The 72,089-nt window shown below is 37.2% G+C and overlaps 1 protein-coding gene across 1 annotated transcript; it reads right to left on the bottom strand.

The window, feature by feature from the left end:
- Nucleotides 1–13,310: 13,310 nt before the first annotated feature.
- LOC121298222 (nuclear pore membrane glycoprotein 210-like) lies at nt 13,311–42,680 on the bottom strand. The gene is made up of 40 exons (XM_041225204.1): nt 41,946–42,680; nt 39,421–39,557; nt 39,192–39,323; nt 38,230–38,326; nt 37,840–37,990; nt 36,685–36,817; nt 36,041–36,199; nt 35,685–35,753; nt 34,858–34,964; nt 34,341–34,481; nt 33,689–33,826; nt 32,986–33,141; nt 31,020–31,218; nt 30,473–30,618; nt 30,094–30,312; nt 29,562–29,735; nt 29,168–29,360; nt 28,972–29,078; nt 28,663–28,767; nt 28,450–28,551; nt 27,882–28,010; nt 26,939–27,066; nt 26,240–26,375; nt 25,948–26,010; nt 25,161–25,340; nt 24,887–24,967; nt 24,561–24,692; nt 23,904–24,062; nt 23,223–23,314; nt 22,612–22,786; nt 21,985–22,160; nt 19,895–20,115; nt 19,369–19,505; nt 18,627–18,753; nt 18,129–18,275; nt 16,893–17,143; nt 16,086–16,302; nt 15,429–15,551; nt 15,250–15,324; nt 13,311–14,916 (listed from the first exon to the last, which is right to left on the bottom strand). The coding sequence occupies exons 1-40, from the start codon at nt 42,110–42,112 to the stop codon at nt 14,810–14,812; spliced, it is 5,688 nt and encodes a 1,895-aa protein (XP_041081138.1). The 5' UTR covers nt 42,113–42,680; the 3' UTR covers nt 13,311–14,809.
- Nucleotides 42,681–72,089: the final 29,409 nt, after the last annotated feature.

Raw genomic sequence — 72,089 nt, 5'->3', positions numbered from 1 at the left:
ATTTTTTATATTCCTTTTTTTTTTTAAATCAATGACTCACTGTGTGACCCTGAGCAAGTCACTTAACCTCATTGTTAAATCAGTGTCCTGTTGTAAGTGACTCTGCATGTAATGCACAGTTCACAGCCCACCTCTGTAAAACACTTTGTGATGGTGGTCTACTGTGAAAGGTGCTATATAAAAATAAAGCTATTATTATTATTATTATTATTATTATTATTATTATTATTATTATTATTATTATTATCTGTGTTTTTGTTGGGTTATTTATTCTTAGTCAGAAACATCAGATTCTAATTTGGTGATCTTTATTAAACCATTTAAAAGTAAGTTATTAAAATTCACTTACATATCATTAATAAAAACACACTGTTTGGAATATTCAATAATAATAATTACAACATTTTGTGGTAATTGCTCTTAATTCGTTTAGTAAAATGGTATATTAACTGGCTATTAAAACAAAATCGGCATGTTATCATGCTTAGCAATTGTATCATTTTATTTCATAAACTCAGTGCAATCATTGAAGAATAATCATTAAAGAGATTTGTTTTCATGAGGTCAGCTTGCCAGGCAATTACCACATACTGTACCAATTCAGCCATGCTGCAGGCCCATGATCATCTGCTCTGAATAGCACTATCATTATGATAAAGTGTCTATCCAGCGCTTTGCAGCCTTTGGAAAACCCTAACTCATCCCACAGTTCTTTTGTTGTTGTATTTTAATTATTTTTGGGATCAGTAAAATAAAGCAACTGTCTAAAGCAACTGAGCAGCACAGAGGCCCTCTGTGGATGTATGATTTAAGGGATCAATTTCCAGTCCAGGTTGCTTTCTTAATGTTCCCCCTCTGGTAACCGTTGACATTTTGTCCTTACTTCACAGTGGCCCTGAATAAAAGAACGGCTGAAAGAAAAAAACTGGAGTTGTTTTCTTTGTTTTTAAATGTGCATGTAAGCAAGGAGCAATGATCGCTATTGGCTCAAAATAGTCATGAGCACACCTTGTTACCAAAACAGATAAACAACTCAGGCATTTTGTTTAGTGGCTTGTAATTATTTTTAAGTGTTTTTTTTTTTTTTTTGTTGTTATATAATTGTTAATAGTGTTATTATTTTTCTTTTCTTGCACAGTGACATTATGATGTAAAACGCTTTGTAGCACTCCCATCTAAAGCCTGCTTCCTAAAATGTTAAATCAGGGCAGGGTATGGGAGTCAGCTGACAGCTCTTAAGCATTTAAAGAGCCAACTTGATAGCGGTCTAAAATATCATACTTATTGTGACTAATTTAATCTGACTAACTAGAACAATACTGTACATTAGTACAGGAGACCCATACTAAGCTTATATTAAAGGATGTGATTATTTTTATGAGAAATATATTGCAGAACTTAAAATGTTTCTTTCTGGTAGTAACTGTAGCCAAACATTAAAAAAACAGGAGATCAATGATTTTTGCAGTATGAAAATGTTTAGAATAAACTTGATAAAATTATCATAAATGGTTTGTGAATGCCAAACATACTAAGAAGACAATGGGCAATAAAATACAATTTTGCAATGGTTAATTGTACTTCTAAATCATATTCAATTTGTATTGACATTTTACAGTTTTTTTTTTAACAACCTGTATGAGTCTCTTCAGGTATAACAAAACAGGGTCATATGTTTATGATTTGAAGAATGGTAGTATTTATTTACACCGATGTTAATATTGTTAAGACACCACTCAGCTTTAAATTTAAAAAGGTACTTAGATAACCCCAAGAGCTTTCAAGTATCCTTAGTATAATATGCATGTTGTTATAAGTACATACTGTAACAATTAATAATCTAAAAAATCTCTTTCAAATTTATCATCAGATCAGTAGAATATAGAATTCATTGTGACTGTTATGAATTGCATCAGTTTCAGAAGAAGTTATAAAAGCTTTGATTATTGTATTGTTAGTATAGTTAGACTTTGCAACATTTTTACAGTTGTCAGTGCAAGCCATATTGCCACTTCTCTGAACCAAAATGTGGATCAAATCAGGTCTGTCCAAAGTTGGTCTTTGAACCCTGTTCTAAATTGAACCAATTAAACTTCTGTCCAGACTCTGAAGTAATTAATTATATCATGTTTCCTGTTAAACTTGGAGTGGGATGGCCCTCCACGACAGTGAATGGATACCCCTAATTTAAATCAATGTGTGGAAACCTGATTAGAAATAATAATAACAAACAGTAATACCAAAATAACAGACTTTAAAAAAAAAATAATAAAAAAAATAAAAAACATAGAAAAAGTTAATAGTAATTGTACAATACACTATCCAGAATAACTTTACTTAATTATAAGAATAGAGAAACATTTGCAAATCAACTAGTTGTGACTACAGGGAGATTCTCTAAATCTACATCATGGGTCATTGGGTTTTAATGGTGTAAGCTAATTAGCTCCTTGCTTTAATGTTTGTCTTACTTGTTTTCCTGTAGGAATGCTGAGATGAAAAAAAACACCTGAATGAGGATAACGCTGTACAAAAGAGTCGACTCCTTTACAAGGAGAATATATCCAGCTTATGTCTTCGTGTTTGATTACATCACCAACCAGCCAGCCCACTGCTGCCTACCCCTGTGCACGCTACACTCCCCCTTGCCAGCCTCAAGTCCACCACAGACTTGCTCATCAGGCTACAGTTCGACGAGTGCGTGTCGGGTCACCTGCATCCCACTTCTCACACCAGTGTAGCGTTGTGTGAAAATGAAGACAGACAGAGAGACAGGGATTTCAATTCTCGAATTCAACAGTTTATTATTTACAGGTTCTGTATTTATTTAGACACTGTGAGGGTCAGACATCACTGTTAAGATCTGCAGGTCTGTTTGTTTTTAATCCAGCCACTTTTTGTCAATTGCATTCCATGATGCGTTACAACATTTATGCTCTAATGCTGGTCTTTCCAATTTTGTAAAGTGGAAATAAACTCTTAATGTTAAAAAATGACCTTTACATCTTCCATGGAAATTGCTTCTCTTTGGCTACATCTATGTAACGCAGCACTCAAGTATATTGCATTACATTGCAAATGGAATGCAGTAGCATATGATAATGTGTGTGATTCACTATTAGCCTATGATCGTATTGATGTCTGCATCATGAAAGCAGTAAATGGGTGATAGGAACATGGAATTAACGCATGGAGAAGCCTTCTAACTAAATTGATCGTATCCTTTAGATATTAAGTTTCCAGCTAACATATCAGAAAGTAATACATTTGTTCCATGACTGCATTATTTTAAATCTCTCAAACAAATAAATTCATATTGAACAAACTAACGCCACGTTGTTGACTGGCTGAGTTATCTATCTTGTGTACAGCATGCAAGGAAATGCGATTGCTGACTGCCAATGAAAAGTATGAATAGCTGCTGCTCCTTGCACTTAGCAGACTGGTTATTGCAGGAAGAAAACTATCATTATTATACATAAGTGACTTCTTGCCCAGCCTTTACAACATAGCTTTTTTCATCAGTATGCTTGAATAAATCCCTATAGAATTCATAAAACCAAACCTAATGTTATTGCAAAAGCACTGTTTAATGTTGATAAAGCATATTGTTCTCACAGTGTGCTTTCCATACATTCTTAATGGACTGGGTGTGCCATAAAATAAAACTTCAAATAAGTCACAATGACTTTTTTAATCACTTTTTTGTACATTTTCTTCAAACGTATCATTTCTAGGATCTTCATACTTATCACGTCTGGTTACTGCCAGTATAAGCTTGTGAGTACTGTCCTGGGAGGGAATGATGATTTTGGTTTCAAAATTCAATCTTTAAAAAGAATTAGAGATTTATTTACCTTTCCAATATTTTGCTTTTGTTCTGTTTTTTTTCTAAGGCTACATACTCCACTGTGTGGTATGGCCTGATTAGTGAATGGAGGTTCGAGGTTTCTAACTCAAAATTGTTATCACAAACACGTGGAACCTAACGACTGGGACCATATTTCATTAGATTATGTTGTCTTTATTGCTCAACCACTGAAGGTGCATTTCCTGGCAAGCTTCTTTAGCATGAAATGTTTTTTTGGTGCCAGTGCTAGTTATTTAATCACTGGATGGAAACACTTCATTTATGCACAGCCCATCGGTATAGTTAAGGTGTATTTACATTGTAGTTTTGCAAAATGAATCCATGCTAGGTATGGATATTGCTACAGATGTACAGGTACGATATTCATACTATTTGTAGTGACAGGTGGAGCACAATATTTTTGTTCATAAACAGTTTCCCCTTTCAACCTTCTTTTGGTTTAAATCTTTCAATAAGAAAAATTCATACAGAGCATGAAAAGCAGTTTTTTTTTTTTTTGTTTTACAGCTGTTACACTGTTTCACAGCTTTTAAAGGGAACTTGTTAAAATGTTGCACTGCGTCAACATGTTTTGCTCAATTGTAAGCCTTGCAATAATGTAAAGAGCTTCATACATATAGTGTGGATTTACTCAGGGAATTTTCTACAAGTGAACGATGTAAAAATTTTTTAAAATATCTGAATTAAATAAATGCATATTGAAAATCATGTTAACCAGTAATATAGGATATCTATCTATCTATCTATCTATCTATCTATATATATATAGATAGATAGATAGATAGATAGATAGACAGACAGATAAATAGATAGATAGATAGATAATCAGACTACAAGTGAAACAGTCATTATATGAATATTACAAAAATATTTTTCGGCTATAACTGGTAAAATTCCACTTTGCAATGCACAATTATAGCAATAACTAACAACTGTAAGATGGACCATCAAGCCGTATATCTTCCCACTCATTTTTGTTTCCCCGGGAAGTTTAAATGTTACAATTGGAAACACTTCCCCAATAACCCAATTAGAGCATGGTAATTTTGACTGTGTTATCGGTGGCACTTATGTTTCAACATGGAGGTTAAATGCTTTAACAGAGAATTGTATTCACAGCCAGGGGCGATTCTTTCATCTCATGCTGCTCTCAGACTCATAACAACCAGGAAAATCAATTGTGCTTTTGAAATATACATATAAATTTATTTATTATTGTATGCTTCCTGCTAAACCTTACAGTTTTTGGTTGCAAGACCAGACATTTGTTTTTATTTGGCTAGTAGGTACGAACATATGGATACCCATGATTTATCATACATTTACTGACACATTCATCCAAATCTGTCAGAACCTAGCTCATTCTAAATGTTATTAGAAGGTTCCATAACAGCCCTTAAGTGTTTTTGTAATATTGGAGAGCATTCAACCTATTGAACACAAGCTGATGTTAGCGGCCTTTGAGAATGAGGAGAAAAGATTCAAAATAAGGTTGAAGGGGTTGCCTAGAGACTCTGCTATAAACTAGTCATTTGAATTAACTGTGAGAAGGTGGCAGGCAAGGTTAGTACCATGTCAATGTGCTTGACTTCAGAACAAATGGTATTGTGTGGGAAAATGTTTTGTCTAGAAAAAATAAATAAAAAATAATGAAAAACCTTAAAAACTATTTTTGAACAATGACTTTTAAACACATTTTTACACTTTTACTAAATGTTGATTATTTTTGTATTCATCATTTGTGTTGTCCTTGCTTTTCTTTTGTTTGGGCTTCAGACAGCTCCAGATGGTTCGACCTAATTTTATCTTACTGCTTATTCTCTGTTCAATATCACCACAACACAGCAGTGTTTTTGGCGGCACAAGTCTCCATTTATCACAGGCAACATCACCTCCTCTACTGTGGCCTCTGTCATTTCTGCAGACATTTCATTACTGGCTCTGCCTGTGGTTTCCATGCCACTGGCATTCCTGTTCTCCACCTATGTTCATTCACTAACTCCCAGCATGAGGTGAAGACTTCCTCTAACACAGTTTTGTAATCTGTGTGCTCACCACGTCTGTATTTGTATAGGCTTTCCTCAAGCTCCTCAAGTATCTTTCTCCTCAGAGTTATAACTCTTTTGCCTTTAGGTCAGTTCCTATGCCTTTCCCTTGCTACCAGCCTTCTGGTGTCTCCAATCTGCCATTCAGGCTTCAATATTTCCTCATTTCCTCTCTGTTTAATATGCTCTGCACTCAGGAATTATTTGTGGCATATGAAGTTTATAACCTCAAGGTACAGACTGTCTCAATAAGTGCTAAAGAATATAACTCAACAAAACACTTCAACAAAAAGAAGACAGCTTTCTTCCTTCTGAATTTTAAACAGATAATAGCTCAGGGAGGAAGTTTCTTTTTTTTTGAATGAATGATGACTGAATGATGTTCTACACTCTCGGATTCTACACACTCACCAGCGGGACTGCCTGCTGAATTTGCTTTTCATTCTTGATGTACAGTCTTACCCTCTCAGCCATGAAGGATGGCAGTGCATGTGCCACACAGCCTCCCGAGGCTTTTGACCCTCCCTAAAGACTACTGTCTTTTTAAACCAGATCTCAATGTAGCAAAATCTTTTCAAGCTAATCTGAAAGACCCTGAGGGTACAGAGATGACATTTGGAATATACAGTGCATCTTCATTCAATGTGGAGTCATTCATCTATCTATAGAGACATGATGACCACACTTTAGCTGAATCTATTGAAAAACTTAAATGTTTAAAGGTTTTGATGACTAATAACATTGTATCAAAATAGAATTAACTTCTCTGTTATTAAATTTAGAATTTACACAGTACTAGTGTAAATGCCTCAGCTACATGTTCTTAAACACTGCTAATGCTGTTATTATTATTATTATTATTATTATTATTATTATTATTATTAGTAGTAGTACTATTATCACAAGATATGTGTTTGTAAATTAATGCATGAACACATATTGCATTGGAAGGCTAACCACTTGAATAGGCTGTTTATGGGGAATGGTGATGCAATTGGAAAAGCAATCTACAGGAAAGGTATGGGAAGATATAATGTATATTAATCCTTCCTATATTGATATTTTGTGAAAGAAAGAAGAAAACAGGCTGTTGAGGCTTTTTTGTTGAAGCTTTTTATGTAACTCGTTTGGCTCATTAAGCCTGGCTGCATGCCCCTGAGTGCCTGTGCAGCATTGTTAATGGTGCTGCTTGTAAAAAAAAAAAAAAAACATTGGGAAGAGTTGTGAGAGCCCTTGATCTTTTATGTATCTGAGCCATCAATAAAATGTATGATGAAATTGGGTTTCTAATGATGTGTTTCCAAGCAGTTCACAGAACTAGCACCAGTGTTATATTTCAGCCTATGAAATTGGACATCCTGTTGGGTTCAACGAAAGTCAACACAATCTCCCTTTTATTTTCCCTGCAGTTTCCACCAAATCTAATAGCAGATAGTTGAATGTAATATTCCAAGATGCCAAACACTGTGATAGGTATGGAGATGTGCAAATAAATTCAGTGTAATGGAATCTAATGGAATGTATGCATTGAACACAGTGCCAGCAAGAAATTCAACTGGAAAGTTCAAGTCAATACGGCTGTAATAACTGTTTATGAGGGTTGTACAAAAACAATATTCAATGCCTCATAACTTCTTTAAGTAAAACCCTTACAGGGACATAGGAAAAAGGTGATAATCTGTTGTTAATGCTGAAAATAGAAAGGGCAGTTCAGATATAGGAGGTTTAGAAAAACCAACTGCTGTCACTTTTTTGGCTCATGAATTCTGCTGTGCATACCATGTCATGTTTTTCTTTCTGTGTTACTATAATGCACATTCTCTTTATGTAAGGCCGACAAAGTGTGCAAAAAGGTGTCTTGTGGCATGAAAGGTATGAAAATCAAGCTTCTATACAAATCCTTCTATATATAATGCATTGCATTATACAGTATGGAGACATTTTAAAACAAAAAAAAGGAACTGCACACATGAAAGAAAGTGGGAATAAGAGTAAATTCAGAGTGTTTCTCCTTTTACGATTTTTTTTGTTTGTTTTGCCGGCAGACTGATAGAGGATCCATATACTCAGTTGTCATCAATGGCCCCATAGCTGCCACTGTTCTTGTATTAGCAGAACATTTTACTCCTTAAAAATCTCAAAATGAAAACACACTATCAATATTACAAAACTAATCAGAGATAATGGTGGAGTCCTCGGTTTAGCTTTCTCAACAAATATCTACGTCTAAGTATTAAAAACAGAGAAGTTAAAAGGTCATAACCAAAACATCTTGCTTTGGTGTTTTGAAAAGGGAAAAACACACCCTTCTCAATCTTTTCAGATTTTATATTCATGCAAAAGACATCAAGCATAACAAAACATGCCTCCCCTATAGCAAATATTTAGCTCCACTCTGTGCTGCTTCTGTCAATGATGTTGCCCCTCGCAGTGCGTTGAAAGAAAAATGCTCATTTTGGTAAAAAGTTTCTTGTTCACAACAGAATGCTTTTTTATTACATGCCTCCTGGAAGTGTGATGAGATTGGAAGTCACTGCCAATTCCCACCACCTGCAATCATTTATTTTGATCAATTACGCCAGCTCTAAGCTTGAAAGACTGACATAAAAACTAAAACCAAACCCCAGGGGAACAGCAGTGTTCCTCAGAACTATCACATCTTCTTGTATTTTACTTGACGTTATGCAGCAGATGGATGCAATAAAGCCATTTTAATATAATGCTAACGGCACCTTTTTAAACGTATAATGATGATTTTCCATGGCAAGCAGGCACATTGATACAACAGTCACACTTAACAGGCCCTCGGCGCAATAGCTGTGTTTTATTCATATTTTATGCTATTAACCCTTTAGGGTACACAAGGAATTGAGAGGTTGTTCAAATGGTTTCTTATTAAAATACATTTGAGCGTGGCTCAGGTATCACAAGGAGGAAACTGACAATTGGAAGACCAGATCCAACCTGCCAGGAAATGTTATAAACTGTTTTCGTACAGCTCATTGCAAAAGCAAGACAGTTAGCTTTATCTTTATTTGTGAGACACGTGTCCCTTGTACCTCACAGGGTTAAAGTGTCATAATGTATTCTTAATTCAGGGAAGCAGTATGACTAATACATGAGCTTTCATACTTATTCAAATGAAAGTTTCAAAACAGATAATAGGATGTGGGGAAAACACAAGTTCAGCTGTTTTTATTATAGTAACTCATTTACAAGCACATCCTGAAGTGCCTTTGCTAACCTAGCTCTGGCAATCATAGGCTGACACTCCCTGAATCGTCTAAGAAAACAAGAGACAGATCTGATAGACACACTACAGGAGTCGGGTAATTTATTAGGTAATGTAGCAGATTTAATTGTACACGCAAGCTACTGAAGTAAAATAAATTAGCGAAGACATTGTGCTATGGCTGCCTTCCATTAAAAGTAAGGAATTCTTTTGCATCAGTAAGTTAGTAGAACCGTTGCCGTGGAAAAAAAGCCAGGTGAATATTGATTGTGGTGAGGTTTGTATAGGCAAAATTAGATAAAGGGGAGTGCTTGGAATACACAGTTATGATTTAGAAAGTAATGGGAAGCAAGGGTGCTTTATTTGGACCCTCAGAGGGTATTGCATGTGGTTATTGAAGATCAAAAAGTAATAAGGGTGACTTATAGGGTGTTTCAAAAACAATGGGCATTATTACATAACATTTTGTGGGTTTCAGGTTTACAAGTAGACAGTGATGCTAATTAATGTATGGATTCCATGTACATTCTGTGGTCCAGAGGGTAAACTGATACCTGGATTTCAAAGGAAAAGCCATCAAAAATAAATTTGATTTGGTGTGCTCTGGGAGTTTTGTGCCACTTTTATTATGATGGTAATTTTATGAGAAGGTAATATATTTTGGGAGTGGTACTGTGCTTTCTTTTCACCTTTGATGCAGTGCTATACAATTTAATGTCAAAGTGATGTCAAGAGAATTGGATTTAGTGTAAACAGAGGGACCTGCAAAGTGTCAGCCCGTTATGTACGTCACATCACATTTTATAGTAGAACACAATCTGAATTCATGCAAGTCGTAAAAGTAAGATTTGTTTTTACTGCTTGGGAAAGTGGCATGCAGTCAAGGCTGGTTGGTGGTGAGAATAGCTGCAGTTTAGCACTTATTCACACATTTGAATTCTTCACAAACAAAACACAACACAGGAACAAATAAAACATTTCAACAAACAACACCCAAGCACAGCTATCACTGGACCTTCGGACTCGTTCACTTTTCTCTCCTCGTTTGCTCCAAACATGCCATTGTCCCTTTTTATAGGGTGTTGCCAGGGGTTAATTGACAATCAATCAATCAATCCATTACCCACTGGCCACATTCCACACTTTTCTAATTAATTACACCTTAAACAATTAAATTTACCCCCCCCCCCGCCCCCCCCCCCCCCCCCCCCCCCCCCCCCCCCCCCCCCCCCCCCCCCCCCCCCCCTAAAAAAATGGGAGCCCCTATCCATTTTCTAAAGCGTAAATATACTATGTACGAAATGCCAAAGAAATGCTATACAGCCACCCACCTGTAAATCTCTGCACAGCTCTGTTGCTGTGTTTTTTAACTTTGCTAAACATGCACTGGGCAGGCCCTCAGTCATGTAAATGAGACAACCCAAAAGAAATGTTTCATAATTACTCTGCCTTGCAAGGAAACCGCAGAACACCAATATCATTGGTAACAATGTTCATACTATTAATTGCGTTTAGTCGTCAGCACAAAAATGCTAACGGCTAAGGCTTGCCAGGAATGGGCTGGTTGCAATTCCAGAGACCAGAGAAAATATATAGTTTTACTTCTACCAACTATAAATCACGCCTGTCCCTGAAGCAACCAGTCAGTATATAACAGCCATACAGCCATCCAAGAGTTGAGCTCGAAATATATAGAAATAATAGCGCGAGCCAAGTGGAGGCAACAAACAGAATATCCTGGGCGCGTGGAATCAATAGGGTGCAGGATGTCTTGTTTAAAAACTATAACACAGAAAACAACCAATCCTAACAGTTTATGTTCTTCATTAAGTTTCCAGCAGCAGCTTTGCACCTTTCCATAGCCCTATTAATCTCTTTGTTGACTGTGTTCTAATCAATAGCTCGTTCATTTTGATCCTCACCAAATTCCCCAGAGTGACCCATTTTCTTTTACTGTTTGAATTCCTTAAGCAAAAGCCATTGGAAACGCACGTGGATGACTTTGCCACTGCACAAAACTTAAATGGTATTACAAGAGGCACATATTTTGTCAGGGGTATTATGCTGATTAAAATGCAGGATGTTTTTATCTCTATTTTCATAACCGGATCATAACCTGTGTTTGATGAATCGTCCATCAGCAGTTTGAAAACCCATTAATACTGTATATGATGTTGATCTTGTCAACCAGTTGGTTATTCCATTGACACTACTCCCCACATGACACTCCTCTCTGTGCAAATTAAATCTCTGCCGTTGTTTGCTGTTCTGTAGCCTTCATTAAGCTAATGAGTTTTCAACCTGATGAATGCACCATTAGGCCCAGTTTTGTTCTCTAGTCAGCACTGACACTATGCAAAGAATTTCCATTAATAGATCACTGAATTACTGGTTCTTCAGAGTGTGCTTCTGTTTCTTTTTTAGTCATCTTGCAGTACTGTAGTTGTTGCTTGGCATGACTGTTGCTAATTAAGCCATTCTGCAGATTATGTTTTAATTGGTCATTGAGTTCGTTAAAGATGCCATTCAATAGTTAGACAGAAGCTATACCTATTGCCTGGCGAGAAACATACTTATGCCGCTCACAAATTAAACATTGTATTGAAATAAGAGTTACAAAACACACACTTCATTTAATATGAACACCTATTTAATGTTGTGGCTCCACCAAACACTTTACTCTAAAGCATAACATATGTACACCAGTTTATTCCCTTCCTCTGTTGACTTAGTTTCTTGTCTTGTTCATAAGCATCATTCAAGGTCTGAAATTTGCGCAACCCATTGCTGTTTCAAGGCACTTTCTGCCTGTGCAACAAAGGTCTTGCTTGAGAATATTATATGATTTGCACCACTGCTGAATACAGACTCTAATTAAAACATCAGCAAAACTAACGAAACTGGTCTCACTGGAATACCTTGGCAAACAGTTGTCTACAATATATTACTGTTGTTTCTTTAATGGGTCAATCACAGATGTTTATCATTCACAAAAGGTGTCTTGAATAGCTTTGTCCTATTAAGAGATCTCAATCCAGCTGACAGGACAGCGTCATTTTAATGTTTAAGCAGGTGTTGTGTGAATACAAACTAGTTTCAGAGACTGTTTTTAACCCTAACCTTGGACTATCAAGGTTAGTGGTGATCAGGATCTGTGGCTTGATAAATTAGTTAATCTTACCTCATTAAGTTGAACGTAAGAGTGGTTGTAAGCATCAAAAAATAACTGTCTCTGAATCACCTACTAATTCTTCTTTCCAATGATCTTGTCAACCAAGGTGCTTGTAAAACCTATGAAGCATATTAGACTTTTTTCGGTAGTCTTTTTGTGAACAGTAAATTAACATAATCCACTGCATATGTTTTAGGTTCAAATGTGTGCTGGGTCTGAAGGGCTTTCACAACCATGTTGACTTTCTGATTAACTAGGCAGACTCATTTACCTTAATTTGTATGTTCTTGCAGTTCAAAGTGAATTTGAATGTCAGTGAATGTCATCATCATTTATTCATTTAATAAAAGCAAATTGGGTGCAATTAATGTAAACGCAGTTAACCAAATACATTTCTACATGCATTAAAGAATCACACCTGAACTAATTTTACAATATCATTTAAAAATTGTCTACTTGAATGGCTGCTAATTGAGCCACTGTATTTAGGTACCCTATAGCAATGCTATTCAAATCCACATAATTAGTGGCCCTTAACAACAAACCAAGTACAGATTCATCTACTGGCCAGAGATAAATGTGTCTTGTTTTTACTATTGCGTATTATGATGTGCAGGGATCACTCGCACCTCTTCCTTCAGTGTCCCATTTGCAGACATTACTTATTAAAATCATGTATTAAATGTAGCCAAAACATTTGTAATATTAGGCACTTATTAGCAGAATGTGAAAAAACAAAACAAAAAACCCCCCAAAAAACAAACAAAAAAACACATTTCCTGTGATTAAGCACGTTCATTGTATTTTGCTCAGTTGGATTAAGTTAATTTAGCATGTGCTCATTTGGACGTGTTTAGCTTGGGAAAGACAATGGGAAATGGGTGCCTCTTGCCAATTAAACATCCTTTTTAATAACTCCTTAAAAAAAAGAAAGCAGAATAGGAAGAATACATTCGTTAACAAATGTAACAAAAACACTAGATCCAGAAATACTTTTTACAAAAGGATTTTAATGAAATAAGACATACAAAAACCTGCCAGTCCAAATGAACTTATTGTCAGGTTTAAATTGGGATTAAGGCATGTCTTCAAAATCCGAAAACTTTTCATTCACAAAACAAAAAGACAAAAGTATAGCTTCTTGCAAGTCATTTTTCTGCATGCAATGATGGTAAAAAAAAAAAAAAATTCAAAACAAAAAAAACACACCACGTAACCTAAGTTTTGTGAAAATTATACTATTGGGCCCTGAATATAAAACAAGGGCTGAGATTTTCTTCTCATTTATTTCATTGTGAATAAGTCTTTTCAAGGATAGCCAAGGCTCTTCTGAAAGTCAAGTAGTATTTTAAGGTGAGCCTCACCAGACATTTTAGTTCTGGTCATTTAGAATTTTGAAATAAAAAAAAAAAGGAAAGCCACTTAAATTACTTAGTTACACTGTATCATTCACATTTAACAAGCTTCCACAGACCATATAAAGCTGCAGAAAAGGTTCAAGAATGAGGCACACATGAATTCAGCACATTCCTTAAGATGCTGCAATTCTCTCTGTTAGCAGATAAAAAGAACACGCTCTTAAAACCAAATATTACTTTGACTTTAAATGTGCCAATAGTTACATACTGACCGTCTGTCTCTGATTCATATCGTAATACAGGCAGCCAGGACAGCATGACTTTTACTAGAAAACCATTGCCGACTGCCAACCTGAGCAAGAATGTACCTTCACTTTGAGTAACTGTTGCAGACTTGCACGGAGCTCCTAAAATCAGCCTTTGTCAAAATGTTGTTTTGTTCATTGTGACAAAGTTGAACAGGGAGATTGATGCAGCTTTTATGGAATACACGTATCAATCATGTGAGATTACTATGTGCACAACAGCGTGCTTTTGTTTTTTGTTTGAACCCCTGGATCTGTGTGAACAGAATGAGGTACAATAACATTTACAGCAAGTATGAGGAATCTTCAAAGGATGGATAATGTGTTCACTATACATGCACACCTATGAAATGCTACTTTTATTCACTGAAGAGCAAGATAAAAAATGCCATTATTTACAGATGGCTTCACTGTATTTTCTACCTTGTACAGTTAATTTTAAAAGTTTGTATTCAACTGTGGTGTTTTTCAGTGCAACAAGTACCTGAGTTTCAATATTCACAAACATTCATGTTCACATTAAGTTTTACCACAGCTTTGAACAAAGGCCGGCAACACGTTATACTGTATCGTCTATGCAAAGCAAGTACAGGATTAAAAGCAAAGCACCTCACCGGTTAGCATGGTATAGAAACCTGCTTCATAAATACAACTTGTAATGCAATAAAGGAATAAAAGAAAAAAAAAGCAATAAAAAAGCAATTTAACAACTAAAAGAAACATGCAAAATAAATCTTAAAAGAAGTTTGATTATTCTTAAAAGGCACTGTTCTTTTCTTGGGTCAAGTATCCTACATACACGCTCATCATCCCAGGGTTTAAAAGATTAGTGCGATTCATAGTCTGTACTGAACAGGCGGATCTGTGGACTGCTTCTCAGGTTAGTAGGTGGGCTTCTGTCACTGAATGGGCTTAAGGTGGGTGAAGTGTAACCTAAATACAAGAAAAGGAAATACAATACAAATTCATTTGAAAAACAAAACACTTGTTTATATTAAGCATACTTAAATACTAGAACTAAGTGTTTATTTTACTGAAAACAAAAACCGCTTATATTGATACTGATGAAAATAAACCACTGCTGCAAGTTCTAGACCTGGTCCCGAATATTTCATGGACACTGATCAACCGAGGAACAAGTGGAAGAGTTTTTACAAGATGGTATTATTGCACTTGGAGTTGATTTTTTAAGACTAAGTCACTACATTGGTTCAGAGTGGTGTTTACACACAAGGTTTACATACTCCGGAATCTTGCATACTGTACCTGGTTGAGTTGGTGTTTTCTGTATAAATGCTGGATGATAAACTTGCTCCCTTGGTGAGAGGAATGCATGGCAGCCTAGGGAAGAAGTTAATACAATTTAAAAATTGAAATCCTATTAGTTTTCTTTTAAAATACCAATTCCAAAATGGACAACTTGGTTAAACAAATGATTAACTTACCAATGATAACTATAGCAGTCCCAGCAAGCAGTGCAAAGAGTGTGAAGAACATCACTTGATAGGAGTCAATGAAGTGCTGGAAGATCCCTGCTCCCTCCCAAGAGCCTGCCATTGTGGAACCAGCTGGAAAGTGGCCCACGTAGAGGAAATTGCAAATTAGACTCAACCGGGCTAAAATCACATTCCCTTTTACAATACGATTAACTGTTCTAATTTGGGCTAGATAATTGCTGATATTTGTAATTGCACGTTTTGTTGCATAGCATACAGTGCCACCTGCCAGCAGAATATGTAATATCAGCCCCATTTAATAAAGCACTTAAAAAGGGCAGTTTTTTTTTTTTAGCCATACCATTTTACTTTTGTCAGATAAGTCCATCTACCAAACACTGCAACAGCAATGCAAACAACTTCTATAGCTTATGTCTGCACTGAAGTATTTGGATACTGTATGCACTTGGTTATTCCAATAAAAACAACCTGCGGAATTGTAGACAAACCCCTCCTTTGAGGTTTGGTGGCTCACATTTGGATGGCTGGCCACTCTGCTTTTCAGCGGCAGACTTACTACAAAGGGCTGTTCTAAATGTTTCTCTAACGGCTTTGTTCTCCAATTAAACTGGACAACCTACTATCCTTGACTATCTATAGAGCTACCTTGCATTGCAGTGCTCCTATCAGCTACATGTATCACTGTCACAGGAATGATAATAGACTGTTCTGTCAGTGGACTGGATATGGTCAGCCTTGTCGATACAGCTCCCTGAGAAACAAGCCTTGAGTCGGTTATGCTGACAGTGTACTTCACAAAGCTGGGCAGACCAGAGGAAGCTTCCTTCTCTTGGACAATGATGACAGGCGATTCAGACTTCACCTAGACAAGACAAAAAGATGAATTAAAACAAATAATAATAATAAAACAGTTTTGGTTCAAAACATCAGGATGTAGAAACAGATCCTTTAAATACTAAAAACACAAAACACCTTTCTATTATCTGCCTATACCGCATTAGTCACACATTGTTTACTGATAGTATTTTGAAAGTTAATACTAGTAGCTTTGCGTTATAAATCTTAAACTTTCAGTGATGTACATCTCCCGTCATGTAAACACCAGCGATCAGTATCGTGAAAAAGATGAAAAGCAAAGCACCATGTCCACTAAGCACGTTTAAAATTCTTAAACCTTCAGTATGTAACATCTCCCGTCATGTCACACCAGCGACGTATCGTGAAAAAGATGAAGCAAGCACCATGTCCCCAAAAAAAAAAAAAAAAAACAACTCCTCGACAAAGCTGCCTCCTTATAACCCCACAGACTGAGCAACTTTTAATAAAATGTGCTAAAGTGTGTTACACCAAACCAGCTTACATTTCAAATGAATAAGCATTTCTCTTAAGACATGTCAACATGTTACTGACACATACAGTACAGACCGATGAACAAACATCTGATTTTCTCACCTCCAAATTGCTGAGGATCTCAGCAGCTCCATATACTGTAACATCAGTGGCAATGTGCTGGTTACTCAAAAGGATATCCGTTTGGTCAGCGTAGAATCCAGGGTTGAAGGGCAGCTGGGCGCTGATCTGCTCTCCAGAGAAGTGGCTCCCTTGCACCACAGCTTTAACTATCAGGTCTGGTCTGGACATGCTCAGGGCTTTCAGATGCTGGTCACTCAGACTCTGCATGTGGATAGAGCATGTATAGAAACCTGGGGAGGCGCAGAGCATAAAAACAAAAAAGGAATTTTAGAACACCACCGCCACGTCATTTTTCTTTTCCTTTAACCCTGTAATGCTCAAGCATTTTCAAAATGGGAACAGCTACTTTATTTATGGAACTAGATTCAGTTTCTTGTACAGAACACTTTTTGTCCCCCTGTCTGGCAACACAATGCACTTCATATGAAATCATAGCTTGTGAGGCTGGATTTAAAAAATATATATTTAATAGGAGTGGTGGCAAAGCATGGTATCATACTGTAAGTGATACAGAAATGGGCATTACAGGTTTAACTACGCAAACATGTGCACCTGTTCAACTGAATAAAATCTGTGTTGCACAAACTAACACCGTAATCAGCATATAGACTTTTTTCTGTTCATTACAAATCACATCCCACCACCAGGGTAGGAACAGGTATTTAAAAACATGCTCTCTGGCTTTAGAGGGTTGACTCATTTAAATCAAGAACGACATGGTATTTATGTTCCATACAAACGTTTTTTCAAAGCAACAAGACAAAAAAATATGTATTTGAGTGCATGAAAGTGCCTGCAGCGCTTCTAAATCATTCATTTCCCTACTGGTAGCCCTCATGTGCAGCTGCAGTAATCAGACTCAAAATGGGTTTATACTTCAGTGGTTAGGCCTCCATAGAGATATCACGGCAGAATAAACATGGTAAGTAAAGAACTTGATATCTTCAAACACTAATAGCACTTCTCTATAGCTGAATATCAAGGCACTGACACACAAGGAGGACTTTCTTGGATTTCATGAGAATTTTAAAAGGTGGAAGCGAACCTTGAAATGGCACATTTTGCACAAATTGAAGAGAATTTCTGCAGCTTTCTACCCTTTTATTTTCCTTCAAGCCAAGCATCCCAGGTCCTGTCCTACTGTTATGTAAAAATAATTATGATAACAAATCAGTTATTACATTATTAATAACGCAGGTTTGTTTTCATGCCTACCTGTGTTTTCATCAAATCCAGGTTGTGCAACAAATACATCATGTGCAGGGAATTCAAGCGCAGAATTGCTAAATTGAAGCTGGCAGCTGATGATAGACTCTGGGTGCAACTCGCCGATGGCTTCACCCTGAGCCGAGGAACACGGTCCTGAAAGGAACGAACAAGTACTTGCATTGAAACAGCGTTGCAGCTACTGGAAAACAATGCACTGCAGCTCCACTGTTTCTTTACCATCAACTCTCAAACTACTATAGAGTTCTTACACAGAAAACTTGGAAAGAGAAACTTTGACTTCTAAAGGTAACTGTTACTGTACCACCCACAGGTTTACAACTGTTGCTAAACTACAGTTGTATTTATACAGAGAAACACACACTTTTACATATGTAAAACCGATCTCTGTATTACGAAGTATATTGCTTATTTCAAAACACAAAACAAGAATCTATCACTAATCTAGCAGAACAGTTGATGTGTATTGTTTGTGGAATGCCATACCTATTAAATTGCTTCCTTTTTCACGAGTAGTGACCAGTACTCTAGAAGCACCATCCCCTCCTGCATTGTTCATTGCTCCAGACGTTTGCGTCTTAAGAGTTGTCCTCTCAGCACCAACGATCAGCACCTGAGAAAATCAATGCAGCAATACTCAAACATTAGAGGCAGACACAGGGAGCTTAGCACATTGTCACAAGCCATCCTAAATTATTAATACAACAGTATGAGGAACATTTGTGTAACATTTTTAATCTTGCAGATAAAACTCTGCATAAGCCTCATGGCAAAAGCTTTTTGAATTTCAAGTGACAGAACATACTGCTCCACTAAGGAATATAATTCAGTTCAGTGCAAACCACAAATGCAATCCCTTAGGTTCAGTGTGGATAAAAGCTCATTTAAAAAGACCAAACATGCAGCATTCAAGCCCAGTTGCTGTGCTATTAAAAGGTGCAGGCAAAGCATTTTTAATGTCTGGTTTAGACAGGGTTAACATTACTTAAATCCGTTAACTTCACAATTAGTGTGAAGATTAACAGGAGAATCTTTGAACCTTTGTACTTGCATGATTTGACTGCCAAAAATGCCAGTTACCACTAACAGAACGTATTTTCCATGTTTCAAACTGCCTGCTGAAGCGTTCAAGTTTTTGTAAAAAGAATGTGGTCAATGAACATGAAAACCATGGAGACAAAGTGATGTACCCTATATTAATGAAGCAGTACTGAATTTAGGAAATTACCTCTCTGTATGTTTTCAGCAGGCCAGGGATTTCATAATAAACTGTTGCCGCCCCTGCTTCTCTAGCTACTGCTGCACCTGTCTTCGGGTCGACTTGAAGGACACTTCCAGAGGAAGAACTCCACGTTCCTGAAAGACCTGTGAAAAGGAAGTTCTCATAAAACATATCCTTTATCTACATCATCATATGCCTGTAATCCTCAAACAAATATACATTCTTAGTAATATGCAACTCTTGATCTTAGCAATATCCTGTTCCTGTTAAATGACTTTGTAAAAGTAAGGATTTTTATTAAAATTATACCACACAGGAATGGGGCATTTTATTTTTATCTCCATTGAAATTTAGCCTTTTTTTTTCTGCAATCTGTCTTCCGGATTTGTTTAGTGTTGAAAGATTTCCATTCAAATGCCAGAAGTAATTTTGTAATCTACATTATCTACATTCAGTCTATCCCTGCATGCAATTAGGTAAGGCCGTACTGTTCCAGACTACACTGCGCTGTAGTTCAGGCGCCATTACCCACCTTCTTGATTCACCAGCGTAGAGCGGAAACAGATGACATCACCAACTACCAGGTCTTCAGCCAAGTCAGGGAAGATGGCGTGCTGTACAGGAAGGGCCACGTAATCAGCTATTCCAGTATGCTCATTGTCCCACACCCCCAGCAAAGAGCGTCCCACGTTCACCGTGCGAACCACAAAGGTGCTGTTAGTCAACCCCTTCCCAACAAGAACCAGGTCGTCCCTGGAGAAAAGAGAACAGAACAGGAACACTTTGCAATTAAAACAGAAACATTTGAGTGCTAACCACTTCCATCTACTTTATACAAACAAATCATAAGTTTATTAATAAACTTTAGTATGACAACAAAAAAAAAAAAAAAAAAAAAAAAAAAAAAAAAAACACAATGCATGTACTACGTTCCACATTTAACAGATATAAGGATGGTTTGTAAACTAGGGCAACCTGGTGGAAACAGTATGGCACCTTCATTGCAATGGCATTGATATAGCTGGTACTAAATAAAACAAACAAACAGCAGCAGAAACTGCCTGAAATCAAATCTGGTCTAATGGCAAACCATCTGTAGCATCTTCCCTTATAAAGTAATAACCAACAGACATGATCAATTATTCCCGCAAACAGTTAAACAAGAACCACAATTCTAAAGCACAATTAATCCCATGTAGGGCCCTAAACAGATTGCCCAATGTGTTTTAGAGTCATCAGCATAAAACTACATAAGTCTTCCCTTGCTCTGTTCTCCTTAACATAAAAGACAAATTGCAAATATATGTTGTTACCTTCAGGATTACCCAGCCTTTGGGAATCAGGGATTGTGGATTTTTGATAAACGTTTAGTTGCCATCAACCTATAAAACTGTGAAGTTTTTCAATTTTAATGATTTGACACGGTCGATAGAATTTCACTTGCAACAGTAAGTGTGAACACTACAGAATCCGATTCCTCGTAACAACTGTATGTTATTCCCAAGTGCCTAACAAAACCAGCTTACACTCATGCCAAATTCTAACTTTGCATGAGGGTATTCTTTCAAAGTAAATGCAAACAAGTAACACACACTGCCTGTACAAAAACTTGTTATTACCAGTCTCAACACGAACCTCCCCCTCAATTATTTATTTATTTATTATTTCTACCCACTTTGTACATATCCTCCAGGAAACGTGCCGGCTGCTTATAAACTGAATCAATTTAGGTTTGTGTCTGAATCAAAGGCTTCCTAGTTAGCACCCTGGTCAGAAATGCAGCAGTGCTGCTTTGTTTCATTAATTTAACTCATGTAGATGGAAAGTGGCTTGCTGCTGAAACTCGTGAGTAAAGAAGTCTTTCAAATTACAACATGAACCTGACGGACTTATTTAGCTACCAACTAAACACGTAGCTTACTGATTTATTGAAGTCCTCTCTTCTTCAAAAACATTAAGCAGCTCAATGGAGCTAGCACAAGCAGCAGCAGCAGTCACCACCCCCCCCCCGGACTTGATTTCTCTAACTGAAAACTTAACATTTCAATGAATTCTTCTCTTGTTCATATTTTAGTTTTAGGTTTCTCACTGCAAGTTTGAAAAAAAAAGTTCTGTACCAGTATTTCCTAAACTGGCCAAATGCTTTATTGCTTTAGTTCATGTTCTGTTCTAATAGATTTAATAAGTACTGTTGCTTATTTCAAGCCATGGTTAATTTGTGAAGTTTCCCCAGTCTTCCGATTTGGAGCTATAATAATTACTGAAGGACCAACAAATCTAAAAAAACAGCAGCGGTCTCATTCTCAATCATTCTTCAATTTCATCAGCATCTGACCACAGTAACCTGTCCCAGCAATGCCATGTAGATATATATTCCAGATCCCAGCTGGTTGTTGGCAGCGACAGTGGGGACAACAGATGGGTAATGGCCTTTACGACAACAGATGTTCGTAAGTGTGTTCAGTAGCTGGAAACAAGAAAAGTGAAATGATCTTGGACCACACACAACCAGCCCTACAGCAGATGCTTATCTGAGCAGGGACTGGTAGGCTCAGATTCTCTCTTGCTCTACGACGTGATCCCAAAGAATTCACTGAGGAACCAAAGTCTGCTATAATTCACCTGTTGGTGGCAAAGGTGAGCACTGAATTATGTGCATGAAAGATTTCCCCCGCATTGTCATGGAAGTGAACGGTGAAGGTGAGTGTTGCTCCTAGTGGAAGAGCTGTCTGCGTCTCTTTGTTAGACATGTACAGGGCAGGACTGGTGTTGATCCTCAGGTAAGAGACTGGGAAGACCTGGGGAAAAAGGAGACACTTCAGCTCAACAACAACAATACACATTTGATTGTTATTAATTCAGTGAAACTATACAGAGTACAGGACATGCAATTATCATACATTGAAGAAGCATGTTGCTCAAAAGAATAAGATGCCCAACATTTTGGTTTGGTTCACATACCTTTATAGTACCAAAGTTTATAAGCACTTAGCAACATGCTTGCTTCAAAAGAGCTAAATAGCAATGACAACATCTAGAGCTTGTGTGTCACTATCTCTAAAGTAACCCAGACAGTGGTCGATATTTTGTATTGATTTCAGTCATCATATCTACTCACAGAGAGACATGGTTGTGGTGTCTCTTGACTTTCTACGATTTATAACCAGCTTTGGAACATCAAATGTATATTAAGTGATGGAAGTAAATAGTGCAATGAAGTCTAAACCCTCTAGAAAGGAAGAGAGATACCTTAACAGCAACAACAATGGTTTGGTTAACTCCAAATGGCTCTTGGCTATTAACTTCCAGGGTTGACGTGCCAGTGAGAGAACCAGAAGTGAGCAGACCAGTCTTGTCCACCTGAATTAAAGCTGCCTTGTCAGGGCAGTCCAGCACTTGATAACTGAGAGAACCAACACCATCCCTGCAAAATGAGCCAGAAAACAATTAGGAACTGCTGCTTCCATTTAACAGACATACTTTTAGTTCAAGAGTTAATTAGGAGGCAATCAGTAAAGTAAAGACAGAGCAATGAGCGCATCAATAGCTTTTCCATTAAATACTTCTGCATGTTCTGTAGCAAATGTTTCACAATAGGCTAGAGGTGGTGGCGGTAGGGATTCATACAGCTATACTAAAAAAAATAATAATAATTGGACAAAATGTTTTGAAAAGATGTCTTGTATTGGCATATAAACTGCACGCTTTTTATTCTTCCTTGAAGGTGATGTTTGTGCTTAGTCCTTTTACCTAGAACGGGCGAGGAATGTTGGCCAAGTGTTAAGTGGTCTTGTACTGATTTTTTATTTTTATTTTAGAATGCCTACATAATAGAATTTGAACAAATAACTAACTCTCACCTGTTAGTCTGAAGTTTCAAAAAAGAGTTTGGAGACATTAATATCTCTTCAGCCACTACTTCTGGATTGAGCAAATGCAGTTTCTCAAAAACCTACAGGCAGAGAAGCGCCATAAAAGTTAAAGCATTCAGAAATGACAAACAACTCCACAAATGAAACAGTACATTTAATTGACCACAAAAACATAAACCTGGTTACATAAATGCATTTTAAAGTGATCAAGATTTATTATTTTTAGCAGATGCTATGCCAAAGACTTAAGATATATGGAGGTGACTTTGGCCATTGTCCAATGCGGTCAGTTGTGATGTCCATCTTTAGCTACAACTAATCCCAGAATGATTACTATGGCATTTTGTGTGTCTCAACAGGTTTGTGTTAACTCAAGCATATGGACAAACAATGAGGCATTGTTTGGTAACAAGTTAAATTCATTTAAGATGGGTACAAATATTATGGGGTTAAAACACTTAAATATTAAACTGAACATGTTTGTACAATGCTAATTTAATTGAAATTATAATAATCCAGCAAGTGCAAAGAATAAATGTATTCATTTAAAATATGCAACAAATTTCAGATGGATATTTTAGGGCAAACTAAAATGGATTTAACTTATTTTGTACAGTGCTAAACACAAACACAGACGGACCTAAAATAATATAAAATGTGCAGCTATACCTGGATCTGTAGCTCATCTGAAAGTTCTTTCACATTGCCTTCCAAGTGTCCAGCAGCAGGATTTATTGCTCTCACCACAACTCTCAAACCCGTTCTTCCCTTTGCTCTTCCATACACATTCATAGAGAAGTTGTCTTCTGCTGCAAGCTGCAAGGAAGCCTGCAAAGGAAAAAAAAATAAGAAATTCTGGATTTTGAACTATAAATGAAGCTCAGATTTCACACATACTTGACATACAAATAAAGACGTTTATTGGCTTAGCAACACATTTAATTCACGTTAGCTGGGCGTCATTACTCGTTCCTTCTCATTAGATTGTTTTAATGATGAATTACATTAAAAAAGACAGAAATGCTACAATGGGTCGCGGTTTTAATTTATTTACTTATGGATTTCAAAATCTACTACAAAAGGAAAGGCAATGATAGACTAAGGCTGCTGCCAATATTGGAGAACTTCAGTTAAAATAAAAATAAATAAGTAAATAAATAAAAAAAAAAAAAATCACACAATGAAAATATGTTTTTACACCAAGACTGCGGCAGAGGAATTTCTAATTTCGCAGACTTAAAAGAACAGTTTTGTAAGCGTTACGCGTACTCCAGACAGGAGGGAAAAACAAAAGTTAAGCATGCACACAGTTTAGTGGGTGCATACTTCAGAATGGCGAGTCTGGATATTCAGGACATCCCTCTTGGTGACAGACCAGTGAAAAGTCAGTCCAGGTTGAGCACTGCCAAAAGAAAATGGAGTCTGGCTGCTGGTTATCCCCATCACATATACCGGCATCTAAAACAAAGAATGTTTAGGTGATTCATTCTCTCAAAATGGCACGCCAAATAAGGAAATTAGCATAGTAAAACACACAAAATCATTCTGGTTTGTGCAATTTTGTGCAAGATGGAATAAAATTTTAAAAAAAAGGTTAAGGCAAGTAAAGTTTCACCCAATGCCTTTTAAAGAAAGTAATGAGATTACTGTACCCGAGTACCAGTCTTCATTCTTGTTATGGGTGCACGGATTCGAATGGCTTTCAGCTGCACTATTTCAACCTCCACTTTATCCTGAAAATATAAATTACAAACACCATCCTCATCAGAGAGAGATATACCTATCTGAATATACTGTGCAGTGTGAAAAACAAAAAACAACAAGACTGAAACTTTGTACGGTTTTTCAATTGCAGCTGTGCCATTAACCAGGATATATTTTAAAAACACTGAATTGTCATTTCTTTCTTTGTTTTCTGTTTATTACCTGTGAAATCACAACAAGCTTTCCAGTTTCTGCATCAACAGCTTGCACTACTCCAGTTACAGTCACGTTCCCAACAGCAATCCCTCGGACATGCCCAACACCATTTACAGAGGCAATCTTCTGATCACCAATGGAAAAAATGATGTTAGACTGAGGCTGGGGACCTCCTTCAGATGTAATCTGCAGGGAACATTCAAAGATGTAATTTAAAAAATAAATAAAATAGGTTATTAAATGTAAACACAAAAAAAAAATTAAACACACACACCACCATTTTAGCTCTTATTATATATAAACTCAGATTAAAGTCAGCAAAACTGCCAAATGATATAAATAAGAATATATATATCACTATTTCAGGACACTGCATTATTTATTTATTTATAACTACAAATGTGTTACTAAAATAAAATGTTTCGTTTTTAACATTTTAGCTCACTAGGATTTCCAGTTTATTGAGGTTAATACAACTGCTGTTCAACTGTTTGCAGTACAACCATGAAATATATTCAATTCCTTAATACCAAACGAAAGAGAAGTACAAACGGGGGGAAATCATTACATTTCAGAAAGCGGATAGACTGGTCTTGTTGTTCTACATCAGAAGAAAGTGAAAAAATTGATTTGAAAACCTTTGAAGTGAAACTTGGGTCGAGGAAGTGCATTCAGAGTATTTATAAAATTGTTTGATGAGAATTTGTTGTGAAATTCACCCAGGCATTTCCCAACAGATCGTCGTGACAATGCTGCATTGGTAAGAAACCATAAAATAAAAACACCAGCTTACCTGCATCATAGCACCTACAATTAAAGTAACCTTCCTTGGAATTAATCTAAAAGGTGGAAATACCTGGAACACAAAAACAAAACTCCAGAGTTCATCATTCGTTACACATTTAGTGGTCCAATATACTTAACAACAAACCCAATTCTTTGTCTAGAGACACTGATAAGACCCAAGTTTATTAACAGCATTACATTTAAATTCTAAATTTGAAAAGGTGAAATCTATGGCTTTCAGCGTATATTCGTACTAGTTACCACGTTTAGAATGACTTCATCAGTAGCAAAAAACTTACTTCAATTTGCTGTGGTGTGGAACTAATCCTTTTGCCAGCTTTATCCAGCACAATTGCAGACAGACTGGTCTGTCCTATGGCCACACCTTGGACTAGGAAAGCTGCGGTGTCATTTTCCAAACTTTCACCAATGGGTCTACAATGGGGAAATTTTTATTTTTTTTAGATCAGACTAGACATCAATGCCTACTTTACAGATCTAACATGACTATATTGAGACATGATCAGTAATATATCAAATTCATTGACTATTTTGTAGAAAATAAGATGGATAGACATTGGACAGTTATGAAAGTAAAATCAGTCAGAAGAGCATGTTTTATTAAATAAATTTCAGGGTTGGAAAAAAAAAAGTCCCATTGCATAGTGGTTGAATCTGTTCCTGGTTTTACTGGGAGTTGAGTAAGGCACATCTGAGCTTGTTACTGAGCCCCTGGGACTAATCAAGACCACAGTAATACCTGGAGTGGGTGAAAGGAGTCTTACTTCTATCCCTGCAAAAGACATTTCTCTTCCAAGAATCTTAAAAATGCTAATACTCTATGCTTAGATATTATATTGCTATATATATCTTATATATATATATATATATATATATATATATATATATATATATATATATATATATATATATATATATATATATATATATATATATATATATATATATATATATTTATACATTTAAGAACTACCTACACCAAAGAAATGATCTGAGATGCTGCTTTAAGCTTCAAGTCCATGAAAGCGAAATATTTAGCCAGGAAGGGCTTCTTGTTATCATCCAGCACTCTGACATGGGCTTTTACCGATTTCCCAATCTCTACCTGTAATAGGACAATACAATTCAACAATGTTGTATGCTGTATTTAAAAATAATAAAATAAAACAGAATAAATGAACAGTACATCAACTATAACTGGAAACAATGAAAGTTCATTAAAGTAACATTTACAACTTAAGCCTTATAAATGGTTAATGACATTACAGTATGCTGGAAAGGGGTATCCTAATTGTTAATACCTGTATACAGTTCCTGCCACATATGGCACACATTCCATAAATTAATATGGTGCGTGACCACCATGACCACTAATACAGACCTGAGTATATAAAGGATTGCCTGTATACACGCACATCTCAAAATATCCTTTACTGTTTGTGGCAATGTTTAAAAAGAAAGGATACCCTCAGGTTATCCACAAACCATTTCAGTCTTTTTATATTGCTTGCAAGGCTTTTAATCCTTTTATCTGTGCCAGAGCAGTCAGATGAACCAGAATTATTCAGGTCAGCGCTATCTATTCACATGCCTTTTAAAGATTCACTGGCAGTTCTCACCCCCTCCCTGCACTCCCCCAAAGAGAAGGAACATGCTGCAAGCACCTTCATAACACAGAAAGAGGTTTGAGGCCATTACACTGATGCAAAGCTTTAGGTCCAGTAACTCACACAGTAACTGTTTCTGGCTCAGCACAAGTCTTTCCTCCCCAAACATTTTTTTGTTTTTAAAAATCTTTCAAAGTAGAAATTCCGAGTAACAACATCCAGTGACTACTGATTAGGGGGGGAGATGAGGGGGGGGGGGGGGGGGGGGGGGATATAAATAAATAAATAAATAAATAAATAAATAAAAACTTGCCTTGTCAACCACTCTTACGTAAATTTCAAGAATATCAGAAATGTGTACTGCAGCTTTGGCAGGAGCTGGAAATGTCAGGCACAAATCATGTACCATCACTGTTAAAAACCCTGGCCGTACTGGAAGCACCTTCAAACAAAGACAAAAATGAGTCCGAAAATATTTAGACACATCTCGCTTCAAACTGTAAGGAATAACTAAAAGGTAATATGTTTTTTCTAAATCTTACACAGTAGCATTTGGTGTGCCTGTCTCAAATTGGCTGGTTAATATTATATATATATATTTCAAAGTAGTTTTACAGTAAACATGAGAAACAGCATCATATTTCCTGGTAGTTGGATCCGGGTATGAATCCCATAATTGAGTGAATGGTGAGACACAGCAATTGCAACTGGAGGAGTGTATTCCAATCTAATTACACAAAACATGTTAATTCATCCCAACAAATGTTAACTCTCTCAAAGATACATAACAGCATGCAATATATGAGAGATCTTGCAACACACAGTTCCTTTGGCGTAAATGTTTACCTTAGAAAGAGAAAAGAAAATCATATTTAACTTACCTCTGCAATCCCCTTTGCTTCTTGATAAGCTACATTCGCTATACCACCAGTGCTGGTGTTGACAAAGAAATACCCAGATCCCTCTCTTAGAGCAAGTTCTGTCTGTAAAATAAATATATTCCTGTGCTTGGTATGTGAACTAAAGAATAATTCCCAAAATAAAAGCAATTTTTTTTTTTTTTTTTTTTTAAAAAACAACACTGAGTCCCTTACCCTAACCCCAGGATGGTTATATATTGTGATGACTTCAGGGCTCACTTTCACATCTTCAACCAGCAACAGTTCAACAGTAGCAGACACAGGTGTTGGACGGTCATGCTAAAATGCACATTAAAAGCAGGTAGATTTATTCTTGTTCTGATTAAAATCAACTTTTTTCTAAACTACCATGGGTGTTCAGTATATTATATATATAAGCTAAGGATGCCATGAAGGAACAAATATTGAAGCAAGGCCCATGTAGATATTTTCTCAATCACATTTCAAATTGGTAAAGTAGACAGATGCAAAAAGGTTCCCTACCACATTATGCACTTTGGCTGCATTAAGGTGTGACGCTTGATACCCTGCAGCAGTCACAGTGACAGCACTCATCCCTGACTCACGATGAACCAGCACGGTTTGCTGACCTAGAACACAGCCAGAAAAAACTTTACATCTCTTGTCCCAGTGACTCTTAAAATTTACAAGCTGTGTTCTTAACCAGAGGATTTCATACCATGAAGCTTCTTCTGTCCGTTTTCATCCTCCTTTAGGGACAGGACCATTGGCATAGTGGGTTCTATACTGGCCAAAGAGACCTTCGTCGACTCCCAGAAAATACTGAGCGAACTGAAGTTGTCAAACTTGCGGCCTTGTTGATCATAAGCAGCCAAGTCCAATATAGGATTGCGATAGTTTGAAACTGGTACCTGCAAATAAGAAGACAGATTGTTTAAAATACTGCTGAGTTACAACTTTAGAGACATTTTTAAAGAAACTGGCATTCAAATAAGGTAAGGTCTTTTTTGGGGTAAACTAAACCATAGATACAATACAATACAACATCATCATAGGGAATTAATGTAAGCAGTTCAGGGTAAATCAAATCACTCCATTTGAATCACCCTCACCACTTGTTTGTTTTGCTGCAGCAAAGGGCAGGAGATATCAAGCTGCGGATTGGTGTAGACAGGAACCAGGGTGAGCCGGGAAGCAGGTGCACACTCAAACTGGACAACTGCTGGCTCTACGGCAGGAAAGGGGTTCGTTAAACTGGGCTGGTTTCCAACGGTTATAGCCAAAATCTGTGAAAAAGAGAAAAAAGCAGCACAGTTTTTTTTTTTTTTTTTTAAAGTGTAAAACCTGTAAAAAAACAAACAAGTAATGGAATAGTGCCTTCCTACATTTGAGTGAAAACCAGAATGCATTGAAAAACAATCATAAATCACCCTGCAGCAGTAAACACTGATTCAGACAGAGGTTTGATTTTAGGACCACACAGATACTCGGCACATGAACTTGCTTGTCTAAGTCAGCAACATTGCTTTTACATGCAAGAGGCAACTACATAGTGTGTAAGTACATACAGCAATGATGGGTAATCTTTACTACAAGAGAAAGCTGCATCGGCATTCACTGCATAGCCATTTTTTCTACCCTCACCTGTTCTCCCAGAGATATGCAGGTTGCTCGAACCCAGTGCTGAAAGTAGTTTCTTGATGCAGGACCAAAAAGAGTCAGATGGACACTATCAGCATCTTCTGCTGTGAGGTTCCTGAAGAATTTGGATGGCTCCAGGACCCACGGTTTTGGTCCTCCTTCGAATAGCATATCTTTAGAGGAGCCAAGTGTCACCAGAGCAACAGCGACAGGATCAATGGCCTGAAATGTAAGAAATCAAGCATTACAGTATTGCACAGGAGACCTACTGGCTTGCCAAGGAAAGCCACAGAAATATGTTTCAAAAGGTAGGCATTACTGACTGAAACAGTCATATTGGCAGGACAGACTTAAATGACAACACAATTCTTGTGAAACTTACTTTAAGAGGTTGATAGGTGGCAATGGTGATTTTGGCACTCAGGCGAACGTGGCCGTGTGTGTAACTAACATGGAGCGTTGTGTAGCCCGGCGCTTCGGCATGTACTCTTACTCCACTGCAATAGTCTTGGCCTGGCTGGAGTCTCCCTGTCGTGGAAACACATGTTGTAATTGCAAATAAGAACCAAAAATATGAACGGTTGAATACCCCACCAGCGCTATGGATCTGCACCGGGTGGGCAAAGTTGGGACTTCCAGTCCTGTTCTTTTTTCCCCCCACAGTGGAATGAACCCTCCAGGACTACACTGCAGTCTAGAAATGTGATATCAGTTACTAAAAAGAAAGCCTTTTTTGTCAGAAGGATTTGATATTCAATATGGTTCCTGAAGCACCATTTCCTGTGCCCATGTCTTCTGTAACGCAAATTAAAATGATAATAATCCAAATACAAACTCAATTACCACAATGCTGTAGTCTTAAAAATACCAAGGAGCTACACGATAAGTAATGTTAAATACTACTCATCCAGTTCATTCTATTCAATTACCTTCCAATGGGCTGAAGACACCCTGGTTCTCCAACTCCACAACCAAGTCAAAATGGGAGCAGTCACTCAGAGTTACCCTTTCATTGGTCTCCACATTTAGCAGGCCGAAAATCCTGAGAGGAAGGTCAAGCATTTGTCCAACCCGAGCCTCAACTTGACAGGGAACAAACTCCATCCCAATGGGCTCGATCACATAAACCTGAGAAACATGCACACAAACGTTAAACAAATGCTGGAGCTCTTCAGAAAAGCACAAACTGAACAGCATCAGTGAAATCGTATCATGTATGTACCAGTAGTTTTCAGACTTCTTATTACCAGTACAGAGGGTGAAAAGGCATTATATGCCAAAGCTTCAAGTGCCATAAAACCTAACTGTTATATTGACAACGAAATAAAGCAGGGTTACTTTACGCATTCAGTATTTCAGTTTATCAAACTTTGATGCATATCAGACCATCATGAAGTTATTTAATAACCTGAATTTCTTCATTAAATTTGATCTTGTCAGAAACATTACAACAGGCAAATTTAACTCCGGAAAGCTGGAAATGGAAATGATTGAATATTGGAGTATAGGATTTTGCAACCTAAGACTCATTTCAATAAAGAAACCATCAAAACTAACATCTACTTTTTAACGACAACATATTTTACAAAGCAACAGTTTACGTTTAGTGGTGTACACAGCAAACGCTTTTTTCAAAGAAACAGCTATGAACATGTACATATTAATAGTATATTTTATTACTACGAACAGTATTATGCTAAATCAAAACCACACATTTGAAATGGTCTTACTGGGGATGACGTTACAACATGTGTTCTGCTTCAATAAAATAGAACAAATAGAACTAAGAAGGTCTCTGCAAAAGCACAATTATAATATTTGTATTACATATCTGTATATACAAAAAAAATTGTATTTAAAGCTATTTTTTAAAACAAAATGTACAGTATGAAGCTGTTTTGTATTGAACAGGTTCAGTAAACTACTGCCTCCAGTACAACAGATGGATTACAGCCTTTCCAGATCCCAAACTAAGATTGAAAACTTTTGCTAAGTATTTAAAATGTCTTCAACCATCTGCAAATCAGCTGTAGGGCATAAATTCTGTCCACATGGTGCAATGTCAGAGTTATCGCCCGTGTGAAAAAAAAAACATGGTTTCATGTTATGTATTTGCTGTATTTATACAAACAAACAGAATGAATGTACTGTATTTAAAAAAAAAAAAGTTAGTTTTCCTTCAGCAAAAACCCATTACATTTGAAAAAAAATTTAAAAATATAATGTATAAATCACACACACACATTTGTACAATAATTAGTAATTAAAATGATTGCTCAGGCTAGTTTTCCAGGATTTATATATTTAAGTCACTGTTGACAACCTAGATCTTCGGTTCCAAGGATAGCCAATAATTATTATATATTATATATATATATATATATATATATATATATATATATATAATATATATATATATATTATATATATATATATATATATATATATAATGTGTGCGTGAATAAAATTAGGGATTTGTTTTTTCATTCTCGCATAGCAAGCTAATCCCTCATTGCAATGCACTTGTATTCATTAAATGGCAGAAGGAAAACAAATGTGTATATCTTGCTTATTACAGAGATTTTTTTTTTTTCATATGTGCAAATAAGAGAGTCTCATACAAACACCTTAACTGTTTCAACTCTGCAGCCTTGTATTCAGGACATCTACATACTGTTCCAGTACTATCGGCAAGGCAACTCCACTCAAAAGAGCAGTAAACTAATCTCATATAAACTATATATCTGTACATATTTGTATTTATTTTTTGCAAGACACTGATAGTACTGTATTACGTTATCCTGTGGTAGACTTCCTGTAAAGTTACTTAGTGCCGTAAGACAATGTTCTCAACCTGAAGAAAGACGAGAAAGACACCCCATTGGATGGACTCACCTTCATCTCTCCATAATGCAGTGGGTTCTGAACATCGTGCGCCTGTACAACACTGACACCTATATCACTGCCAGTTGTCATGGCTCCTGTCACTGTCACTGTTGCAACTGCATGGTTGGAGGAAGACCAAGTAAAATTTCCACTTCCACCTTCTGCCTGTAAAATATGGTACAGAAGGCATTAATTACTAACAAACCATGGATATTTTACAGCATATGAGTTAGACTGATGTGTGAATGTTTCTTACAATTATTATTTTTTTTTGTTTGAAAGAAAATAAGCACATCTAATCCCAGGATTTTAGTTCAAAGCAAAATCACATTTTAATCTTTCAGACACACACTACTACAACCTCTACAAGAGAACTAATTTTAAATCAACAGCCAAGCAAAAACCTTCATGCAAAATGTAATCTACACTTGGTTGGTAAATATGGAAGACACAGAATTGCTTAATGCACTCTGCATTCCTGTCAATTGACTCTTCCTTGAATATTCATGTTTTAATTTATTTTATTTTTTTTTATTTTGGGCTATGCAGCATCACAGTCCACCCTTGAAAAGAGTTCAAAACACTTAAACATGCCATTTACAGCTACTCACAATACAATGTACCTACTTGATTAAAGCATACTGCTTGATTGCAAGTTTATCCTTACTTGTATCACTACCACCACCTGGGTGGCCTCATTTTAACCACTTACTTTTATTAAGTACTCATAAGCGCCGGTGTTCGGTTGCCATGGGAACGTCAAAATCCTTGGTGCGAGAACTATGGGATTAAAAATGTCAACATCTTGTTGGTTACGAACTGGGGCTGGTAGAACATGGACTCCTCCATCCTGAAAATTGAATGAATCAATATTTTAACAGAAAAAAAGGTACAATATTGTTTAAACATGAAAACTGGTTATTTGGTACTCAACATCTGTTGAGGGAAGAGAAATGATTAGTTTATTTAATTCCGCAGAATATGAAAGCAATGACAAATAAAATACTCCAAGGTGATTAATGTGCTGAAATATGATCACAGAACTCAATTTTTGTAAACAGATGGTAGCCTTTTAGGAAAGACATACACATCAAACTATATGTCCCTATTCCTTTATGAAATTTCAGAAAATGTATTGAATTTAACTGGGAAAAAAAGGTAACAAAAGAAAACTGAGTTTTACTATGTATAAAACAAGCACACTTTCCACATATTATTGTATATACAAACTTACAAGAGCATTACTGGCATCTTAATTGATTTTTAGTCATCTGCAAAATAAGGATTTATCCCTTACAAGAGTAATAATGTTTTAGTGTCTTTTTGAACATCTTCCACTCATAATTAACCCATAAAGGACCCACCTGGTCGACCACAGAAGTGAGGGCGCCATCTATTAACACCTGTCCCTTTTTCAAGGTCTTCACACGGTGGTACGATCCATTCACAGAGGACTCCAGAACCTTAAAATACTCTTTCGGAATGTCAGCATCAATCCTGATATTCTGCAACCAACATAATGAAATCACAAATTTGTACTGTCAACCCTATTAAACAGATGATTAATAACTTGGACCCAAGACTTTTTTGTATTTAGCTATACCGGTATATATACACAAATAGATTAATTTGTAAGGCACATATAGGACAATACATACAACCACTAGAATACTTTGAGTTACTGTAAATTGTGTTCTTTAACATTGTCTTCAAATTAATGGTATTTCCTTTAGGATGACATCACATTGTGTTGAAGTTTAGTTTCATAATGTGTTTATTCACAACCATGAAAAGACAGATAAAGACTCGAGTTAATAAGGCATAAAACCTCCAAAATAAAAAAAATAAAAAACGGCAACATTATGTGAAACCATTACTTACATCAGACAAGTAAACCTTATGACTGGATTTATCAAACACATCAATCTGAATTTCATACTCTCTCCCTGTTTCCAGGACCCATCTGTCGCCTGGCTGAATTCGAAACCCTGTTAGGAAATACAAGTTTCATATATAAAAACAGCACATTTGTTAAAGTAACATACATCTGCCTCTTAAAACACAACACATCCATTTGAAGACAAAAAAATAAATATCATCATCCCAGCAACTGTATCTGCTTTCACTATTCTAAAAGATCTGTACTGTCAGACAGACTTTCTGAAAAACCTGAAGACTGCAGTCTGTATCAGTTACAGAAATTGACGTGAAAACATTGCTGTGTACTCATAGCAATCTAAATGAATAGGGTTTAGCTGTCATTAGTGCTGAAATAGTCTGACGTGAACCAACACAGCACTCGCACTGGGATCACATCAAAGCACTTGAGTGGCAGACCAGAACTAAACTGATGACGTTTCTCTGTCAGTTCAGTGTAAGTGGAGGAATTTCAATATTGTTTGAGTTAGTGTAATCTAAGAATTTCTTAGACAAATAAAAAAAAAAATTTAAAAACTGTATGTGGCACAGAACTAAACACAAGCCCTATGCAAAACAATTAAATAAAACTGAGGGAACCTCCATAGCTTTGTAAATGACTAAATAAATTATACAATATACAATCAATTTTCTTCCTATTTTGTACACCTGTTTACAGACCACCCCCTTTACTCAGTCCAACTGTTTTGAGGTTGAGCACCCAAACCTCAAAAAAGGGTTATTTCAATATGCTTACATTAAGTAATACAAGAGTACAAAGCATCACTTACCTAAATATCCTGGTTCCACAACATAGAGTGTGCTGTTTGGCAACCTGGAAGCTCCCTGCATACGAATACCTGGTAATTCTATGAAGGACCAATTCAAATAACGAATAAGCAAAAAACCAGCAGATAACATGCATCTATAAAATAATAAAAGTCCTGTGTTGGGTCAGTGCATTGAGCCAAAGTGAATCTGCTCTATTATACAACAAAGATTTAAAGTGTCAAACTCCTGCAGTAATCTCAAAGTCAAGCCCTTTTTGCAGAAATCAAATCAAGAAATGCAATTTTGTGCAGATGTGTAAGAAGCAAATTAAAATAGCAGAACCTTCCTTTATTTTTTTCTTAGTCTAAAAGGATACTTTTGTAGTCAAGGACAATGTTTGCCTGTCCTTGTTGAAGGGCAGTGACAGTGGATGTTGCTCTGTCCAGTTTTGCCAATTGGCGGTGGGGGTCTCCATCTGGGCCAAAAACACTGTTCTGAAGCTGCAGCTCATACTGATCACAAGGCATTGCTAGCTCTGGAATAGAAAGCAAGCATGCAATTACATTTAACATGACTAATATTTGAAGGAGAATGGACAAATGGATCAACATAGGCAAACTACTTCATCACACAACACAAACTGCTTTAAGTCTCACTTAAAAACTGTAGACCTCTCAAGAGTAGACAAAACAACTCCACTCAACACAGCAGATCAGTTAACTAAAGTAGTTTAGATTCTGTCTAGATTGCTCCTCGTAAGTGACTCTTTACATATAGATTTAAAAGGGTCCACAGTGAACCATTCTGTTCAATGCGGTGGTAAAACTTTACAACAAAGCCAAGACTCACGACTTCTGTCACAACCCTATAGGATTCTGAAGCTATTCATCTGGGTCAACGGTTTGCACACCCTATACAGTTGCTTTAAAAAGTTCCATGGAATATAGCAATGAAGAATGTAAGGTTTTAGCCTAGGAGATGATGTCTACAACATGAAATTTAAAGTGAAATGAAGCCGACCTGTAATCTTTCCTTGCCTCATCTTCTGAACCTTGTACTGAATGGAAGTTCCCACCAGCAGGTAAATATCACACGCAGGGTGAAGCAGTATGTTTTCTAAGATTAGGAGCCTCACTTCTGCTGCTGGCACATTCTGCACAAATGAAAGAAGCAAACATACATTCAAGGCAATGTAACATAATGAAAATGAAATCTGGGGGATTACAGTGCTCCATTTTCATCAAGAAAAAAAAAGCTTTTAAAAACAGCTACCATAAATAGCTTTGCAATTTAAAAATACACCTCATGGCTATGTGGAATGGGTGAATAAACTCTACTGAAGAGCAAAATGAAATGGGTGATGGTTACTGCTCTAGCTCAACCTTAAATAAGGTGTCTGTCTGCCTCTGTTGATGGACACCAAGTTTCAAATGAGGAGAAGGCTGTCGCAGGATATTTTGGGGACTATATTACAAGTAATAATTGCCTGATTTGGGTTGAAAAGGTTGAAAACATCCACGTTAAGAAACACAGACAGTGCCACTCTTGCTGTTCTCCTGTACACAAGCTCAGTGACAGTCTGGTTAGCAAGAATCCTGTTGATTGCCTTTGTAAGACATGAATTTAAAGCTTAATGTCACAATTCACCAAGAATGAAATGACAAGACATCCTCATCATAAAGAAAGTTTCACACAGTTCCTCCTACTTGCACAGTCACAAGGCGAGGTAACTCGGCTATTATCCACTTGATGCAACTGGTGCTATTTTTAGCATCAAAGCTTCTGGAGATGCTGCTGCCAGGAGATGGGATTTCTGAACAATTTGACTAAGACAATTCTCTATTTACCCACTCTGACTATAGGTCTAGTTTAACGAAAGCTGGATTGCACATGCTCACTGACTAAGCCCCAGTTGATAGATTAAGTCATGGTGCTTCATGGGGCCTGACTTAAGTCTAAGGCCTTTCAGAAGTGAAATATAAACTGTGTGACATAACATAAACCTTGTGCTTTTATTCTTTAAAAGCTAGGACAGCTTGAAGAATGTGATACAGTCATGTTCTCTATTCTATGAACTGCTTTTCAGATTTGAAGGAAAAATAAATATTAAATTAGTACTGCAAGGACTTAGTAGGGTAGCTACAGGTGCAAAAACAACATTGTTACATATCGTACCTTGTATAATGACTCCTGTATTTTAGCTTTCAGTTTGGAATTTCCAGTTTTAATTCCGGATACCAACATTGTATCTCCTTGTTTGCCAACTTTCTCCATTTCTGAAATATAGGCTGGAGGAGTGTATGTAGATTCTGAAAACTTGAGTATTCTAAAGGAAGAAAAAATAAATAATAATATAATAATTAATAATAATAAATAAATGTCATAAAAAATTATTATATTTATGGGGGGGATGATCAAGCAATCAAAATGTAAAAGCCAAACTGGAGAACAAATTTTGTTGGGCTAGTCTTCTGTTTACGGTAGGGAGGAAGCAATGAGTTGCTTTTTAGCATGGGGTTATGGGCATGGATTGTTGTTGCAAGCAGAGGATATGGCTACACTTACCGCAGCGCATTGTAGGAGTCTGAGAAGCTAGTAGTCTCTGCATCTTTTACAATGGTCCAGTCAAACACTAACCCTGCCAATGTACTAAAAGTATTTCCTGGAAAGCAAAACAATAAATAAAAAGCAAAATTAACCTTAAGACAGTGTTTTACCATTAGTATTCTTCCCAGTTAACCCTGACCACACCCCATCCCATTACATGTTTGGCACCTCCACTAGGCAGCGGTCCTACTTTTAAGAGAAAACTCTTCCACGCTTCAAAATGCTTTTGAAGTTAAGAGCACAACGATTTTCAAAGAGATATTTTTCAGGTAAAAAAAAAAAAAACTTTTCCAACTCTAGTTTGAGTTGCCTGGAGAAATAAACTCTCTCACTAGTACATGAGAGTGTGTAACACAGTAGAGGCAGGGTGTAAACCAGCAACCCTGCATGCCACTGGTGAGCATCTTAATCACAATGCAAGAGAGCCAGGCTCATCTGCATTTGAGGTTTTAGAGCTTTTAACATCATCTCACCGACAGGGGACAGAATCCGTAACAGTGTAGCACTGCCCGTTAGACTAGCGTTAGTCACTATTTCCCTGCCAAAACGTAGAACTGTTTTAAATCGTAGCACAGGGCTCCTTGCTAATGTAACTTGGCATCCCTGCATAAATTTAAACATATTTTACAAACCCACTGGTTTGATGGGATGTCAAAGTAAACTCTCTGCAAGCGAGACCGCAAAACTAAACAACAAGGACATAATCCAATTACAAACACTCAGGAAAAATCTTTATGAATTATAAAAAAAACAAAGAATCACAAAATACCCAGGATGCTCAGTTACCAATTCATTTAGATTTACCATACGAGAGTTGGTCTGCTTTAACATGTCCAATGTCATTTTCTATTTGAAAGCAGTTAAAAGTATGCTTCATATAAAACGCTTCTGGTACTTTCGATTATAAAAACGCCACTTGCCTTCAGAATCTAACGCATGAATGGCCAGTTCCAGCGGCGAATCCTCCAGGTAAAGCTCACGGGTAGTGGAAACAATCTGAATCACACTAATAATGTCCACGATCGCATCACAGCGCAGTACTTGGCCAGTCACTTTAAAAAGAAATAACGTATTCAATTACACCAGACAATGTATTGGCAACCCTGCCCTCCTAACTACGTTAGTGTGGCAAAGAAGATAAATACTTACATACGTCTTCAGCCAATATAATACTGGTGAGTCGAGTTGGCTGGGTGGAGCGTGCTTGCAGAACAGCTCTTTGTGAACAGTGACGAGCATCCAGGTCAATGGCTTCTATGCTGGCAACCTCTGGTCTAGTAGAGGACCTGAGAAAAATAAAGTGGAGCACTGAAACATCTTCACAGGGTGACCAGTAGTAAAATACATGAACAATCAAATACGCAGTTACCTTAATGTGTGCTTCATATACAGAAAAATGGAAGACAATTCTATGAAATCTAATGGCTTGTAGGAGAGACATAATTTTACATCACATTGGCTTACAATATTGCATGTGTTCAATGAAAGTACACTTAACCTCTGCAGAATTTAAACTTGTTCCATTTAAAATATTCACTGGTTAACTTGCACTAGGGTGGCAATTTAATTACTTGTGGCAAGCAGACCAAGTAGCAAAGAATTACACAAGAATGTGATTACAAAAGCAGTTTGCTAAATCAAATTAGGAAAGGCTTTTCTTCTAAATATCATGCCTGTAAGTACCAAATGGTTCTTTTTACACCAAATGACGTGTATGGGCCATTCACTGCCATTGGGGTTTAAAACAAAACAAAAAAAAATGTAAAAGAAAAATAGTCTGGCAAATCAAATGCTCTTTAAGTCAAGTTAGCTGAGATAATTTAAAACACAGATTTAGAAACATTTGTTTAAATTTGAAAGAGGCTATTTAGTTATCTACCAAGGATATAAGGCACATTAACAGTAAAAAAATAAAAAATGTATGCATTTGATTCTTTTTGTTCACGGCTTATTTTAAAATCTTAAAAAAAAAAAAAAAAAACAACTGTGCATGTTACTTTGGACAGATGTTTGGTCACTTCTGTCACACCTATAGAAGTGAATGATACATGCTCGCTAGATGCAATACTCTACATCTGTGCAGAAACGTTTTAGTAGAGTTCAGAGCAGGACAAAACTGAATTCATCACTGGTAGGTTTGCATGATGCCACTCGAGCCTGACACATTGACTGTTATAAAAGTGAACTTCACTGTGAATGCCTGGCGCTTTTGCAAGAACCACTTCCTCCTAAATTTTTCTTAAGAACCACTTCCTGCACACAATGCTCTGTATACCAACCTGTCCTCTAAATAAATCTAAAAACATGAACACATGTTAGGTCTGTGCACCCACACAACAGCACAATCTTGTGGTACTTGACCAAGTTTAAGGGAACAACCCAAGATTTGTGACAATCAGGGTCTGTGAAACCAGCCATGTGTGTCAATAACAGAATTATTTCTTTACAGTAACTTTGTACACAAGTCTTTTCATCTCTTATATTGTGACAAAGAGGACAATTTCAGATGATCCATCTGATCTGTCAATTGTACTTAACACATGGTGGCCTTTGTCTACAGGGCTCAGTGATGTACACTATGGCACCCACTCAAGGCAGTTGTAGGGTAAGCTGTGTTGGCCTCTTCAGGTGAACTGCCTCAGTTCCTTTGTGACACCATCCATTTATGTTTCAAGAAATCAGCAGGTCTGGAACTACCAGGAAGCACTTTCCTGTGCAATAAGATGACTACCACAGAACCTTTGGACACAACACTTTCTGCATTTGTTTTAGCACAATCTGGAGAATCCAGTCCATTCTAGAAGGGTTCTGGTCCATTCTAGAATGTGTCAACACATTAAGGAATTCTCATTTGATTTATGAGGATTACAAACTATAATTTACAGGATGTGTAGATTAATTACAAAATGAACTTTATAAATATACTTTGTCAACTTGTCCTAGGAAGGCTGAATAAAATTGTCAGGCAAGTTCTTAATCAATTTTTTAAATAGTATTCAATAAGTTTACAAATGTAATGCAAACATTCTGCTTATAAAATCTCTCAAATGTTTCAGCCTACTCATTCTAGAATCCAGCCTAGTTTTCATATAATGGCCTTCTTGTCGCGTTACATTTTTATCACTGTTCTAAGTTGGTGCATTTGTCTTCATGGTTTTAAAAAAAACAACATACTGTAACTATGCATATGAATATTGCACAGGGTTAACAGATTACGTCCACATGCAGAGGAAAAATACCTATTAGGGACTCTGGTGGTGATGAAAACAACATACATTTTTTTATGATTTGGATTCAGTAGCTTGTTGTGTTTTGTAATACAATATTTTATCAGTACAAACTGTTAGCCCTACCAAAACCGAAACACTGCAAATAGTATGCAATATGTATTTAAAGTACGCTTAAATATGTGCACAAAAATAATTCTAACAATTATGTAACTTGAGAAGCAGTCAATGCATGATATACAACTCCTTAACTAATGCAGTGTCCTACAGCATAACTAAAAATAAGTCTCGAGTGAGCAGCCTAGTCTGTGACTCACGTGTTTCCCGGAGGGCTGTCAACACTACAAATAAGATTTAACAAGCTCTATTTAAAAAATAAAAATAATAATAATAATAATATAATTAAATACAAATAAAGCATATGTGTATATTTAATATACAGCTTACCATCTGTAACATCCTTCGGTTGCTTCCAATGTGAAATTTATCTTGGTGCTCCTCGCCAAAGGCAGTAACACTTTGGGGAGATTTAATTTAGAAGCACCAGAACAGTCAATTAGAGAACGAAATAAAACCAAAACTAAAACCAAGGCATTCTGATAAGGGCTCGCCATTTTCTTTCTCCAGTGAAACGTCAATGTAATTTAGCTTACGTTACAGGGTAACATGAAAATATTTAATTCAAACTATCCACTCCCTCCGGCTGTCTAGCCTGAGGCCCCTGTATACCCGGGTAAAAAAAAAACAGTTTCAGTGTTTGGGAAGTAATATGAGCATAGTACTGTATTGATTAAAAAAAAAAAAAAAAAAAAAAAAAAAAAAAAAAAAAAAAAACCCCACAAACGTAGCTATCAAGATACAAAGTATTCTTTCAACAGTGTTCCTGTTTTTATGTAATCCGCAGGTCAAAATTTGATACAGTAATTGTTCAAAGTTTCAATACACAACCAGCGTGGAGACGTGCCGCAGCAGCATGACTCTCATATCCGTTTCAACAGTGTTTGAGCCAACAACAAAAGCAGATAGCTACAAAAATAAAACATATTTATGCTCCCGGAAAAATAAATCTAAAGCTACACAACAAAGTAAAATAGTATTCAAATTATTGCATTGTTAAATTTAAACACAAAACTCATTAAAAAAAATCCCCGCCGTTAACAGCCATTCGAGGAACGTCACAAGCACCGCAGGAGGGCAACTGTGTAACGTTCACGCAAGGGGGAGGAGAAAAAGGTCACAGTAGCCTGGCCTTAAAGGTGCAGCGAACAATGTGACTGTGTTTTGTGTGTCTTTTTGTTTGTTGTTAATACAAAACAGGGGCAAAATCGTTTTATTTTTTTTATTTATTTATTTTTTTATGTGGAGGTGGCCTGTACTCATTTCATTTGCTGGTGTTATGCAGATTTTAACAAAACTTTTATACTGTAATTGCACGCAACAGACAGAGCAACCATCCCCAACTCCAGACCAGAGGTGAATTAAAAAATCTCTGAATAAAAATGTCACTTTGCATACCAATGTAAGTTCATGACAAAACCGAAAATGAGGTGGTTGGGTATTCAAGTCGTTCAAACACCCACCCCCTTGGGGCATCAGATTTGACATGATTCCTAGCCTGGGTAAAAAAAACCTACATGGCTCCTGTTTATCAAAGCTTTAACTGCGCTCTGCAATTGCATTGGGAACAAAAAAACTCAACAGTGAATCCAACAGATACAAGAAGGTGGTCCTAGTGGACCATTCCTCTTGGGACAGTACCTATTAGTGATGCCTGGAAACTAAGGGTGCTTGACATTCCGATAACTGAAAATGTAACTATTGACAATGCATTATTAGAAACCATGCATACTTTTAATAGGCAGGCCTATCCATTTTTTTAGTTCGTCATTTCAACCAGTTCAACTTTAGTAGTGCTTTGAGAAGTACGCTAGCGTCTTCACAGTCTTTAATTGCTATCTTTGTATAGCATTATATTACAATGCTAATGCAATCCCACAGGTAACAATAGCCTCTTCACCACTCTCCCCACACCTTGTGCTTGAATATATTTGAATGAGTAGAATAGAATGTTGGCAAAGTAAATGACATGGAAGAGCCAAGTCAGTAGACGTCTCTCATTTACAGTAGTGGAGCCTAACCTGCTTGGGCATTTGCTATGCGCATTTGAAGGGGTGGGTAGGGTCAGAGTCTGAATGTGCTGCAGCATTTCTTGAGTCGCATCTCGCTGTACAAAGGTCCTGAATGGCTTATGTCTTTATATTTCTTGATTAGAGATTGAAAACATCGAACTAGAGACATGTTGTAATGGCATTTGCTGGGGATTAACACATACTGTAATGCAATAAGAAATTATGAGCTAAGCCCCAAAGCAAACCAAATTAGCCCATACTCACTGGACTCATTACAAGCATGGTATCATGCTTATCATTATCGACATACAATATGCATGAATACTAACAGTACATTAAACATTGTATTGGCAGTGGTTTTGCAGTAATAATAGAAACAACAGCCCGGTTTATTGTTTACCACAGAAAGTTACTCTGGAAATGGAGGGAGTTCATCTCTGGGACAGATTGCCCAGAGCATTTAAAAATAAGCTGATCTTTTTTTTTTTTTTTTTTTTTTTTTATGAACAGAAAGTTGAGTTGTTGTTGTTGTTTTGTTTTTGTTTTTCCTCAACCTCTGATATGATATATCCTGATAGTCACATAGCTACCCACTATATATGGACTGCACATGAATATTCCTGATGGTGAATAGATTACAATCTGATTCTTAATTATAACATTGCTAATTTTGATTTATATAGGAATATACTAATTCTGTTCCATTTGGCATGATTTTTGTAATCCATTATAGTTGTTTTTCTACATATACACAAAACCTAGCGCACACCCTCTATCACAAACATTCACTTAGGACATCGGTTATACTGAACGCTTTCGCTTTGATTGTGGACTGCACCGTGACTGACGTGAGTCTACTCCGCATCACACAGCACAGCGGCTCTGAAAATGGGAGCTGGTTGGACGACTGCATTTACAAATAATGTCAGGTTGCACGGTGCAACTGGGGTTAAACAGTGCAACAGCATCAACAATGCGCCGACAAAAATAGTCCAGCAGCTGAATTTCTCGTGATTCGGTGTCTTTTTCAATACGCACAGCAGGTGAAAAGGCTGACAGTGCGTTTACAGAAATAGTTACATAATAATTCAAACAGCATGTTCTAATGCAATTATTATTATTATTATTATTATTATTATTATTATTATTATTATTATTATTATTATTATTATTATTATTTTGTAATAATATAACTACGACAATGAGTGGTTGTAAAATAAATATAGTCTATACCCGAATGCCGCTTGGTTTAAGCTGCACATGAGTGTTTCTCGCAAAGGCCTCTGGGTGCTGTATTTTCTTTTTTAAGCTGGTGTCTGTTGGCAGTAAAGCACAGCAATAGCAAACGGTATTAAAACAAATATTATTACGTGGCTTATCAATTACAGATATTGAAACCACACTAAGTAAAATACCATCAACTTGTCATTATGCTCGTACCGTCAGTCTGACTTGTGTTTAAGCACAGACGGTATAGACTCATCTTAGCAGAGCCTTAGTGATAGACCGTTGCTGAACAGTGATTTATTATTACTGTGTTAGTTAGTCTGGTAGCTGCTTTTGTAGCTGACTTTGAAATATTATTGGTCTTTCTTTCCTGGCATATCTGCCAAGCAGTGAAACTGTGCTAAGACTACAGCCTACATGGGAGGTTATTTGGAACCAGGATGATTAAGGTTTCGATCTCAGAGACAGTGAGGACTGTAATTTGTTTGGGTATTTATTTGTGTGTTTCTGCCTTTGGGGAGTTTACAGTCAGCAAGAGGCATGTTCCGATCAGCCCATGCATCACAGCATTCCTTGGCTCAGTGGCTCCAATCTGAACCTTTATTTTACTGTCTGAAAAAAATTAATAATGTATGTCATGATTTTTAATGACTACCCAACATATTGAACATCCTATAAATTTGCCAAGTGCACGTGTGTGATAAGTGCAGCTTGAAAGAAAATGGCATGCCTTACCAGGAATTAGCCTTGCTTTCCAATCATTTGATTGGGCTCTGTTATCTTCCATGCTTAAAAATGCAGCAGTCTTAAACAATTTCTAAATGAGAAATGTACATGTGGCTTTTGGTTGTGTAAGTTCCAGCTATATAAAATAAACATATGACTGGTAAACCTGCACGTTATTAAGGGAAAAGATTGTGGAGACTGCTTTCTTGAGTCATGTATAGGCTTCATGTATAAATCACATGAATAATGTAACACGCTGTCTACAATTAGAAGATGGGTGGCTATTGTATTTTTTTTAAAGGGATTTAAAATATTAAACTGTTCTTGAGAGCTTGCTCTAACGAGTTCCCCCACTGTAATGCTGAGTTACTTAACTCGCTGCTTGATTTTGACTAATGAAAATAAACCACCAGAGCTACAATATTTTATAAAAATGTGCTATCATAAAAAATAAAAACACACACACACAGACATATTGCGTTTTAACGACTGTAAAATGTCATTGTTGAAACTTTTTTGCTTCAGAGGCCCTTGCTGTAATTTGAAACGCAGTAAACACAGTCTCTTAAAAACAGCTTTTATTACCACTGAATCCAGTTCCCCCCCGCAGCCAGGACAGATTCATAATGTTAAAATCGGAAACAAAAACACATTATGTGGTTTAGTCCTCTACCTTAAAGCACTGTTTCAATTTTATGACCTCAGGCCTTTAGTGCTGATTATCTCCCTTTCAGAATTCCTAAGATTTGGGGTCAGCAATTGCATGGTGTTTGTTGATAATGAGGCAAGCAAAACGGTCTCTGGTATTTCCTTTTTTAATTCTTTGAATTTTGTGTTGCTAGACGTACCGCTGTAGGGCTGTAAAGTGAGCCAGCTTGTAAGAGCTGGTCAGAAGGGATCCCTAATGGGCAATCACATCCTGTGTAGATAAACCTGGTTAGGCTTTTCAATTTAAAATGCTTAATATACAAATGTAGGGAGTCAAGAAGAGCTACTTCCTTGTAATAATCTCTGGGCAATGTCTCTGATGGCAAAAACCTCTTCAAATCAAACTTACCATGTAATGCTTAAGCCAAGCAATGTTGGGCTTGGTTAGTACTTGGATGGGAGACCACCTGGGAATACTGAGTGCTGTAGGCTACATGTTAAGCTCATATGAATATATATATACACACAGACTATTGTATTTAAATAAAAATATTGTGATTTCTGTTGTTTAAAAGCAGGTTTGTTTTTAACCTGTTGCATTGTATTGCAAGTGGAACATCTATTTATGTTAATTCAATATGCAGATTGGAACAATAATTACTTTGCTAATAGATTAATGGAAAACTAATAAGGAAAACTAAAACAGTGATAAAGGAAGAAGCTGTCTCCTGGAGATAAAGGCGGGGGCACACATTGTTCAAATTGAAGAATACTTTAATTGTTTAGAATGTTACTGTTTGTGGCAATTTTATCTATAATTAGAACCATTACTTTTTCAAAAGACAGATTTGGAAAGATTGCTCTGTCCCAAATTCCTGTTGTCATGGCACTTATAAATAATGTGGCTGGTGCTTATTAACTTGTAAAATCCTTTTTTGTCACCCTGTACATTCAATAGTCAGTGCTCCACCCTGTTCCCTATGTCTTGGGGATAATGATGGTCTAGTGGTTAAAGAAACAGGCTTGTATCCAGCAGGTACCATCCCAGCTTAGCCCCTGACTCATTGTGTGACCCAGAGCAAGTCATCTAACCTCCTTGTGCCCCCATATTTGGGGTGAGATGTGATGTTGTTCACTATGAAAGGTGCTATATAAAGATTTTTCTTCTTCTTAGCAGTGATAGGGATCACTCGTGGGGAAACCATAAAAGAAAACATGTATCGTCATGCTGGTGTTTGCTTTATCTAAAGATTAAAATAATTGTAATTGTAAATTATTTTGTTGCACCACAAACAAGCTTTAAATAATAATAATAATAATAATAATAATAATAATAATAATAATAATAATAATGTAAAAAAAAAGTTTCACCCAATATTTTCTTTTTTTGAGATTAAAATAAAAAGTGTAAAGAAAATGTCCCTAAAGAAAGTAAAAACAAACAGAAGTGGTAAGTATCCAACATAGTTGTGGATAAGACAACCTCCAATTCAAAAGCAATAGCACTGAATTTGCTTTTCATACAAGTCTTTTGCATGATCAAAATGGTTTCCAATTATGATCAACCCCTACTGCCAAATCTCACTATAGCACAACATGCAGTCAGTGTGCACTGGGCTATGAAAGCCTGATATATTTTAAATCTTGCCTTGCAGCACAGTGGACATTCTGTTCAGAGTCAATGTTCCTCCTGGGATTTAATCTGGAATTAGATAATACTGTGTAGAATAACTCTTTGTGTGTGTGTGTGTGTGTGTGTGTGTGTGTGTGTGTGTGTGTGTGTGTGTGTGTGTGTGTGTGTGTGTGTGTGTGTGTGTGAGGGAAGTTAAGGAGATATATGGGTTTAATCTATATAGAGTGCTCCAGCGATCTGATATAACACACTGTTAGCAAGGTTTCTTCTGGATATGGTGAAGCCAAGATTAAGTCATTAACCTGCAACATAATAACTTGTACAATTACACTTGTCCATAAAGACAAGCTTATTTTAAGGCTGGGAAAATACTGTTCATAGCCAGAGGCAGGTAAACATGATATTAATGTGTCCAATTTTATTATAGTAATTTGTATTTGTGTTTTTATCATATTGCTTTATTTCATAACCAACTATGCTAATTCAAACCATTCAAAATCACTTGAAAAATGTGTCGTATGTAATACATGTGTAGACCAACTGACTCATTGTATGCTTTTTCTTACATGTTTGTACTTTAAAAACTTTTAAAACTTTTTCATAACTTTTTCTGCAGCTCTCACACAACACAGCTATATATCAAGGTCCTATTGACATGTTTGCTAATTGTCTACTCTCCAGAATACAACATTACTTTAATGGGATTTGAAAAAATGCATCCCTTTGATGTCGGAAAATGGGGGAAGGTTATTGGCTTTAAATTATGATTATGAACACCAATTTGTGAAATAACATCCAGAATAATCCTGCTGTAGTAGAGGAGATGAAAGTTGGATAGTTGCTGGAGAAAGTTTTATCCAATGCCACCTTTCAAATCTGCGAGTTGGAGAGAAAGATTGTGGCACGTCTACCTCTGTGGTGAAGCTGTGCAGTAAAGCATGGATAATTAACAAAGACTAAAAGCATGTGGCATGCTTCTGTTATACCTGAACTGGAGGTCAAGGTGACTGAAGTGTTGCCCTGAGTGCAAGTATACCTGTGGTGTGCAGTGGATATTTTCCGTCTGACTAATTATCTTTGAAATCCATAACATTAAAAAAAAACAACAACATTAGAAAACTATGATGCAAGGACATGTGTAATAATGGTACCTACTTAAATATTGTTGAAAATGTGTATACAAAATGGAACCGAATGACAGTGTTTTGGGCTCAATTCAATGTGACCAGGGTAATATTGAATTATATTATGAAGGCATATTATTCATGTACATCTTTTTGTTTAAACATATACTATATCTGCCTGTCTATCTTAGAAGAACAATTGATAACGGATGACAACATTGTGGAAGCCCGGGAGGTCACTGAGGATGACCTCCTAGTTGTCCACACAAGACGCTATCTTAACAAATTAAAGGTAATTCATGTTTCTATGTCGTGTAGATCCTGGTAATATATAGAAATCCTATAATAAAACCCAAATTAGAACTCGGTGACCACAAGCCATTGACCTTCCTGTTTCTGTGTGGGACTCGTTCCTACAGTTTTTCCAGTCTTCACTTCAAGACCTGTCCTTGTACTGTCGGCAAAAGGTTCTAGGCAAATACCAAACATTAGCAGAAGCAAATTCAAGTCCACTGCGTTGAAGCTCAATAGCTTTGTTGGGTGTTGGGGTATTACCTCTTGTAGTCTTTGTCAAGGTATACTGACCTGCTAGTTTAGGGGAATAATAGCTGATCGATTTTAGCTAGTACCTGTTAGATTAATAAAAAACTGTGAAATGTAACATTGTCTTTAAAGGAACGCCTACATGGTTTCCTTTTCTTTTTAAGCTTACTTTATGTATGTATGTGTACTATACTATTGTGTGCGTAAATCTAAATTTTTATACTTTTACTGTTTTATTTATGAAATATTCAAGAATAGTTTCTACAGAGTTAGTCTTAAAACGCAAGTCGCAATCACTTTAATTACAGCAGGGGGTGCTGTTAGGCATGTTTTTTTTTTTTTTTTTTTTTCATTCCATAATACTGTCCGCTGGTAAGATACACAAGCATTCATGAAAAAACAATAGCGATACAGGCAAATTCTGAGCGTTTTTAACCCCTTAAGGGGAGGTTGTTCAAACGGTTTCTTCTTAAATTACATTTGAGAGTGGCCAGTACCACGAGGACGAAACTGACAATTTTGATGACCAGATCCATCCTGTCAGGAAACTTTAAATCTTGTTTCGTGCACCTTATTGCAAAAATAAGAAAGTTAACTTAAAGTTATTTGTGGGACACATATGTCCCTTGTACCTTAAAGGGTTAAAAGACAAAGGAGGCAAACTTTCACAGATCCCTGCAATGCAACACAACAAGGGGCAAGAACAGATGCCTGTTTGCCTTTGCCATGTACAGTAGCTGTGATGGTATCACTTTATGAAATGGATGACATTTATTATAAAATACTCATTCATTTTAAAGATGTGACTATATTTTCTCCTTTTTTTTACTGCATACAGAACCATATCTTGGAAGGCTTACCAGAAGTATCCCAGTAAATCATTCTGTGCTTCTGTTGTGAGTCAATATACAGTTTAATAAAAATGTCAAATAAAGTCCAGTGACTCTTTCTTATATTTAGTTAACATTTTGCCTGCAGTAATCAGTACCATTTGACAGTCATAACTAAAAACAGTAGTACAGAAACAGTGAATTCCATCCCATGAACACCTTTCCCTACCACCAAGCTGGTTCTGTGTTGGTTTTCTGTGTGCTTTTAGTATTGAAATTGATGATGCCTGTACTGCATACTGTGTTGAGAATGAGTAATACAATTTCTCTCGGCAATGTAGTGTGTTAAACTTTTACCTGTGTTCCTTTAGAGAGCGGCGCCTTCCATGCTGCTGCACTGGGGTGTCTACCCTTCTGCCCTTGAGAATGCCACCGTTCGGTTCTGCTGCCTCAGCCTTTAAAATACAGCATTACAGCACTGCAGTAATCTCTTTCAGAACTGGACTGAGCGGGGCGTTGGGGGTGGGTGGTAAGGGTGATCCTACAGATCCTATTGTCAGCTATAAAATAAAATACAGCATCATGGCAATGCACTACTTTTTTTTTTCTTACCACTGGGCTCGAGTGGTTCCATATCAGTGGTCTTTTTTTTTTTTTGTGCTGTTAGACCTATCTTTATACCTCCCAAGTTATCAATGGTTGTCAGACTTTCTGTACTTCATGTCAAGCCACCTGTCATTATCTCAAACACTTGGTAAATTTAAGCAACTGACAACACTCCAGACAGGGGTACTGTGTATTAACCAGTGAAAAAGGGCTAGAAGAGACCCTTCTCAACTCTTCTATGCACGCACTATACCCTTCTGTGAGACAGGGACAGAGACGTTAATGCAGGATCTTTTTTTCTACATAAGGACCAGTTAGTTGGCACAAAGGCTGTATTTATATAAGAAGGCTGAAAGACAAACAAATGTAGTTATAGTGCGTTATTTTCCTCTGCCTAACTTTTTCTTGTTATGTTGATAAGTATTCCTCCACATGGGAGTTTTTACATCTGACCTCTGTTCTGTTGGACAAAGGAAGGCTATATGTAGAGAAAACTGTTCAGGGAAAACCCATGTGTGATGTGACCCCCAATCCTGAATCCTGAATGTGATGAATTCTGCACAGACATTTGTTACTTAAGAATTCTGAAAACAGAATCTTGTATAATAGCTCCCCTAACAGCCCCCAGCCTGCCTTTCTTCCTGCTTTCAGAGAAACGTCCATACAGGGATGTCAAAAAGACTTCCAAAAAGTCTGAGCCATGCCAAGCTTTACTGTGCTTGTGATCTCTACAGTTTGTCTTAAGCTCCGGTATGACTAAACATGTTTAAATGCATGCCACTCATTCTCTTCCCAAAGCATTGCTTGTCATGTGTACAGTATTTACCAGTTTTAGTGCATATACATGGTTTTTTAACAGTGTTTCTTGCTTCAGATTATAAACCATTTCAAAATCTAATGGGTCTTTGTCAAAAATAGGTCCTGTAGTTTAGTTTTTTTTTGTAAAAAGCCACCTGAAAAAGTCTTAAGGGATTATCTTAAAAGAGCCTGTTTGCTATTAAAATGATCATTCCTTGAGGTGAATTTGCCAATGCGCAGCAGTTATTTCTACAAAGCTGACTCATTATGAGTGCTGGGTTTGTTACGTGGTGTTAGCACTTACTTGAAATTCACAGACTTTAGGGTCTCATCCCATGCAAGCAGACGTGGCTGTGAACATTGCCAATCACAGTTTGCAGAGTCTTTAAATAAGCTGCAGTCTTGCATTTAAGTGTGTCAAATGCTCCTTTCATTTCACGTTTCTGCATGGCTGAAGAAAAGTCGTCCTGGGAGCTGGTAAACAACCTTCGGAAAGAGAGAGAGCAAATTAGAGGAGGCAAGTGAGAGGGGAATTACTTCACTGATTAAACTCCAAACATGATAGGGGACTTTTTAATTTTTAATTTTTATTCTCAGTTAGTTTGTTATCACCAGTTATTACTGATTTGGTAAATTAGAAGCTGTTTTGCTGCAGGATTTTTTGGGGCTATTTATTGTCTGTTAAGTGTCGAATAGCCATTTTCTTTCTGGACTGGTTTGTGCATATTCAGCAAAAACTGAAGGCCGTTGCACCAAGGAAGATTATGTAAAGAGGTTATTAAGAAGTCCATAGTGGCCCCAGAGACATTGGACAGGCCAGTGAATTGAATGCATATGAAGCTGTAAACTAGTGGGAAATTGAATTTGCTGGAAGCCTTTACTATGTGTGGGGGGGCAAAAAAGCTATTTATCAAAGTTACAGCACAACAGCTTAAGAATTTGCCCAATCTAAAAAAAAAAAAAAAATGGCATAACTGACTTTTAGCCGCAAATGAAATGCTGTACTATGATATAACATTCACTTTCACTACACGAGAAACGCGTGCTTGATAAAGTCGGAAGCATAACTTGCCTGAAAATGTTTATTAAAACGATAAATCATCCTCCGTCTCTTGATAAAATGAGGTGACCTCCTTTTCCTCTTTGGCAGCAATACCCTATTCCACACACGATATGCGATCAAAGCATGTTAAAACCACAATCTCATTTTCAAAACCAGATGATCACACGCTACTTAGGTAGAGTGAACAGGGTATGATTGACTCTTGACGCTGAAAACAATTAAAAGAGCTTATGTGGACTGTATGTGATTAATCTTATGTTATGTAACCTGCAGTGTTTAGTGTTGATTTCAAGCTGACCCTTCTTTCACTCGACATCCTGAAGAAAACTTTTCTTGGGGGGGGGGGGGGGGGGGGGGGGGGGGGGGGGGGGGGGGGGGGATATTTAATGTATATGTATAAAGAGAGAGACAGGTCCTAACACTATCATTGATAGTAAGGTAGTTCCACTAGACGATCTCTTTTTTTTTTTGTTTTATATATATATATATATATATATATATATTTATCATATATATTATATATATATATATATATATATATATAATATATATCTCTATCAGATGTCCTAAGATGATAATTACAGAGTTAGTCAGATTCCTAAGATGATATTTTTTTTTTTTTTTTTTTTTTTGTTTGTTTTTTTTTTACAATATAAAAAGCCCATTGTAATGCATTTGATTCAAATAATGAGTGTATTCATCTGGAACAAATGTGGATGGAGTCCATTTAGCCAGATGTACACAAAAACAATGCTCAGTTTGAAACAAAATCACTTTGTTATGAAGTTGAGAAAAAAAAGGCCTGATTTTCTGCATCTTGTGTATGTTCACATCATTCCGTTTAAAGCATATGCTATTTAAACAAACATGACATTTTTGGTGACCTTGTCGGATAAATTATAATGATTTAATTTCCTCTAGGACTGAAATATACCCACTTTACAAGCCATGCATGAACTATAGGCAGAGCTTTAAATAGGTCATTATGCACAAACATGCACTGGTTTCAATGCCTTCCATGGGATTAATTACAGTAAAAAAAAGAACAACTATTTCAGCTTTACAGACAGGGTAGGTATTGGTGTATGAACTGCAAGACCAGTTAGATATGACAGTGTCTGCCTTGTATGGTGTCATTAATAACTATGCAGATCCCAAAAAGAACACATTTATCACCAGCCGGAAGGGATTTTATTACTGTTTAATTTGAAATGTATTACACAAAAAGCAGAGCTGGTAATATAATCTTCAGTTGAGTGATATTGGTTAAAAAATATTTTCAGCCCTACATAAAACCGTGTTTGTCATGTTATATATATTATATGTATATATATAGATATATAATATATATATATATATATATATATATATATATATATATATATATATATATTCTATGATATGATCCTATTTGAGTGCCTGGATCTGAATATGCAGAGCGCCATAACATCAATGTAATGTGTGAAGCAGAATTGTATGTCTGCTGAGGATTCCGACTCCTGGATTGTTGACAGATCACTTTGTTGTGAAGAAGATCACTTTATTCTCTTAGGTATAACTGAAAATGTAATGACCCTGGCACCGAATTTCAGTTTTACTGCTGCTCACTTACTATAAGCTATTTGCTTTTATTTGTTCTTAGTCCTTATTAGTGTACTTGCAAGTCACCGCCCAGCATATGAGGATGGGTAAAAGCCAATGTGCACTCACAAATGATTATTCTCTTAGATGTATTAATAGCCAGTAACTGGTGTTTGCAGTGTTTCGATCCCCTGCCATTATAAAAGTGTGTGTGTATTTTCATAACCAATCCAACAAGTCCATCTAACGTTGTAAAAGCCACAAGGCTGACACTGAAACAAACAAGAAAACACATTAGAACGGCATGCGAGCTGCAAGAACTCGCATATATCATTTCATGAGAACTTTTGCCTTTAAGTCTTGCAATCGTGTGACATGGAAAGCACTTTTTTTAAACTCCAGTGCAGTACCTTTGAAGGATAAAACAACGATACAGCTGTACAATTACTGGATTTCAATAAGCAATTGTGGACCTGCAAGTATAAGTATAAGAAAATCCAATACTGAGAGTGGTTTACAGTGGCTATAATTGACCTGCACTTGTGAGAACATCAAGAAGGCTTACTGTATCTAACAGCCTATTAGTACAGTTCTGTGACCATATAACATTGACACGTTTCAATGTATGGCACCTGCAGGCTGGTGCTAAATGAATATTTAAAGCCACTCAAATGAGAAATTCAGACAGTTTATGTGTTACTGACTGTTGACTCCAGCGTTTAGTCAGTACCATGATTATTTCTTAATTATTCATAGCAGCAGTTGGTCTTTTCAGTGCAGTTGATGGTCTTTCAATGCAGTCCCTTTGCAATCTGATTGTAAACATTTACAATTTATAGACCTTGTTGATTTCGTTTATAGGCAGGCAAGCTGATTATTGACAGAGGATGGGAGATCAATGTGGCTAAGTAAAAATAATATTTGTACATATTTAAAATAGTGTAAGCTGTGCTGGCCTATAGACTTAGAAAGCTACTTTGTTTTAGAAACTTCATTGCTTGAAGAAATTTTCACCTCCAGCATTATTGATAGGGAAGTAAAAGCATCAGGATTAATTGACTCCAGTGTGTCATTAAACTTAATGCTTTACAGTTTACTTTCATCGAGTGGCAGGACTAATGTTGTTAGTACTGAAAATCAACCCACGTTCAATTATTCAGTACCCATTAGAGCCGTTCATGCTATTATTGTTTTCGGAAATGTGTTTCAGTTAAGCCACCACCACACAATTACTTTTCTTTTAAATAATCACGTTAAAGTTCCCTTGGGAATATGTTCTGTTGTGGTCTGGCTTGAGGTGATGGGTGTGACTTTCCAGTGAACGTCTCTCTTTAAGCATTGAGAAATGGCACACATTGCTTGACCTTAAAAAAAGAATTAACGACATTACAGACATAATCCTGATAGTATTCCATAACAGATTATGCTGATAAAACACGTAAAGAACGCTGTAAATAGAAACAGCTGACAAGACCACCATGGCAATTTAACTACACCCTAATTGTATTTTTTCCAAGTGTTTTAAAATAGAAACAAAATAGAAAAAGGCAACAGGTTTGGGTCGTCTGATCCTGACATTATTCACGGTCGCCCAAAGATTATGTTTTTTTTTTTTTTTTTTTTTTTTTTTTTTTTTAATCTTTCCTTTTACCTGAAACTCAACTGGAGCTACAGGACACAACAGTTGCTTGGAATGGAGATTAACAAAACTGGACGTAGCACGATGTAGGGTCGTTTCTTGTGGTAATCCAGCTCACAGTTAGCAACTTTATGGACTTTCATTTTGTAACCAACCTTATAGGTACTGTGGTTTTGAATGGAGCAGTGACCCCAGCAATTCTAAAAAACACTTGTCAGATTGAACACGCCCCACTGTAAAGTTTCATCCCAGTCATTCAGCTGTCAGTACCCAGAGTACACGTAGACTCTGGCAAGCTTTCCATATGTTAACACGCTTCTGGAATTAGCCGCTTGCATTAAATCATCCACCACACCCAGGAGCTTCAAACCAGCACCTGCTGTCACTTGTTTTTCTTAAGAAACTACTATTCATCTGTACTAAAATGGTGTGTGTGTGTGTGTGTGTGTGTGTGTGTGCGTGTGTGTGTTTGTGGGGATGCCTTGTCACTTTATTAGGATCTGCCTCCCTGATTGGATTTGGCATTGCGCTGAATTAGTTTGATCATGTGATGTGACATGTGACCCCTGCAGCACAATTGCAAACAGTGTACCAGAATGAATGCAAGTCAAATATCTAAAATAATTCCAAAGAGGCATTATAGTGGTTGCACTTGTAGCAGGTACCATATTAGCAAAGACATTCATGTAGGCTGATCCAATACATTGGTCAGCAGAGTGTATTAGCAGTGGTAAAACAAAGGAAAAGTGGTCACTAAGAGAGACAGATGAGGTCGCAAACAGTCTGTGACAGACAGAGGGAATAGATGGTTAGAGAGTCCTGTCAGGTGTTGCATATTAATGACCGAACGGATTAACATACCTCGAGACCCATTCCAGCACCTTGTGGAATCGTTGCATGGTCATCAGAGCAAACTGTGGTCCAGCCTAATAGTGGGTATAGGTCATAATGAAGTGGCCAGGCAGTGTACAACACAAATATAGTACAGTGTGTTCCAGCAACAATCACATTAGATGATGTTATTAGTATCCACTGTGTTAAAATATACTCCATATGTGCTACAACAAACAAAAAAAAGATATTACAGATTTCCCTTACTCAGTGTTTACAGTCCCATTTGCGTGTGTATGGTCATAATAAGAAATACACATTCCTGTTTTGTTTTTTTTTTGGGGGGGGGGGGGGGGGGGGGGGGGGGGGGGGGGGTTGGCAAAGCCTGTATTGCAAACCATTTTTCTATTTTTTTGGGGGGTGTCAAGTGAGAGGGACATTACTCTTTTTGGAGTTGTTGCTGCTGGCCAGCCTCTTTCTGGACCTCCTTCTGATAAATCAGAAAAACAGGAAGATTTAGGGATTCACTGATTAAAAAACAAACAAAAAAAATGATGCAAATTCTTTCAACCCATTCAAGGCATCCTCCTATCTTGGAGCATTTTTAACTGCATTGTACCTGCTATTTGAATTTGCTTTTTAATTATATTGTTATGATAGCTTACTCAAATTATATTAATGTATCAAATTACATAAATACATTTTATTTGGTACTTACTGGTTTAAGGGAATGCAATGCTAAAATCAATTGCAGATAATTGTGAATTCATATCCCACCAATAATTGCACATTTCGGATGCTCCAGGCAGTGGCTTTCGCCATTGCTAAAGTGACAAAAGAGGAGGGTTTTGTGCCTATGCTGACATCACGTTGGCTATCAAGGTAATAAAAATGTCCTTTGCACTGAAATCATATGCTAGGCGAAGTAGAATCTTTTATTTTTGGACTACTTATTTAACTTAACTGTATAACTAATTAATAGTATTCTAATGGAACATTTACTGTTTATCTCTGACAGCTCTCAAATTATCTTGCTGGCACACATTTTGGCTAATACCATCATCAGCCCGAATCAAAAGTCCTTGTGTGAGAAATAATGCCAGTGTAAATGCGAGGACTACATTTACACAATGTAAAGTACCACCATAGAGCATCACTTGTTGAATTGTACGAAAAAAAAGTCACTTGGTTAATTAATTTGCTACAGAACAAGGCAGTGAAAAACACATACAACAGTTTAACAATAGTTATATTTTAATCTTCTTAAATTCATAGTTTTGTTTGAGAGAGTAGAAGAAGTATCTGAGGCGACAATTATTGATCTGGATGCACATCAGATAAGCTGCAATCATTGTCCATGCTGTTTGTCACTGAAACTGCTGCAAAATAATCAATCAACACAGAAGACAAAATAATAGCCCTTAGTTAAGAGATAGAATCAATTGAATAGGTTGCTGGTGCCATACCAAGAAGTTGCCATAACTGAGGAACACACTTTTAAGTGCAGTACTCATATATCTTTAAATGGAACTATTGCTGCATTCCCCCAAAACCTAAAATACTGTTTCAAAACATCTTAAATGGAAATTAAAAAATATCGTATATTACAGAAATACTGATGTGTTCATGTTCTTTAGTTGCTTTTTGGAATTTCTTTATATTTTTAATAAGCAGTAATGTGTGGCTAGGTTCTCATTTTACCGTGCTGAACCTCTGAATTCTTTTTATGTTTGGCTTTAAAACCTTCATTTTTTCAGTCTGCTTTGCGATTAATGAGAGCATCCATTAGGAAGCCAGGTCACGCCCGTGGAAATGTGGGGAAGACAAAATAGTCGACAAGAATGTAAGACGGGTAACCTTCAGCTTAGGTTTCAAACCGAGTGGAAGAAATGCTGTGAACTCTCATCTTCAACAGTCTCCTCTGTCACCACAGAAAATGTATTCAGATAATAAAGCACGTACTGTATCAGAAAATCATTTGCATAGGCAAGAGGAGTCTGTATATTACCATACTGCAATGAGGGAAATGGCATTTTGGGAATATATAGCACCTATTATGAGTGTTAAGAGCTGGAGAATAAAACTGAGGTTATGCTCTTTGAAATGAAATCTGATTACAATGGCTTGCCATATGAATCATGAGGTGCATGGTTACAAGTCCAGTCATTAAAGCTGCAGCACAATTGTTGGAGTAGAGAACACCACATACAAATGACGCACTGTGTATTGTTCTGTTGCCATACCTTCAATATATGTTGTTTTGTGAAATGAAATGAGTGTTCTTGGTTGTGTTTGGGTTCTTAAACAACAGTTACAAAAGTTTACTAAATATCAGTTGAATCTTTAAATAAATAAGTAACCTGTAGAGTAAAGGTGTGTGAATAGTTCCAGCCTAGTTTCCTTGTATATGCTGAGATGTTTCCTGAGGTAGATCTGGGTTCTTGTAGATGCGAGTGCTCCTTCAGTCCTTGTCCAGGCATTATGATGGTTCATACTGATAAATTGACATTTTAATAGTGTTGGGACATTCTAATTGCAGTGATAAGCTGGGTTGACCATTCTGTCATGTTGATGGGCCAGGTGGTTAAAGACCATTGTTCATGTTTATGAGAAAAAGGAAAAAGAAAACCCTCCACACAATTAAGATTCCACCTCATTTTTATATCTAAATTGTCATATTTGGGTCTCGGCAGTGCTCTTCGCAGGTTTCTTCATCATATTTCCTGCTCACAAATCATCTGGCCAGATTAAATTAATTTGTGGTACTGGAAAATTGAACTTGAAACCTCTGGGGTTGTTGCTGCAGCTGTGATGTGTTATAGACTGGTCTAGGTTGTCATAGAAACACAGAGCAGTTCAACCCTAATGTATTGGGGTTCTGTCCAGAAAGCTTCATGACATCTTTGATTTCTAATGTACAGTATAATTAGCCATTTGCCTTCAAATATTTTCCCCAGCAATCAGATGTCACCTTTAAGCAGACAGCAGTTAATTGAGACGTATAAACAGCTTGGCATACTGTATGTACATCTTCAGCCTCACGACTAACCCAGGTGACCTGCATTAAAGGGTCTTGTCCCGTATGCAATAATTGGGTGCCTCCCACATTTGATTTTGCTGCCGTGATTAGATTATCAATCCCAGATAACTATCTGCAAGACACAACTATATATGTGCTGCATCATTTTACATATTGGGCTTAGGCTTGTTCCTGCTGAGTGCCCTATCAAATTAATTCATTTTGCAATTCTCATTTTACTGGACAATGTGAGTGCTTGGAAATAATACCCAAAAGTAGCCAAGTACAATGTGGAAGCATGTTGCACTACAAACAATGGATAGAATGTGAAATACTGACTGGAACGTGGGTGTTCTGATCAATATAACATGGTGTTCCATTTAAAACCCTTCTCAGGCTACATGTACTGCACACTGTGGGCATTGTCAGTAATTTCGCTTCCAGCAGCTATTGTTGTATCCACATCACTAAATCATATGCTGTGCTCAGTAGTCAAAAAACCCTTTCTGGAGTTTTGCAAATACCAACCCATGCCATGACAATTACTGCTGGGAACGTAATCCACAATTATGAAACACTTGAGCGCAAGAAGGATTCTTCTGAAGGCTGCTAATTGTGTGTCAGCTCCATCATGTGGTGAAAGTTGCCATATATACGTCTGACATAAGACTACACTTAACCCTTCAGTGGAACTGCTGTATGTGGTATGCGTTTTTTTAGCTCTGCAACAATATTCTTTTAGGCTTGTGTGGCAGGCTGGCGAGTGGATAGAGGCCCAGAGACAGTCTGCAGTTCAAAAACAAAAATACTAATTTTATTATAAATAACACAAAACAAAAGTGCACAATGGCAAAATAAAGGGTTTGAAACACAAAAAAACCCAATACAATAACAAACTTACAAAAACAAGGTTTCCAGGCTGGGCAATGCCTTCACTGGATTCAAATTTACCAACCCAAAACCAACAAACACCAACCTGCTTCCTCAGCTCTCTCCTCCCAAATGAGAAGCAGAGGCCTCCTTTTATGTCAGGTAGCTGGGCGCTGATTGATCGTTAATTAACCTAATCAACCCCAGCCACCTGAACATAATAAACCCAGGCAGGTAGGGGAATTTAACCCCATCCCTGCCAATTTCTAAAGAGCAGAGCTGTGCTCTGCCACACACCTCCTCCCATGTACAACGTACACCGGCCGCAATCGGCCAACTCCCCCCTTCTCCCCACGAGTCCAATTATGTCCCTTGGGTGGGCTGTTATGGTGGGTGGTGGTGGGCAGGGTTGATGTCGGAGCTCCCAAGCCTTCTTTGATTGAGGGGGCCCCGGATCTCCAAGGTAGTACGGCGACGGCGGCCCGGCTCCCTCTGGTGGGAGAGGCGGCGACGGCGGCCCGGCTCCCTCTAGTGGCGGAGGCGGCCCGGCTCCCTCTAGTGGCGGAGGCGTTCCGGCTCCCTCTAGTGGCAACCCTAGAAAACAAAAAGGAGACACCAGCAGTCCCAAGCGATGCGGAGCAGCAGGCAACCCCAGGCAATGTGAATGTGTCATCCCTGAGCGGAGCGGGCGTGGCATCCCTGGGCGGGCAAGGCAGGCATCCTTGGGCCATAGCTCCTCCCCTCTGGGCTCTGAGAGTGGCGGCTCCTCCCTCTCTGGGCTCTGAGAGCAGCGGCAGCGCCTCACCCCTCTCTGGCTCTGGGAGTGGCGGCAGCTCCTCACCCCTCTCTGGCTCTGGGAACGGCGGCAGCTCCTCACCCCTCTCTGGCTCTGGGAGCGGCGGCAGCTCCTCACCCCTGCGACGGCAGCTCCTCACCCCCTGGGAGCGACGGCAGCTCCTCACCCCTCTCTGGCTCTGGGAGCGACAGCAGCTCCTCACCCCTCTCTGGCTCCCGGGAAGGCGGCTTCTCCTCCCTCTCTGGCTCCCGGGAAGGCGGCTTCTCCTCCCTCTCTGGCTCCCGGGAAGGCGGCTTCTGGTGAAGGTGGTGGTGCTGGAGGTAGTGGAGTAGCCCCTGATGCCCAGGGTGAATACTGCACCTCTTCCTGGGCCTGGTTGTATGGGCATCCTGCCCAGTTGTGCCCGTCCTCCTCACACCAGCCACACCAGTTTGCCAGTGGCACATCTGGGCAGGACCGCCAACGATGGTCCTCCTTCCCACACCAGGAACACCAAGGGAAGAGGCTGGCCGGGTCCTCCAGCGGTGGCTGCAGCAGCTTACATTTCTTCAGCTGCCTCTTGTCCTGCCTTTGCCGCTGTCTGCTCTTCTTTCCCAAAAATTAAAAAAAAAATAATACTGCTCTGAGCCTCTAGGTGACGCTATCCCACTGCTGACGCCAAATGTGGATAGAGGCCCAGAGACAGTCTGCAAAAATACTAATTTTATTATAAATAACACAAAACAAAAGTGCACAATGGCAAAATAAAGGGATTTAAACACAAAAAAAACCCAATACAAAAACAAACTTACAAAAACAAGGTTTCCAGGCTGGGCAACACCAACACCAACACCAACACCAACACCAACACCAACACCAACACCAACACCAACACCAACACCAACACCAACCTGCTTCCTCAGCTCCCTCCTCCCAGATGAGAAGCAGAGGCCTCCTTTTATGTCAGGTAGCTGGGTGCTGATTGATCGTTAATTAACCTAATCAACCCCAGCCACCTGAACATAATAAACCCAGGCAGGTAGGGGAAATTAACCCCATCCTTGCCAATTTAAAAAGGGCAGAGCTTTGCTCTGCCACAGCTTGGTTAACTGATATGCACAGATTAGTACAATATAGCAACTCCAGTTAAATTAATTGAAACTTAATTCTTGGCTCCAGCCCTGAATTGTTAAAAAATGGCCTGATTATAATTCTGGCTCTTTCTTATCGACAGAACAGGACAAGGGATTCTGATCAATAGTCATGCTCAGTAAATAATTCATGAACGCTCTGAAGAACAAGAGACTTGAAATCTGCATGGGCATAAAAAATTTGAAGAAAATGCTGTCACTGCATCTACCGAGCTAATAAACTGAGGGGGCAGAAAAGTCAGAAAACCTATGCACCAATTAAGAGCCACAGGTTTGGACCTGAAAAACATTTTATATGCTGTTACTGGAGGACTTCTTAAGAGCCTTTCTCCTGAGTATTGGAGTGGTGCACTATGAAAGGTAGCAGAGCATTAGCTGATAAACATAATTATTTGATGTGTTCTCGGCAACTTTATCTACTCATTATCTTATCTTATCACCTTTTATAATTCTTTTTATAATTTTGGGGGATTCAAGATACACACTTTTTTCCCCAGTGTCTTTGCAAGACGCTGTTATCAGTAGCAAACCGCAATGATCAAACGCAACTGAAATGCCTGTACAGCTACGCTTTGTATTTATGATTTGCACCATAGGTGAGAGAAAGAATAGCAATAGCTTTTCATGTGTGCTGTCAATAAAATGTTTTTACACTATTGTACTGGAGAGTTTTGCAAGTATGAATAGAAGAACATTATAAAGGAGTTGTAATTATAGTCCCAAGTACTGTTTCTGTGCCTCATAAACTGCTACACGTAAAATTGAACTGACAGCCCCAGTCAATAAGGAACAAAGGCTAAAGGGTTAGGGTTAATATTGATGGGCAGTTACTGTAGCTTGCCAGTCATCTTGATTACAAGTATGTTTTTTTTTTATAATATGTACTTGCACTTGAGCAGCACAAGGCAACATTCACTGACTTTATTAGGAACTTTTAAAGCAAAATATTTAACCTCAATTCAGTACCATATACTGTATTTTAGACACCCATTCATGAAATATAGAATATGCTAGATGCTGTTTTTGTTTTGAACAGTCATGCATTCCAGTTCACAAAAAAATGCATGTATGATTACGTAATAGCATTAATTTGATATCACATTAAATCGATATTACCTGGTACTGTATGTAACCTTTCTTTCAACTTGGGATGCTTACTGTATCTGTTGCATTGGTTCATTATCTATAACGATAATGTCTACAGCTTTTGGTTTTAATGCTTAAATTCAATTGAACAGTTATCACTTTTCTTGAAAATGCAATTTCATTTAGATTTATAGGTGCCCAGATACACTCATCATACACTCTCCACACATTTCTTCCTCTCATTGAATCTATGATCCCAATCAGTGGCTGGTGGGTGGACCTGGTGGCATTCATCACATGGTTCTCCTGTAGTGTATCGAGTGATACAACCGTCAATAAGGTTGATTTTAAATTATTTTTTACTCAACATTTTGTAATTAATTTTAGGTTTCCTTTGAAGATGATGGATTTGATCAGTTCTGCCTGAAATGCTCTAATTAACAGCAGATCAGGCACATCGCCTTGTCTAGGCATTCGAAGTCTGGCATGAAAGGATCTCTTCCTTAGGATTTTTTTTTTACAGTGCTTAATTCTTTGTTTTCCTGGATAAACACCTTGAGATGCAGCAAGGGAGTCCTAAGGGATGGTAGCATATCATTCAGATGTTCCACACTCACACCTTAGAGATTGCATTAGTCAAATACAGTATTCAGTAATCAGTAATCAACGTTAGCTCGGCAGTTAACAAGCATGCAGAAGTAGTTGAAAGCTAGAGTTTAGTTTAAACTTGCTTGGTAGATTTTGTGCAGGGGATTTTAGGGGTATTGATTCAGGGTCCACCATAATCATTTTCTCTTCATTTGAGCAAATTGTACACATTTATTGATTGACTTATACCTGAAAAAGGGTATTTGGTCGAACTGTCAGTCTGTAAAGGAATACGATCAGTAGATGCAGATTGTTCCCTATGATGCTCCTGTGATGAGACATCTCATTGTATTGTGCAATGTAAAAACATTGAACAGTAGGCTGTTAGCCCTTGGGGAAATTGAAATAAAAGACCTCTCTTAAAAACCTAGTATTCTTAATGTGAAAGTGGGGCTGGAGGGGGATCCCTGAGGTATTGAAGCAAAGAAGTGCAATTTCTTTTTCATGGAGAGATTTTCCGTGGCACATTTTCTTGTATTTCCCAATGTTTAATTTCCATAACTTCTCACTGTGTTGAATAACTTCAGATAGTCTTTTGAAGATTCTGCTTTCCTCCAGATTGTGTATAGATACATAAATAATGTACAGGAAGGTAACTTTAACTTCTGATGAACTTGACTGATTAGAGTGAAATACTTCATGCAGTGAGACAGATAGCAGGTGAGGTGCTGCAGTTTTATGAACTGGTATGCTGTTTTGAGCATATTAATATTTCACATGCCACTGAAAACATGCTCAAAAGGATTTCATTGTTTCCTTGGAGATGCAACAGGATGATATAAGGTAAAGCAAACTAAAAATAGAAAAAAGGAAACAGGCGTGCGGAAGGTTTGCATTCTTTTCAATGGGACAGATCCTGATGTCAAGTTATTCTTTTTGCTGAAGCAAAGAATCACTCTGAAGAGTCAAATTCGTCAATAATGGATGAACAAACTCTTGTTTTTTATCTCCACTAAAGAAAGGAAGGCAATGGAATCTGAATTGGTCTACAAAGCGTATCCCATGCCAAATCTATATTTGTTGTGTTCAAGCGCGCTAAAAACAAGTCAGTCACGCCTTGCAAAAAAGAATAACTACTGTTTAGTAAGTCAATAATCATCAGAATGTTTGTCTTATAAAAAAGTATTTTACCATCTACTGTGTGTGATGGCTTGAAAGCTCAGAATACATGTCAGTTTGGATGAAACACTCTGTCATCCATGAAAAATAATAAACATGCATAGAAGCATTCGGTCTTTCTCATGACAAAAACATTTGATATATCCAGTAGGTCTAAGGAATGTAGTCATATGACAAAACCTAGCACATTGGTGCTAGAAACAGACTTAAAACAAAGCTTTTGAAAGACTGCTAGCAGTTTGCTATACTTAATATGTTAAGCTTTTACTTACATAGGCAGCAGCGTGATATGATGACATCTCACCAACTGAATACTAGGATTTCTTTTGTATTGCCACATCTGGCAAAGCTCCAGGCCATCTAAGGTGTGGATTATTTTTTGCCAAAGCATTTAAATTTCACTGTTATTTTTGTGTTATATGCTGCAGTGTAAGCAACATGTGGCATTTGCACGATCGAAAATAACTTTTTTTTTGTACCGTTGGGTTTCAGGGAAATGGTCACGAGAGAGATTTCATGGATGACAAAAGAATGTATATCATGGCCATCTACAACAGATACTGGGGATGGATTTGCGAAACGTAAGTCAAGCCTCCCTGTTTGATGCATGTCTGAAATATTGCCTATGAGAGGCACCTAGCATGGGTCAGATAAACAATCGAATCCCAGTGGAAGTTCAGATGAACCTAATGATTTGCAATGCAGAAGGCAGGAAAGGAATCAGCCTTTGATTGAATCCCTATACATATTCTTGCACCCTGTGTGTGCCGGGTTAGGCGACCCTGTAAAGGATTAAGTGGTTAATGATAATGGATGGACAGATGGATGTTAGTTATAAACAAACTATTTTTAATTTCACAGGATGATGGATTGGACTGTGGTTCCATGGTGGAATTGCAGCAATATAAGAAGCAGAGGCAGGTAGTGAGAATGTTGTATATAATGCTGAATATTCTGTCTGCTACAAAGTATCACATTCAGGGGCACTGGTTTCATTTGTCTGTAATACTTTGAGGAATTGATGCAGATATTTGTGTGAACAGATCTGTTTGGGACCTCAGGCCAGTCCTCCCAGATACATTTACTACATATATCTTCTTGTATTTACTGCATCTTGTAAAGCACTTTGTGATGGCGATCCACTATAAAAGGCGCTATATAAAATAAAGATTGATTGATTGATTCTATAGTGTTCTACACCACCTTTCTGTCTTCATTTGACAATGCCATACGTGTTTAACATCTATGAATTTGACAAGGCGGGTTTGATTTCGGTTTCGGTTTTTTATTTAGGAATCCAACAAAATAAATTAAAATGCTCAGCCACAGATGACTGTATCGAATCTAAAAAAGGTTGAACTATGGAATATTCTTCAGCACTTCATAACAAATAAGGGACATTTTATCCATCAGGATTAAATTGGGAGACTAAAAAGTTTACATTTTTCATGTTTTATTCAAAGCCGTAACTGTCAGTAGTTTTAAGACCCTTAATTATTAAGATAGATTATAAGCTTTCTATTTTATTAGGGTTCTTGTTTTAATGTGGAGATTGTAAACACCATACCTTCACGGCTGATTCAAATGCTGATTCTTTTCAGGGGCTATAAAGAGAAAGGTTGAGCTGGACTGGGGTACCAGGAATATCTTCAGAAGGTGGAAATGCATGTGGAGGGAGCGCTGAATGAAGTGAAGCCAGACGTCCTTGTCTACAACGCAGGCACTGGCATCTTGGATTGGGATCCGCTGGAAGGCCTTGCCATTTCCCCTGTCATTATTGACCGGTTTACCTGATTGTAGTGATCTATTAGGCCTTGGAAAGTTAGGGATTGATTTTACTGTTGATGTTTTAACTGCTGCCTACAGTCCCTGGTCTTAAATCTTTACATCTCTTGGTTAATTAAAATAAGCGATTAGGTAAAAAAAAACGGTGAAATGCAGGCTATTAAAATATTAAAGCCAAGTCAGCATAATGGATGTCATGGGTAGAGTACCTCATACTTCTAATGCTGTCGTATTATTTTAGCATCAAGTGCCATGAATTAATATAATATTTATATCGGCTTTTTCAGTTTAAGAATACAAAATTACAAACACATTAAAGAAAAGGGTTATAGCGTGAACTATGTACAGTGCTAAACCCTATAGCTATCGCCAAATTTTTGCATTACCTATAATTTTAGAATTGAGACATAATAAATTTTTATATATATATATATATATATATATATATATATATATATATATATATATATATATATATATAAAATGTGTTGTAGTACAGTACATCATTTAATCACAGAATCTACAAAATTATATTGCAAAAGTCTACCAAAAGCCATAATAGCAGTACAATATTGCATGTTAGATTTCGAAATATCCCATTTGTCCATTTTCCATTAAGTATAAGGAATACTACAAAGTGGTATATTATTCATTATATTAACGTAACATTATTCAACAGGTTTCAGTCGACTTTATGAAGCAAAATTCTATAGGGTGATGCAAACTTTTGGGCATAGCTGAATGTTAAATCACAAGCAGCTATAATTGTCCCCCATTTATTATTATTGTAATATTATACCGTGCCTTCAAACAAACATTGGGAGAGGGTCTGTAATATCACAAAACACTTACACTTCAGTTTCTCCATATTACGTTTTCATTTTAAGCCTAAAAATCAATCACTAAAAGAAACTACAATCTTTAAAAAAACATATGCATTTAATGAGGACTAACACCATGATGCTGAAGCAAGCCTTTCCCATGGTGCAGAGTAGAAGAAATGAATTGATTATTCTGCAGGCAACTCAATTAGATCAGCCTGTCTGCTCAGGATTAATCAGCACACCGCTGCTATCATCCCTGACTTGTTCTCTGACTCCAGTGTCAGGACTGCAGAAGGATGCACCAGCACCCTCCCTCTGTACCTCGTTGCCAGGAGTAACCAGTGGGGATAGCACTGAGGACTGGAGGGCCCAGATCCTGGTCTTGAAATAAAGGCTTTAAAACTAAAAGTTTGAGGAATGAGAAAATCAGGAACAAAGAATAGGTTACTTTCTGCACAGCTTTAGTTACAGCACCAATCCTTTATTGAGCTAAAATAATTCACCCCACTCTATACCAATTGACAGAAAATTCTGTATTTTTCCACATACTTAACATATACTTATGAGCAACTTCATCTCTATGAACGTCACTGAGCAAAGTATACTCTGCAGAGACAAGAATATATAATGTGCTTTATGGTAGGCACCTCTTTTTGGGGAAAAAAAGCACTTTGGAAAAAGCTTTGCCGTGCATGAGTGCCTTCAAGAATATTGCTTCACTTTATATTTAAGAAGATCCTATTGAAACGGATGCGTCCTGTACTTGTCTCATAAGAACATAAGAACATAAGAAAGTTTACAAACGAGACGAAGCCATTCGGCCCATCTTGCAAGTGGATGTTAGTAGCTTATTGATCTCAGAATCTCATCAAGCAGCTTCTTGAAGGATCCCAGGGTGTCGGCTTCAACAACATTACTGGGGAGTTGATTCCAGACCCTCACAATTCTCTGTGTAAACAAGTGCCTCCTATTTTCTGTTCTGAATGCCCCTTTGTCTAATCTCCATTTGTGACCCCTGGTCCTTGTTTCTTTTTCAGGTCAAAAAAGTCCCTTGGGTCGACATTGTCAATACCTTTTAGAATTTTGAATGCTTGAATTAGGTCGCAGCGTAGTCTTCTTTGTTCAAGACTGAACAGATTCAATTCTTTTAGCCTGTCTGCATATGACATGCCTTTTAAGCCCAGAATAATTCTGGTTGCTCTTCTTTGCACTCTTTCTAGAAAAACTCTTTGCGTTTGCAGCCTGTCTGAGAATTTAGAAGTTCTGAACCCAGTCTGAATGATTCATTTGCAAATTGAATTTAGTGGTAAATAAACTAGAGCCAACTTATTCAGCATTTTCCCTTGTTCTGTTTCATTCCGAACCACTCTGTTTCAGCACAGTTTTCCAGATGAATAATTGCACTAATTGTAGTTCTAGCTAAGGAGAGGCTAGTAATTGAATATTTGTAAGTATACTCACTTGCTGTTCTTTAAAGATAATTCTTATGACAACAATTGTGAAAAATAAAGTGCCAATAATGGTCTTTATTGTTTATCGTGTGTTATTTATTTATATATACTCAAATGTATTAAAATACATGCTGCTTTAAACCTGGACTTGTATCCCATTACATTTGTATTTATGAGGAGCAAACTGCTATGACACTGAACCCAGAAATTATTGAAAAAATGTCCCTTAGGAGTATTTGATAAGATTTGTGAATTTATGTGGTGGTAAATAAGGTTTAGTGACAGATACCAGCCTCTTACTAGCTACAGATAGAATCCAGATGGCTTTTCTGCTTTGCATTATGAGTGGTCAGCAGCTGACCCTGAATATGCAGAAACACCCAGCAATGCATGATGGTGAGAACCAGCGTCTCATTACACAATCACAGATGATCTTTTATTATTATAGTGATGCAAAGCAACATCTGTACACCTGACATCATTCACCCAGCTTGTTCACAACCCCATAAAAATACAGGAGGAAGCAATGCAGAACCAAATGGATGATGATATAAGAGTTAACACAACTCATTATATCCCATTGCATAGCTTTCCTTTTTTTCCCCCTTATTTCTACTGACAATTCGATTAATTATTATCTGCATACAATGCAGAATTGAATTTACATTTCCAGTAAGCAGGACCTTTACCTAAAGGGAGTTAATAGCCTGTCATTGTATGTATGGAGGAAGTAATATTTTCTGGTAAGTGTTGAAGAAACCATTTAGCTGCTTGCTGTGTTACCCACTTAGGTGCTACCTTGTCCTATCAGGTACAGCTAGGAGGCCTATTTTATACTAATTCATACTCTTGAAGTCCTTTTCGGTGGTCCAGGTGTTTATGTACTAATGGTATAACTTGCAGTCTTGTAGAGTGGTAAACTGAACCTATAGGATACAGTATCTAGTGACTGTACTTTAAAGAAGGCTATGGAAACTACACTAAGCTTGGGTAGCTACTGGATAAAACATGAGAAGGTGCAATTTCCATCGCACGTGGCCAATCATTTAAAACCGAATTGTCTTCTTTATTTACAATGGTAGCCTTTGATCTTCTCGACTGTCAACATTTACCCATCTGAACTCTGTCGTTTTCTAGAGAACGCTCTTCAAATCATGATTATCGTAGGTTTCTTTTTCAGATTTATTTTCTCTGAGAACTTGAAATATAACCTTTTTTTTTTATTACATATTCTGGATAACCTTTGCCCTGTACCCCTTGATAAGCACTCCTTTAGGAGACCTTGTCATATTCATTCTGCGGTGCCCCACATACCAACCCCCAGAATTACAGGAGTTAATAGCTGCCAGATATCATGTCCTGAGAGCAAACCAAACACTAGTGATGGTTTCTGTTTCCTTCACACCTAATCCTCCAATCCTCAAATCAAATAGCAAACACCATATGCAGTATATTACTAATATCCAGTGGACACCACCATTGCTATTCCTGTACAAGATGCTCTCATTTTTAATACTGATGTAAAAATCCATCCTAAATCTTTTTATTTTTACCACCCGGACTATTGAGTGGCAGTTAACTTTTATTATTTTCAGACAGTTTATTTAAAAAATCCTCAAACCCCTTGTAATGCTTCTTGCTCAATTGATTTCAGTCCTAGTGGTCCTGTAACAGATGCGAATGTGCAGCAACCGCAGTGTAAAACTACAGCAACTATTGCCACTAATTGTCACTTATGTTGCCAAGTTGGGGAGAGAGAAAGAGAAGTGGAGGTCCTGGTCGAAATTCATTGGAAGTCGAGAGAATGCACCACCTGATCAAGTCTCCCAGCACTGCAAACCTGCACCTCGATTAGGATTTTCAGGGGCAGGAGACAGTGGTACAGAACAATACTTTCAGCATCCATTTGAGGCACAGCTATAAGAAAACAAGTCATGCATGCTTACATTTTGCGGATGTCAGTTTTTTGTCTGTTTAGTGTTTATTTATTTTACTTATAGTGCATGTTTTGGATTGTGTTGCATATGGTCCATTATTTGTTAATGCAGAGGCACGCTGCATTATTTGCTTACAAATCACTTAATAAAATAAAATGTTTGGGATTGTTTACGGATCCTACATGTATCCAGTCTGCGGTTTATAGTTACACTTTTTGCGACAACAGGCTATAAATTTATAAAGAAAATCATGCAGACTTACTAGATTTGGTCCAATAACGAATTTCGACATTTCATCACCTGCTGCTAGCAAAACGTTTGAAATAATAAAGGCTTTAAAATTGACCATAAGGCAAGTGTAATTTAATTCTTCTCTAGCAACCAATTTTATTGATGTTTTAACCATTTTATACGGAACTTTGCAAAGACTGAGCAACATTTGATTTTCCTGCATTTTTTTTTTTTCTGGCACAGTAGCTGTTTAACTTTATAGTTATATTATATTATGGAAGCTGCTGTATTATTTATAGATGAAAGGCCCGAATATA

This window comes from Polyodon spathula, chromosome 23 (assembly GCF_017654505.1).
Source record: "Polyodon spathula isolate WHYD16114869_AA chromosome 23, ASM1765450v1, whole genome shotgun sequence".
NCBI classification, from domain to species: Eukaryota; Metazoa; Chordata; class Actinopteri; order Acipenseriformes; family Polyodontidae; genus Polyodon; species Polyodon spathula.
The sequence above is the reverse complement of the archived record's forward strand: the minus strand, read 5'-3'. Positions and strand labels throughout refer to the sequence as shown.

Coding starts and splice junctions, on each gene's coding strand:
- LOC121298222 (XM_041225204.1), bottom strand. CDS start 42,112: ATGGCGAGCCCTTATCAGAATGCCTTGGTTTTAGTTTTGGTTTTATTT. Junction 28,552..28,662: donor ATAACCATCCTGGGGTTAGG/GTAAGGGACTCA, acceptor TTTATTTTACAG/ACAGAACTTGCTCTAAGAGA. Junction 20,116..21,984: donor CTCACCTTTGCCACCAACAG/GTGAATTATAGC, acceptor TCTTTTCTCCAG/GGACGACCTGGTTCTTGTTG.